The 72,089-nt window shown below is 43.0% G+C and overlaps 2 protein-coding genes across 9 annotated transcripts; both read right to left on the bottom strand.

Moving 5' to 3' along the window:
• Positions 1-13,758: 13,758 nt before the first annotated feature.
• On the bottom strand, positions 13,759-17,747 carry LOC110505325 (Krueppel-like factor 11). Of its 2 annotated transcripts, none has more exons than XM_021584500.2 (4): positions 17,548-17,747; positions 16,146-16,406; positions 14,712-15,639; positions 13,759-14,501 (listed from the first exon to the last, which is right to left on the bottom strand). In XM_021584500.2, the coding sequence occupies exons 1-4, from the start codon at positions 17,587-17,589 to the stop codon at positions 14,203-14,205; spliced, it is 1,530 nt and encodes a 509-aa protein (XP_021440175.2). In that variant the 5' UTR covers positions 17,590-17,747; the 3' UTR covers positions 13,759-14,202. The 2 variants fall into 2 exon arrangements, with proteins under 2 accessions (XP_021440175.2, XP_036818764.1); XM_036962869.1 differs by lacking the exon at positions 17,548-17,747 and adding an exon at positions 16,632-16,952.
• A 23,716-nt stretch (positions 17,748-41,463) lies between these two features.
• On the bottom strand, positions 41,464-69,458 carry LOC110505324 (grainyhead-like protein 1 homolog). Of its 7 annotated transcripts, none has more exons than XM_021584497.2 (15): positions 69,247-69,458; positions 66,507-66,693; positions 66,015-66,094; positions 65,485-65,854; positions 64,892-64,974; positions 64,361-64,517; positions 63,999-64,110; positions 62,334-62,428; positions 56,142-56,352; positions 54,345-54,472; positions 47,316-47,344; positions 47,015-47,103; positions 44,626-44,711; positions 43,403-43,467; positions 41,464-43,215 (listed from the first exon to the last, which is right to left on the bottom strand). In XM_021584497.2, the coding sequence occupies exons 1-15, from the start codon at positions 69,264-69,266 to the stop codon at positions 43,101-43,103; spliced, it is 1,827 nt and encodes a 608-aa protein (XP_021440172.1). In that variant the 5' UTR covers positions 69,267-69,458; the 3' UTR covers positions 41,464-43,100. The 7 variants fall into 7 exon arrangements, with proteins under 7 accessions (XP_021440172.1, XP_021440171.1, XP_021440174.1 ...); XM_021584496.2 differs by having other exon boundaries at positions 47,015-47,106; positions 69,247-69,457; XM_021584499.2 differs by having other exon boundaries at positions 66,021-66,094; positions 69,247-69,456.
• Positions 69,459-72,089: the final 2,631 nt, after the last annotated feature.

Here is a 72,089-nt window from a genome sequence, read left to right as displayed (position 1 = left end):
GGAGGCATAGGACGTACTGGACTGTGGAGGCGCACTGGAGGTCTGGAGCGTAGAGCTGGCACAACCCGTCCTGGCTGGATGCTCACTTTAGTCCGGCAAGTGCGGGGCGCTGGCACAGGACGCACTGGGCTGTGAAGGCGCACTGGAGACACAGTGCGTAGAACCGCATAACATGGTGCCTGAACGGTGACACACACCCCAGGGCGAGTGCACGGAGAAGACACAGGACGCACTGGACTGGGGAGGCGCACCGAAGGCCAGATGCGTGAAACCGGTGCACATGACACCGGACTGGTGTCACGCTCCTCAGCACGCCCGTTCTGCAGCGCTCTCAACGCCAGCACCTCTCTCCGGAATCTTGCATCAAGCTCCTCACTCGACTCCCTGACTGGCTCTGGTTCACCCCTCAACTCTGCCGACCATTTCTTGTGCCCCCCAATTGTTGGGGCGGCTGCCTCTCGTGCTTGCGTCATGTCCAAGATTCCTGATCTCGTCGCCATTCCCCTCTCGCTGCCTCCGCCTGCTTCCATGGCAGGGTCTTGTCCCCTGCCATTACCTCCTCCCAGGTCCAGGATGTCCTCCACTCCTGGGCACGCTGTTTGGTCACTTGGTGGTGGGATCTTCTGTTACGTCCGTCATCAGAATGAGACCAAAGTGCAGCGTGGAAAGTGTACATCTTACTTTATTTTAGATGAACACCAAAAAACAACAAAAGATCAACAAACATAAAGTTCTGCAGGGCTATACAGCAACTGTGCAAAAATAAGATCCTCAGGTGGAAACAAGGCTGCCTAAGTATGATTCCCAATCAGAGACAACGATAGACAGCTGCCTCTGATTGGGAACCATACCCGGCCAACAAAGAAATAGAAAACTAGAATGCCCACCCAAATCACACCCTGACCTAACCAAATAGAGAAATAAACAGAGAAGGAGAAGGGCCTTGGTCAGGGAGGTGACCAAGAACCCGATGGTCACTCTGACAGAGCTCCAGAGTTCCTCTGTGGAGATGGGAGAGCCTTCCAGAGGGACAACCCTCTTTGCAGCACTCTACCAAGGACTTTATGGTAGAGTGGCCAGACGGAAGCCACTCCTCAGTAAAAGGCACATGACAGCCCTCTTAGAGTTTGCCAAAAGTCATCTGAAGGACTCTCAGACCATGAGAAACAATATTCTCTGGTCTGATGAAACCAACCGTCACGTCTGGAGGAAATGTCCTTCCCCATATTGACTGACATCATTCAATTCAATAATAAAAAAGACAATACAAGTAAAAGTTGTGTCTAGTAAAAATGTTATGCCGAGTGCCAGGTCTTTCTCCATTCAGAGACATCAGTATCAAGCCCGTCTGTCAGTCTGGACTTCATCACATCATCTTGCAAGTCTCCATGTGCTGGTGCCATAAATGTTTCTGTGAACACATACACACAGTCACTGTTCTACCAATGGCAGATGAGATAGGTCATATCTGACACACAAACAGGTACAATGTTGAAGTTTGAACAGGTCAGATAAAACCTAGCCAATTACGGTCTTCCCATCATATGACTGAGGCTGCCGTCTGGCAAAAGCACCTCCAGTCCATCTGTAGAAATAGGCAGAGCTGAGGTAGAGTCCATCAGTGACACATACAATGGAAAGGGTGTTGCTGTTACTGGATATTTGTGCTGTCACTGTGCGAAAAGGGTTCATCCACATCAGGGGAAATCTTCACATGACACGTTTGTTATACAGTTGAAGTCGGACGTTTACATACACTGAGGTTGGAGTCATTAAAACTTGTTTTTCAACCACTCCACAAATTTCTTGTTAACAAACTATAGTTTTGGCAAGTCGGTTAGGACATCTACTTTGTGCATGACACAAGTAATTTTTCCAATAATTGTTTACAGACAGATTATTTCACATATAATTCACTGTATCACAATTTCATTGGGTCAGAAGTTTACATACACTAAGTTGACTGTGCCTTTAAATAGCTTGGAAAATTCCAGAAAAAAATATCATGGCTTTATAAGCTTCTGATAGGCTAATTGACATCATTTGAGTCAGTTGGAGGTGTACCTGTGGATGTATTTCAAGGCCTACCTTCGCTTGACATCATGGGAAAATCAAAAGAAATCAGCCAAGACCTCCAAATAAAAATTGTAGACCTCCACAAGTCTGGTTCATCCCTGGGAGCAATTTCCAAACACCTGAAGGTACACCGTTCATCTGTACAAACAATAGTACACAAGTATAAACACCATGGGACCACGCGGCCGTCATACCGATAAGGAAGGAGACGCGTTCTGTCCCCTAGAGATGAACGTACTTTGGTGCGAAAAGTGCAAATCAATCCCAGAACAACAGCAAAGGACCTTGTGAAGATGCTGGAGGAAACACGTAATAAAGTATCTATATCCACAGTAAAACGGGTCCTATATCGATTTAACCTGAAAGGCCGCTCAGCAAGGAAGAAGCCACTGCTCCAAAACGGCCATAATAAAGCCAGACTATGGTTTGCAACTGCACATGGGGACAAAGATCATACTTTCTGGAGAAATGTCCTCTGGTCTGATGAAACAACAATAGAACTGTTTGGCCATAATGACCATCATTTTGTTTGGAGGAAAAACGGGGATGTTTGCAAGCCGAAGAAGACCATCCCAACCGGGAAGCACAGGGATGGCAGCATCATGTTGTGGGAGTGCTTTGCTGCAGAAGGAAAAGGTGGACTTCACAAAATAGATGCATCATGAGGACGGAAAATGATGTGGCTATGTTGAAGCAACATCTCAAGACATCAGTCAGGAAGTTAAAGCTTGGTCGCAAATGGATCTTCCAAATGGACAATGCCCCAAGCATACTTCCAAAGTTGTGGCTTAAGGACAACAAAGTCAAGGTATTGGAGTGGCCATGACAAATCCCTGACCTCAATCCTATAGAAGATTTGTGGGCAGAACTGAAAAAGTGTGTGCGAGCAAGGAGGCCTACAAACCTGACTCCGTTACACCAGCTCTGTCAGGAGGAATGGGCCAAAATTCACCCAACTTATTGTGGGAAGCTTGTGGAAGGCTACCCGAAACCTTTGACCCAAGTTAAACAATTTAAAGGCAATGCTACCAAATACTAATTGAGTGTATGTAAACTTTTGACCCACTTCGAATGTGATGAACTGTAACGGTCGTCTTATGAAGGAGAAGAGGAGGACCAAAATGCAGCGTGGTAAGTGTCCACATTGATAATTTATTATCATAAGAACACTAAACAAAATAACAACGAAGAATGAACGAAACGAAACAGTCCTGTCTGGTGTAGACACAAAACAGAAAACAATCACCCACGAAACACAATAGAAAACAGGCTACCTAAATATGGTTCTCAATCAGGGACAACGATTGACAGCTGCCTCTGATTGAGAACCATACCAGGCCAAACACAGAAATAGCAAATCATAGAAAAACTAACATAGACAACCCACCCAACTCACGCCCTGACCATATTAAAACAGAGACAGAACAAAAGAACTAAGGTCAGAACGTGACGTGAACTAAATAAAAGCTGAAATAAATCATTCTCTCTACTATTATTCTGATATTTCACATTCTTAAAAATAAAGTGGTGATCCTAACTGATCTAAGACAGGGAATTTTTACTAGGATTAAATGTCAGGAATTGTGAAAAACTGAGTTTAAATGTATTTGGCTAAGGGGTATGTAAACTTCCGACTTCAGCTGTATTCTAGAGAATACAGACCATTTCCAATGCATATTTTGAGTTTTGTGGATATACACCCTTCTGTAAAATAAAAAAAAGCAGACACTGAATATCCCTTTTGAGCATGGTGAAGTTATAAATTTCGATTTTGGATGGTGTATCAATACACCCAGTCACAGCAAAGATACAGGCGTCCTTCTTAACTCAGTTGCCTGTGAGGAAGGAAACAACTCAGGGATTTCACCATGTGGCCAATAGTGACTTTAAAAAGTAACTACAACATTGTAGTTACTCCACAATACTAACCTAAATAACAGAGTGGAAAGAAGGAAGCCTGTACAGAAAAAAAATATTCCAAAACATGCATCCTGTTTGCAACAAGACACTTAATACTGCAAAGAAAATTGCAATAAAAACATGTCCTTTTATTCTGAGAAAAACATTTTTTTTGTTTGGTGCAAATCCAACACAACATATCACTGAGTACCACTCTTTATATTGTCAAGCATGGTGGTGGCTGCATCATGTTATGGGTATGCTTGTCATCGGCAAGGACTAGTGAGTTTAAGATAAAAAGAAACAGAATACAGCTATAAGCACAGGCAAAATCCTAGAGGGAAACCTGGTTCAGTCTGGTTTTCAACAGACACTGTTGTTCAAGTTCATCTTTCAGCAGGACAATAACCTAAAACACAAGGTCAAATATACACTGGAGTTGCTTACGAAGACGACATTGAATGTTCCTGAGTGGCCTAGATACAATTTTTACTTAAATCAGCTTGAAAATCTATGGCAAGACTTTCTAAAAACATGTTGTAAACTTTGTCATTATGGGGTATTGTGTGTAGATGAGTGAGAAAGACAATCTATTTAATAAATGTTTTATTCAGGCTGTAACACAACAACATATGGAAAAAGTCAAGGGGTGTGAATACTTTCTGAAGGCACTGTATGTGTCCTAAAAAACAAAGATGTTTTTTGAGCTTTCTTATGTCTCCTAGATATTGGACAGACACTTCAAAACCTTAGTCACAATGATTTATTTTTTGACTGTCTTTTTTGCCGTTTATGAATGTGTTATTCAATGCATTTCTATGGGGTATAATAGTAAAGGCCTATTGTTTTGTATATATTTTTAATACCTAAAGGGGACCTAAAATTCCCAAATTAAATAGCTAAATGATCCATGGTATGACCATCTTAAAACAATTCCATATGTTACAACCCCAATGAAAATACAGAGACCAAGTCGTCATTGTGACAGCCAATGAATCCAAAATGCTGTGTATATTTCGTATTGTTGACTATACTTTTCATGAACTCTTCAAAGTATACAAAAAATGACTTAAGGCATTAACTAAACCTGAACCCCTTTTTTCACTCATAATGCAAAGGCCTTTGCCATCTCGATGCTTGGGGATATACCCTTTGTGAGCTCAGCCCAACACACTATTCAATGCATGTAGCCTATTGTTTGATCCAAAGTCAAGGCTACAGCTGCTCTGTCCGCCTACTGGTAAACAATTTCACTTTGCTACGGGGGGAGATATTAGCGGCTATGGTTACAGCTCTGTGAGTCCTGTTGGCAATCTGCGAGGCATCTGGAGTGGAGAGTTACCTACGGTATAAGGTCTCAAAACACCAGCACATTAATACTCACCTATAACAAAAATCATTTTAATGATTACTTTTAATCAGTGATTCAGAGATGTTTTCTTGGAATTTGGTTTCAGATTTTTCCTTTTGATCTACTTGCCCCATTAGAGACAAGAATGTTGTAGAAGAACATAAGGGTAGTAGAAATGTTGGTGTGTCCATACACACACATAGAGAAAGAGATAGGGAGAGAGAGAGAGCACGAGAGAGAGAGGGCGAGAGAGAGAGAGAGATAAATAGGGGAGGGAACTACAAGACGTGACCATAGGCCTAAATCTATTCTACCTATTCTATTTCAGTAATACACAAAGCGCAATGCAAGATCACCAAAAAATGTATAGCGACAACAATGTTTTTGCTCCAGCCCTGCTCTAACACACAGTATAGTCTGAATACTGCAACAACTGATAGCAAATCCTTGTTTTTGATAGATTAATCTGAGAGTGGGTACCAATTATTCACACTGATGCAATCAATCCACCAACACAACTGATTTTCCATTCTGATAATACAGTAGCAGCAGACAGTCACACTTGGCCTATATGTTTCTGCCATCTGCTGGTAAACGCGTAACATTTCAGCTGATTTAACTTATCCACAATAGAGTACCACAGTATGAGTCATAATACCCATAAAGCCTAGCGGTCAAACATGGAAATGGTTCCAATAGTTTTCCCACCATTTTTCCCATAGGGGAAACACTTCAACTAAGGGCTATGTTTCGTGTAGGCTTACCCTGGTGTGGTGTTTTGATAACCGTGTAAATCCCTCTCAGACAAGGTGACGTTTATCAATATATGTATTTACCCCCACACTATCTAATGGTAGCTAAATGTAGTAATAAATAAACGCTGATTAGCATTTTCAAATCTGAGAGTAAATAGAGCCATGTGTATAGATACAAGTCACCTTTTCCGAGAGAGATTTACCTTATTTGAAGTGTATCTAAAATCCCCCATGGGAAAAATGAAGGGAGGAAAGACGATTGTAACCATTTCCCTGTTTGACAGCTAGGTTTTATGGGTATTATGACACGTCCACTGTGGGGCTCTATATCACATCTCAGATTCATAGTTCATACTCATATCAAATCAAATAGCCTAATATTATATGTTATCATGAGAAATGTTATTATGAGAACAAACAAGATGGGTATGGACACAGTAGCAACATGTAGGTTTGAGCAAGTGTGATGTCATTAATGTTTGTTGGAATTCATGTGTCTGAGTTGGTGTTTTTTTTGTTGCCTTTATTTGTAATCTTTCTTTATGAAGGTTGGGCATTACAGTTTTTTACAATCTCTAGGACCCATTTCTCAATACTTAGGTCACTCTTTCAAAACCCTTCACACAGTTCTCCTAATCAACTTTCAGCTTGGCACAGCAGTTAATTTCACATCCAAAATGCACTAAAACTACCAGAACACTTCATACAAGCCTCAAATCAACGAATTCTTCCATAACACTCGCAAAGGTTGTCACCCGACAAGCACACTTTGTCACTCATAAAACAATCACCTAAAAAACACTAACAACAGGTAGCATTACATAATTTTCTTTTGTAAAATGTCTTTACAAAACAAGAATGACACCTGTCTACTGTTTAGAATTCAATGCGGTGTATGTTACAGGAATGAATCAGACATGATGCAATTTGCTTCAATATGTTTTATGTCATTTTTTGGCATTGAGTGATTCCAAAATACAAGAATTTGTATATACACCATCTACCAATACAGATACAGTAGCAATGCTAGTTAACCCTGTCATCTGCATTTGGTCACAGGTTCTCATCCACGTCACATCTTATGTCATCTTGGGCAATACACTTAGGAAATAATATTTTGGCATGCCTAGTCCATCCCTGGCAATCTTCTGCAGATATGTCCAGTTATCCAGCATTCATTACGTCCAGGAGGGACATTTAATCACGTGGATGGTGGTCATAAACCTTCCACCTCCATGAGGAAAATAATTCCTCTATGGGTTGAGGAATAGAGAGTAAGGTGGGAGGAAAATAATTCCTCTATGGGTTAAGGAATAGAGAGTAAGGTGGGAGGAAAATAGTTCCTCTATGGGTTGAGGAATAGAGAGTAAGGTGGGAGGAAAATAATTCCTCTATGGGTTGAGGAATAGAGAGTAAGGTGGGAGGAAAATAATTCCTCTATGGGTTGAGGAATAGAGAGTAAGGTGGGAGGAAAAGTTGCACCATCAAGGGATGGGCTGCAAATCACTCTGTGTGTTACGGGATTCTTCCGTCGAAAGAGAGGAGGACCAAAATGCAGCGTGGTTATTTGTAAACATCTTTAATAAAGATGAAAAATACAAACAGTATACAAACACAATAACCATGAAAACCCAGGACAGGAACAATCACCCACCAAACACTCAAAGAATATGGCTGCCTAAATATGGTTCCCAATCAGAGACAACGATAAACACCTGCCTCTGATTGAGAACCACTCTAGGCAACCATAGACTTACCTAGGCTACTCTACTAAACACAACCCCATTAATCTACAAAAAACCCTAGACAAGACAAACACATAAATCACCCATGTCACACCCTGGCCTGACCAAAATAATAAAGAAAACACAAAATACTAAGGCCAGGGTGTGACACTGTGACTGCACGGGAGTGGTGAAATGTCACACTGTCCCATACAATTACAAACGTTAGCCGATTTCGCCTCACTGCAACCCTTTCCTCTCCTGGCACAACCCTTCCATAGAGGTCATCCAGGAATGAAAGGAGACGCTCGGTGTTGTATGGCCCAATTAGTGGTTTGTGTAACAGAAATCCATCAGAGGATATTGCTGCACACATTGTGATGTTGTCCCATCTGGCCCGGGACATCCACTGTGGCTCTTTTCCCAATCACATTCCTTCCTCGATGCCGTGTTTTGGCCAAGTTGAAACCAACCTCATCCACAAAGATGAATATGTGGGGTGCTTGCCTGGCTTCAATTTCCATGATTCTCTAAAATAAATCTACACGGCAACATAAGAGATAGGCTATCACGGTAGTTTACATTATACCTGAAAACATGCCATTGTCTGCCTCTACCCTGTTTTGTTTTGTTCAAAACCAGTTCTGAATTTTATAGTCATCTTACATATTGGTTTCTGAGTTGCTTGACTCGTTCAGAGTTCCTCTCAAAGGGGACAGTGTACAACTGCTTCATCCTGACTTGATGTTATTTCCGGACTCTAGAAATAGTTGTTATGCTTACATTGTGAATATTTCCAAACGTAATGTTGTCTGCCAACACTCTGTCCCGAATCTCTGTGAGTTTTCAGTGTCATTGTTTTTGTTTTTTGCTGCTTAGGACCCAACGGTTACCTCCCACAGAGAGGTAGGATTTTTCACTGCTGTGCAGGAAACTGCAATCGTTGATATGGTCATCAGAAACAATGGCATAAGTAGGTTTGAAGGCTTTGCTCAATTACTTCTGTAATGTGCAGTTCAGTCAGATGCCCTTACAGAATGCACATCTTACCTGTTGTTTTGCCAGAAATGTCTCACAATAGATGCCATGTTGAGTGTTTCACATTTGGCTACACTCTCAGACCAGCCCCTCCCCTTGATAGACCATGATTTATTACATTATCAATTATAGTAGCCCTAATCTCATCTGAGACAATAGCTCTTGTTCTTCCTCTCAGTCTTCTTCCACCACGCATAAATACTCCTCTCCCTCTCCCAGCCACTCTTCTTCCTCTGTCAGCCACTTCTCTATCTCTGTCTGGGTCAATGTTTACATTACAGTACAGCATTATTCCTAAGATGTCCCCTTTTGTATAGATGGTAATGAAATTGAAGACTAACACCTGGGTAGGTGTTCAGCTGCAATGGGAAACAGCTGTGGTTGGTCTAATTGTATTGATAGTATTTCATTTTTTTGACTTGGAATATATTTCAACACTGTATTACTGTAGAAATATAGCAAATTGCTGTCTTACTCAATTTTGTGTTATGTTACGTTTTGAATTTAAGTTTAACAGTTTTGAAAAGAGTATGTGAACATGTGCAAATTGGCCTGTAGGTACATAGAGTTTTGGTGGTGGTTATGTTATGAGTGAGAAAATAATTCATGAAATTTGAAAGATGTAGACATTGAAAGCATTTTGTGCCAAAGCAATGAAAAATGATCTACAGTTTATTCCACAGACTGCTGTTGTGCTCACTGTGTGAGGAGGTTTGAAAAAGTGACATAAGTACTGAGAAACGGGTCCTAGCGATTGTAAAAAAAAATACAACTATAAGTTCCAGCCAATGTCATGTCTCGTTTAGTAGATCCCTGTCTGTGGAATGTTCAGTTGTCTATTTGTCTATGTCTATTGTACATTTTTTTTAAACAAACATTTTTACAAAGATTATAAGTAGCTGAAGCACTTGAAGACCAATACTATACTTACCAATCTTTAACTTTACAATCATATCATCAAAAACATATAGGTCATTGGCTAGACAGTATTGAGTTCCATATAGTTTTATTGAGTCCACAATAACAGTGAGGTTACCTATTTTCTCTCTCACACAGGCCAGGTGCATGTTTTGTGTGGATGTTTTCCACTATCCTCAGACAACGAGTGAAATATCCGACCGGTTTAATGTTTTCTTCATACCAGAAGAATTCCCAGAGCTGTCAAAGCACAAAATCTGGAGAGTGTGTGTGTGTGTGTGTGTGTATTTGTCCATTACTCTTTTCAAAATTCTGGAGACACATTTCAGTTCAATGCATTCAGTTGTACACCTGATTAGGTATCCCCCATTCCCTTTCAAGCTCCAATTGGTGTGTGTGTGTGTGTGTGTGTGTGTGTGTGTGTGTGTGTGTGTGTGTGTGTGTGTGTGTGTGTGTGTGTGTGTGTGTGTGTGTTAGAGATGTGCGAGTGTTATGTTGTCGTTTGATGGATTTGTAAACCGTGCCCTTCCTTCCTTAACCATCAGCTTTTTGCTAATTGGGTGTCGTGGAAAATAATTATTCCATGACAAAACATTATTCCATGACAAAAATATTTTAATATATTAATGCATAGAGATGAATGATTTATGAATGCACCACCATTGTCTCACCTTATAGTGTTATTTTTGTTCATATGTGACCAAGCTGAATGAATCCAATTGAAATCAACCAGTAACCGAAACTCATAGTTTATCACTAGTTTATCAGTTTCTCGTGTCATTTATTGTTGTTCAACCATGTAGCCTAATCGATGTAGTTGTCAATACAACAGTTGCCACTTATAACAAACATCTTTACAAAAGGTAGACCTAAAATACATGATGATAAACAAACGCTTGTAAATAAATCAACATGAGATTTTTCTTAGGTAAAATACCGCATCTTTATTGAAGATAATAACACATTAATAACACATGAATGTCATTCAGAATGGAGGGAGGGCAGTGAAATCCATAGTACAATATGGTTTCAGAAAGCCACTGGCTGCGTCCTGCAGCAGGTCACCACAGGGTATGCCGGGTCCATCCTGGCATGCAGTAACCATGGAGGCCATTACGCAGAGTGGAACCATCACGGTCAAGGCGAGAACCCTTGCGCGGTAGGCCGCCTTCTGCAGACCCCCGAATATACTTTTCCTGAACCAACTCTCGGTCGGAGCAGGTGGAGATGCCACCTCCTCCTTCTTCGTCTGCTTAACGATTTGTGCGGCATACTGCTCTGCCTGCGCAATTTCCTCTGCGAGGGTGGGATACCTTGTCCTGTGCGTAACGGTACTGTCGCCGTCTTTATCCGCGCCGGAACAGTCTTCATCCTTTTTTCCAGCGTTCTTGGCTTCGTCAATTCGCTCCGCCAAGTCTTTCAACCTCTCCTGAAACACCTGGACGCAGGATACCGATTCAGCGAAGTGGCTTTGCATCTCCTCGATTTGGGAGGTTTTTCTCTGGATCAATGTATCTTTCTGAAGAATAGTGATTTGGGCCTCTTCGTCTTGATATTGTAACAGTCCAACAAAACGGTTTAGGTGCTTTATTGTAGTCTTGCCCTTCTTTCTCTCGGGTTTAAGGATGAATAGATCATCCTTCATCATTTCAATCTTATCCCTGATGGAGTCATTCTGCTGTTCAAGCTGCAGGCGCCGAGACTCCAGCTGTGCGCTTTCGTGGCTACGCTCTTGCAGGGCTTTACGCGCCTCCCGGATATTGTCACGCAGGGTGTCCAAATAATCTATGGTGCTCCTGAGATTTTCCACCTGTTTCTTTAACTCAATGTTCTCTTGACTTAGAGACAGGGTATTCTCCTCGGCATACACTTTGAGTTTTTGCAGCTCTGCGTTTTCCATCATCTTCAGGTTTTTACTGTAGTTGAGTTCTGCAATCAGGTCGCTTGTCCTGTTGTTCACAGGTGTCTTGAGCATCTTTGCGCCATCCATTGTGTCATCCATAGAGTTTGTCAGCGGATGTTTAGCCTCATCCACAGTGCCTCTCTTTGTAAAATTGTATTTCTTGGTTTTATCCACAGTGTCTCTCTGCGGAGTGGGTCCATCGTCTGTTTCAGCGGCCACCTTATCCTTGTAGTCATCCGGTGCGAAACCCTTTCGGCCGGCCTTTGATTTCGACCTTCTGCCGGGGGGTCGCGGGTGGCGGGCAGGTGCAGTAATGAGCTGGTCACCCTGGTCCTCAAACACGTCTTCGGAGGTTTGACGGGTCCAGTCGGCCGGGAAAGTGGAGACCCTTGACGAGTCCAGGGAATGCTCAGACACTGTGAGCCGCAGGTGAGGAGAAGAGTATTTGCGCGGCATCTTGGAGTATATATTCAGCCTAAACTTTGGTCATCTGTTTTTGTAGCAGGCTCTCGGAGTTATCAGTGTTTCACTTGAAACAATAATGATGCTGCGTGCTTTTATAGCCTTGGTCATTATGACGCAAGGCACGCCAAACTTTAACATCGTTCTGTTATGACGTCATAATGTGTCAAGTCAAAAGTCCAATTGGCCTATTAGTCCATGAGCAAGGGATCGGTCACTTGGGTGATGATCTCTCATAGCAAAACATTTTTTGTTGGTCTATGTCCCTAGAGTTGGAAAATGTGTGACAGCAGTGCAGCAGCAATGGTAGCTTTCAGGGTGTTATCACTCGTTCTTTCATCCCTCCATCCCTTATACAACAAGTTATTGCTCACTTATACCATTTAATCACATATCATTGGAATGCTTAGACTCACAGATATTTGCCAGACACATTTTCGGGCATGTTCAGGTCAACAAAATGTGGACCCAATTTGACCTCTAGGGTACATATCATAATTACCTGTATAAATTGCTTTGAAAAGGAAAGCTTGATACATTTTAAACTTTGACAAGTGGTTCGGAAAGATCAAGAAATTACCTTTCAAATTATATATAACATAACCAACTTTGAAAGCACCAGCTACAATTATTGTTAAAAAATCATTCATGTTGTGCCATTGACATTAGAATGCTGGAAGTTTAGCCATAGAATTGCATGTAATAGGGTGGCTATGTTTTTGGATTGTAACTTGGTCTGACCACAAGGTGTCACTTGTGGAGTCAGATGATGTTGCTTTTGCCCACAAGGTGTCAGTGCTAGACACAGTCCCAGAAAGCATGAACCCATTCAACCCAGAGAGGAAGTATTGTGTAAATCGGTCAGTAAGGCAAAGGGGCGGGTAATTCAGGAATCCAGTCTATTGGTCGCACCCCCCTACAGTTCGGTTTTCTCACAATTTGATTGGAGGACGGTTGTTACCGGGTGTGGAACCACAGCAGCATAAGAGAAGACAGATAATGATGGAAGTGTGCGTTTATGTAATACGGAATTTCCAACATTCAAGGATGACTACTTTGCCATAAGCTATTCCAGATAAGGCATATATTAGACCATTAGACATAAATCAGTATTATTAAATGAGCCCGGGGACTGATAACATCAGTTATCAATTGGTACAAGAGTAAAAATGTGATGTTACTTATTAATAATGATACTTGCGAGGTCTTACCGGTATTACAAGGGAAAAAACGATTAGCCATGATCTTGTAAGTACAGAGGCAAGGATATGAGTGCCTATACTTCCCCAGATGCCTCATAGCATAGTTTGGATTAGGGCTGCTGAATGGGACAAAGTCCCCTGCCTGCACGTTCCACTAAGCCAACAGGATGTGGTCCAGTCCAGAGCAGTGGTCAGTCAGCACATTGAGCAGGAAGTGTTTCAGCTGACCGTCAGACACAATCCCACCAACTCACACAGGATGTGGCAAGACACCACTATTCCTCTACCATAGGACTAGGGGAGTGACTGGAAAAGAATGCTGACTAACAACTAGAGTGCTGTTCTGATTTGTCATGTTTTTCAGAAAAAGAGAACCATCTTGTTATTTTCAAAGGTTGCGTTTAGGGCAATGGGAGAGTTTAAACACAAGTTAATCATATTTTTCTTTATTACAAATGTATTAAATAATATGAAAAGGTTAAAGGGTAAGTAATTATCACAGTATAGATTACTATCCACGTATATTGTAGTACAAATTACAACATTTTCCCAAATTAATACATGCAGTTCAGAGTACGATACGAATACATTCACATAGATACTATACATACAAAACAAAAAGACAAGTGAAATGTGTGAGACAAACGTCATTACAAAGGCTTTGGCAAAAGAGTGCATACATACAATTTCATAAAATACCTGAAAAGTAAACAAAAATAATGCATTTCTTCAACAACAAAAACTGCAGTAGAGGAAAGAGTCCAGTGCATGTCTTTAGAAATGTTCCATTAGTAAAATGGCAGTTTGTGCACTTGGCTGTCCCTATCATGGTTTTGGGTAAGAAGTCACTAGTGGGTAGATGTTGGGCTCAAATCTAAATTGAGGCAGGTACCAGCATACTGAGGGAGAGTGGGGCGGGGTTTGACGGCGGCGACTTGGGAAAGGCCATTTTGTTGAGGCTGCGCACCTCGGCCTGCCAAGAGGGGATCTTCTTGGTGGTCATGTGACGGCGGGCGTGTTTGGTCAGGTGGTCGCTGCGCATGAAGCGCCTGTCGCACACGGGGCACACAAACTTTTTCTCGCCTGTGTGGGTCCGCCGGTGGCGCGAGAGCTCGTCGGAGCGCGCAAACTTCTTGTCGCATCCCTCCCAACTGCAACTGAAGGGCTTCTCACCTGAAAGAGAGGGAGACAGAGCGATAATGAGTTTGCAAGTCATTATTTTTTCACCAGCAAACCCACACATGCTCCGAGTCAGATAAACAACCTCAGTCTTCAGTTAAAATCATGATACAATATCAAGATCCTAGAATTTAATCCCCATAAAATGTCACATTCTTTCCCTCTCATTCCCAGCCATCCATGAGGAACACTTTTCCCTCTTACCTGTGTGTGTCCGGAGGTGTGCCTTGAGGTGGGAGCTCTTGAAGTAAGTCTTCCTGCACCCGGAGAAGTTGCACACATAGTTCCGCCGGCGGGAGAAGTCAATTTTGGTGCCGCCGCAGGGTCCGGTGGGCACGTAGACCGGGGCAGGGGCCAGAGGTAGCAGCTTAGTGTGGCCCAGGGTCATGACAGTCTGTGGAGAGCAGTGGGGGGCCTGAGAGACTTGGGACTGGGGGAGAACCAGCATCACCGTGCCCTGCGGCATAGCCTGGCTCATGAGGAAAGGCTGCTGCAGTGCCCCGTTAGGACCAGACTGGGGCAGGATGGATGTGGGGGTCCTCGAGGTCTGTACCGGGCCCTGGATGAACGCCGAGATCATCCCTGATTGGTTACCCACCGGGAACATCTGGCAGATGATTGGAGGGCTGGAGGTGGGTGGTGGGGAGAGGCGTGTAGGCAGGCTATTTTGTGGTTGGGTGTTAGCATGAAGGTGGGAGTGGCTCTCCTTACAGTGGATAGCCTGTGGCTCTTCGTTCTCAGTCTTGACCGTCTCTTTCTTGCAGGAGGAGACGAGGGCAGGATTGGGTGTGAAGGAGACCGATGGAGGTGTGATGCTCTGTTCAGTCTTTGCTGTGTGCTGTTGACAGACCATCAGCTCGGAAGTTCTGTGTTGCTTTGTGGGGGGCGCTGGAATGTGCTGGCAGAGGTGTGTGTCTGCGGTGTGGCGGATAACACTGGTTGCCATGGCTCTGCAGGGTGGCGGGGTCTTTCCGTTGGTTGGGGACTCCGAAATGGATGCCATGGGCATTTGTGGGACCCCACAGACCCTTACAGAGAGGCTGGAGCTGGGCCGGCTCAGAGGGGAGGTGATGGTGTGGATGGCAGTGGTAGAGGTCTCAGCAAAGCTGGGGCTGTGGGGGGGAGTCATACACTGGAAACCAAAGAGAAGACAGAATTAGTGTGTGCCCAGGAAGTAGAACAACCACTGTATGTGGTGTACTAATACATAAGTCTTAGTTTGGGTGTGTTCAGTTTCAAAATGGATGTTCAACACAGCTATTGGGAGAGATAAGTGGCCACAGTAGGCAGGTACATACACTAAACTAAATAACTACTTAGAGCTGGGTGGCTGTAAAACAGCGATGTTGACAACCAGCAGCTGAGAGAGATGAGCACGGGTTGCAGTTCAAACTCTCTATCCTACCTACCACCTGTGCAGCAACCTTCCTAACCCTTCCAACCCCTATAAACCCTCGCAAAGTTTTCCTGAGATAAAGACACTATCTTCATGCTAAGTGCTAAAAAACCCAGGAGTTTACACAGTAAGTAAAAGCTGGTACTACTGTATTTACTAATCACAGCCCACAGATGCTTCTTAGTGATTGCTGTTTTGGGATGTGTGGTGGTTACGGTTGCCAAGACAGGATGCACTCTTACCAAGGAGGAGAGCGAGACAAAGTCCTTTGGGGGCTCCAGTGGGTCCTGAGGCAGCAGGGAATCGCAGGAGTCCGAGGCAGGGGTAAGGGGTCTGGGCTTGCAGGGGCTGGGGCGGCGTTGGCCCCAGGAGCTCATGCAAACCAGAGCCTCAGCAGCCTCCAGGTCTGTGTACTCCAGGTTGCAGCCTGGGGAGGACTGCTTACTGTCAAGTCTCCTCCTCTTCAGATAGGAGCCACACTGATCCATCACCATCCCTTTTGCCTGGGGAGGAGAACAAATGGAGAAAAGGAAAGAACATTAGGTCTGATGATGACATCACGTAATAGAAGACTGGTGAGTTACCAGAAGGACGAATCACCACAAAAACTGGGAAATGTGTAAGGGAGATCCAATCAAGACCATACAGGTAGATAGATACACATTAGCATACCAAGGGAAGCTTCCAAAATTACATCAAATGAACATCTGAAGAATTTATTTCCTCACCAGTCACTGGCTTAATGCTCAAGCACCTGTTGCTTAGATGTTAGTGTCAGAGGGTAGATGGAGCAGGCTTGAGACTATCTACCCTAGGCAATGCGCCAATCCATCTCCCATTGTCATATTGACCAACTAGTGACATCTCCCTACCACTAGCCACGTGACACCCCCATGCACAGGGCGTGTAAACCAGTGTTAACACTGCATCAGGAAGTGCCTTGTCTGCACTGACACTTATCAGTGGTCCTATTGCAGGGTTCCCCAACTTGAAGCCCAGTTGGTGATTTTATTTGGCCCCCCAAGTAATGAGCAAAAATAAAATAATATATATAAAATTGTTTAAAAAAAATCGCTTTAAAGTATTCTTGCGGTCTACAAATTATTTGTAATTATGTTCCAGCCCCCTGATCACCCGCTCAAGAAAAAAAATCGTCCGCGCGGCTGAATCTAGTTGATGATCCCCGTCCCATGGCCACTCCCCAGATAAAATAATGTGACCAGCTTCACATAGTGAAAGAGTAGCCCACCAAGGCAAAACACGACTACTCTACTAGGCTTAAATGGTTACCATAAATTGATGTTGGGTAACATTAATAAATGATTGCAAAATTCTATCAACTGGTCACAGTTGATTTAAAGATATTAGACAAACAGTCAATCATTGGTAACGTTAAGTCATTGGATGTGTTAATTTACCAGCTGTAATTACAAATAACTGTCTCAAAACCATTTAAAAAATCTTAAGATTTTTTTTGACATTGATTAATTTACAAATTAAATAATACTGTAACCTAAAAAGTAAAGTGCTACTAATAAACTGGAGCCACAAACAAAAACAAATACAGTTAGTAGCCCATTCATTATTCGAATGCTGGACGTTAATTCATATGAAATAACACGCTTTAAATAATAATCTTCTTACCCCACATGAGACTTCAAATTCTGAACATTTTCGTGAAGGCATTGTTGAGATATATTTTATTTCAGTTTAGTGTCAAGCCGACAAAAGAACAAAAAAGCGATGACACTGCCCCCACTCAGTTAACTGGCTGTTGAATTCGTCTTTCACTAGGTCCTCTCTCAGCTGTGTAAAACATGAGGATAAAAAAAAAGGAAAACAACATTCACAACACATTGGCGGGAGGCAACATGCCACCAATGAAAAACAAATGTGTGTGAGACATTAGCCAATGGCAGGCGAGATGACGCGTGATCAGTGCATGGTCGCCTGAGGATTGGAGGAAATAGGGTGCGTGGCTGTTGGTGGGCGTGCAGGGGGAGTCATCGGTGTCAGAAAGAACCTGATGAACTGCAAGTCTGAAAACTAGGCGAAAGGTCGTAGTGCCGAATTAGGCGAAACCTGAGTTTCTCCCATGTGTTTTTGGCGTACTTTTAAAAAACATTTTTACAGGTTATCTTATCTTTTAGAGTTGGCCAATGAAGGCACACATTCTTTGTCAGTTAGAGTAGCTGGTAAACTGCTATTTAGTCGTGCTTGTGAAATGTAAAGCGCCATGCTCTATTTTACTCTTATGATTTCACTCCAAAATGATATGCATTCCAAGATACAACTGTGTTTCATTCTATCAGATCACAGTTACATTCATGCTCTAGCTGCTACTTATTGCTACTTATAATATATATGTTACTATATATTACATGTTTAGCACGTCTTACATGTAATTTTTCGACCACTATAAGACCAACATGAACTACAGAGGCCTCAGGATGCCTAAAGCATAAAATGTATAACTAAAAAAACAACTATTCATCTAAAGACTATTGGAAATTCAACACCCCACAATATTATACACATTGTTTAGTTATATTGGAATTAAAGAGTGTTTTTAGACATAGGATAGACCACTTTAGATCCATACCCTCCCCCTCAACCCCACATTTTGGCCTATGGTCTTGAACTCCATGAGTTCTCCTACTATGGTTGACCCAGTAAAACAACACATTTCACTGCACCTATTCGGTTGGTGTATGTAACAATAGAAAATCGTAATGAATTCCATTGTAAATAACATCTTTCAAGGAATTCTAGGGTGGTGCTTGTGATCAACCTCACTTTTCTGTTTTAGTCCATAGAGGCAACATTTTTGCCCCCACCATAATTTGTCATGGTACTGAAAAACAAAGTATGTAAGATATATCATCTCAAAACGTCAGGATGTTTTATAATTATGCAATAAGGCCCGGGAGGCGGTATATGGGCAATATACCATGGCTAAGGGATGTTCTTAGGCAGGAGCGCAACTTTCATTGGGGACGTTGCATTATTGCACTGTGATACAAAACGCAGCAGCGGTGTGCGGATAGGCTGTTTTCCGGTTTTCCGGTTTAAGACACCACAGAGCAGAGCAGAGCTTGCCGACAGTCTGTGTGAAGGCAAAGCTTTAAAAGAAAGTAGAGCCAAAATGGGCTATTTTTTAGTTGACTGATCTAGCTGGCAAAGTAACTGCTGTTTGACATAAAAAAAATGTATTTATTCCCAGTAGTGTATAGTCAGTTCAGCTCTAGCTAGCCTCTAGCGATATGTCAGGTATCAGTATCAAACAGCTGTTGTGTATATGGAAGTGTTTTGTAGCCTTTGTTTTTTCTTGTTTAAACAGAAGTAAATTTGACCAAATACCATTGTACCATTAGCTAGAGCTAGCCAAAAGTTGGCTAACGTTAGCTAGCTCACTAACTTTAGCTATTATTTTTGCTTCAATCACACTAGACCTGAATCAAATGATGAAATCAGCAGCCAAATGATTGAAGACCGATATTCTAATATTTTTTTAATGCAATGTGAGTTTTATTAGCAAGTATAGCAATAAAACGTTATCGATCGGTCAGTTTCCCTAACTAATCCCCTACTTTTCACACTGACACAGTATAAACAGCTCTACATGCTTCACCGTCATGGTGTACAAGTCAGTACACAACACTATTGTCTTAGCAGGATCAGATGGTGACAGGTGTTCGTCCCTGCAGGGTCAGACAGCCAGGGAATACTAGTCTACGGAGCTCAGGTGAATTTTGCAGTATATTCTAACAATCAGTGAATGGATACAAAGCTCCATCTTGAGCTGATGGGTTGGCTGCAGTCTGGGATCTGGGAACAATGGTCATTTCAATTATTGAACCATTGATTCGATTCAGGGATATTATAATGTATAAATGTACACCAAGGTCATTCTTTGTCATGCCTCATCTGAGCAGATGATGACAGGATGGTAACAGGAGTCTCATCAGGGTCAGGCAACCAGGGAAGACCAGTCTGTGACAGTGCAGAGGTTAATTTTAGCAGATAAATCACTTTATTCTCTCTGTGCAGCAAACACTGGACAACCAGGAGCTTCAAAGATTGAAACTATTTTAAGGCAGCCAGGCAAACCTCTAAAAGTTGATTTCCAAACTGTACCAATGGTTGAGAGGCTTTTCCCGATGACACAAAATATTTAAAACAAAAACGTGAGGAAGACCTGGGAGACACTATTGATGATGATGAATGGATACCGATATGTTAGAATGCCCAGTCATGTTCATATCATCTCAGACATAAATTAGTGCAGTTTAATACCATCCATAGATCATACTATATGCCAGGGAAACTGAATATCTGCTGGAGATGTAAAACACAAAAAGGAACATATTTGCCTATGTTATGGTCTTGGGAAGGCTGGCTGAATTCTGTCAGAGATTATGTTATTTTACCTCAGTATGTCTACAGATTCTCCCTTCTCACTGTTTTGGTTTGCGTGGAAATGTTGATACTGGAGACTGTTATCAGAAGAAACTGTGTAACCTAGCATTTATAGCAGCTAAGAAATGTATTGCCTTTAATCCGAAGGTTGGTTATCCTCCCACAATGGATGGGAGAAATATCAAGTTATGTATCACTAGAATTTATTTATTACAAGATTAAGGGTGTACTGTGCAACTTTCACAAGGCCTGGATGCCTTATATGGAATACTGTAAGATAAAAGGAGTCTGTATTGAAAACATGCCCACATCAGGGGAGATACCTATTTAGATCATTCCTGGCCCTGGGGGTCTCCCGTCCTGTTGATTGTCACTTTGGCCTTGGCCTAACACACCTGATTCCAATATTGAATGTTTCACTAAGATCCTAAAGCTAAGTGGGGTGTGTTGGCTTGGTGTGCTGCAGGGCCCTGGACCCCTAGGGGCAGGACAGGGTGACCCAGCTATATTGTGTGCAAGTGAAAAGAGCTCTACAGTACTATTAGGCCAATGATATGAATTATATGGGTGTACTGTTTCTGATTTAATATTTAGGTGCATATGTGTTGTCATTTAACTTTTCCAAACCTTTACCTTGAGACATAAAAAAATGGGAAGGAAGTTGCGTTGGGGAGAGAGTTGAAGTTCTGACTAGACTGTTGGGGGTCGGGCGTGCAGGCGGCTCAGGATGGCTGAGCGGACTGGCTGAAATACTTACAAAAGCAGGTTTCGCTCCTGTAGCCTGCAGGCTTTATGAGGAGAGACACTCTTGCACTGTCTGACAGGTGGTAGGCTATTCTGCTCCTCAAACTAGGCTCTTTATGCTGTATGCCTGTGATAAATACAATTCAATGACGACTAACGAAAATACACGCAAGCCAATTTAATTCCACACAATTATACAAATTATCCCATATAGACAAATAAGCATGACCGATCAAATATATTTTCAATTAATGGTTAACCAGATGCCCCCAAAATATGGGAGGACCCCAGACCCTCCGCCAAGTTATGCCCCCCCCCCACTTCTAAAACCAAAGTTGCGCCCCTGTTCTTGGGCTAAGTATGTATTTTTATTTATTTATTTGATTTATTTCACCTTTATTTAACCAGGTAGGCTAGTTGAGAACAAGTTCTCATTTGCAACTGCGACCTGGCCAAGATAAAACATAGCAATTCGACACATACAACAACACAGTTACACATGGAATATACAAAACATACAGTCAATAATACAGTAGAAAAAATAAAACAAAAAGTCTACATACAGTGAGTGCAAATGAGGTAAGATAAGGGAGTTAAGGCAATAAATAGGCCATGGTGGCAAAGTGATTACAATATAGCAATTTAACACTGGAATGGTAGATGTGCAGGAGATGAATGTGCAAGTAGAGATACTGGGGTGCAAAGGAGCAAGAAAAATAAATAAATGCAGTATGGGCTGTTACAGGTGGGCTATGTACAGGTGCAGGGATCTGTGAGCTGCTCTGACAGCTGGTGCTTAAAGCTAGTGAGGGAGATATGAGTCTCCAGCTTCAGTGATTTTTGCAGTTCGTTCCAGTCATTGGCAGCAGAGAACTGGAAGGAAAGGCAACCAAAGTAGGAATTGGCTTTGGGGGTGACCAGTGAGATATACCTGCTGGAGCGCGTGCTACGAGTGGGTGCTGCTATGGTGACCAGTGAGCTGAGATAAGGCAGGGCTTTACCTAGCAGAGACTTGTAGATAACCTGTAGCCAGTGGGTTTGGCGACGAGTATGAAGCGAGGGCCAACCAACGAGAGCGTAGAGGTCACAGTGGTGGGTAGTGTATGGGGCTTTGGTGACAAAATGTATGGCATTGTGATAGACTGCATCCAATGCCACAAAGTTGGAAGCACAGAATTGTCTAGAATGTCATTGTATGCTGGGCCTAGCCCCAGACCATTATTTCTCATCCACCAAACTTTACAGTTGGCACTATGCATTGGGGCAGATAGTGTTCTCCTGGCATCCGCCAAACCCAGATTCGTCCATTCGACTGCCAGATAGTGAAGCGTGATTCATCACTCCAGAGAACGCGTTTCCACTGCTCCAGAGTCCAACGACGGTGAGCTTTGCACCACTCCAGCCGATGCTTGGCACTTCACAACAACAGCAGTTACAGTTGACCGGTGCTCAGTGCTCTTCAGTAAGGTCATTCTACTGCCAATGATTACTCATTCTTTACATCTGTCAGCTGAGTGGCTGAAATAGCCAAATCCACTAATTTGAAGGGTGTCCACAAACTTTTGTATATACAGTGTATAATCTCAAAATGGCAGGATGTTGTATAATTAAGCTATAAGGCCCAAGGGTGTGTGGTATTTAAATGATAATGCCCAAGCAGCCAGTGTTCGGAGGATATATTGGTACGAGTGTTGTTAGGCCCGAGATTTCTCCTTGCATACACCATAATGACAAACCGAAAACAAGGTTTTAGAAATTGTTGCAAATGTATTCAAAATAAATAACTGAAATATAAAGACCCTTTGCTATGAGACTCGAAATTGAGCTCAGGTGCATCCTGTTTCCATTGATCATCCTTCAGATGTTTCTACAACTTGATTGGAAGGATAAAATGGAAGGATTAAATGGAAGAAATTTGGAACCACCAAGAGCTGGCCGCCAGGCCAAACTGAGCAATCGTTGGAGAAGGGCCTTGGTCAGGGAGGTGACTAAAAACCTGATGGTCATTGACAGAGCTCTAGATTTTCTCTGTGGAGATGGAAGAACCTTCCAGAAGGACAACCATCTCTGCAGCACTTTACCAATCAGGCCTTTATTGTAGAGTGGCCAGACGGATGCCACTCCTCAGTAAAAGGCACTTGACAGCCCGCTTGGAGTTTGCCAAAAGGCACCTAAAGACTCTTAGACCTTGAGAGACAAGATTCCTGGTCTGATGAAACCAAGATTGAACTCTTAGGCCTGAATGCAGAGTGTCACGTCTGGAGGAAACCTGGCATTATCCCTACGGTGAAGCATGGTGGTGGCAGCATGATGCTGTGGGGATGTTTTTCAGTGGCAGGGACTGGGAGACTAGTCAGGATTGAGGCAAAGATGAACGGAGCAAAGTAAAGAGGGATCCTCAATGAAAACCTGCTCCAGCGCGCTCAGGACCTCAGACTGAGGCGACGGTTCACCTTCCAACAGGACAACGACCCTAAGTACACAGCCAAGACAACGCAGGAGTGGCTTCAGGACAAGTCTATGAACGTCCTTGAGTGGCCCAGCCAGAGCCCAGACTTGGACCCGATCGAACATCTCTGGAGACAACTGAAAATAGCTGTGCAGCAACCCTCCCCATCCAACCTGACAGAGCTTAAGAGGATCTGCAGATAAGATTCCCCAAATACAGGTGTGCCAAACTTTTGGAGCCAAAAGGGTTCGACCTGGAACCAAAAGGGCTTCTTCAAAGAGTTCTCAAATGGGGAGTGGGGACAGCCGAAGAACCCTTTTAGGTTCTAGGTAGCTAATTTTTGTTGCTAAGAATGTACAACTTGATTGGAGTTCACCTGTGGCCAATTCAATTGTTTGGACATGATTTATAAAGAAACACACCTGTCTATATGAAGTCCCACAGTTGACAGTGCATGTCAGAGCAGAAACCATACCATGAAGTCCAAGGAACTGTGCGTAGATCTCTGAACTCAAATTTTGACGAGGCATATATCTGGGGAAGCGTATAAAACATGTTCTAGAGTGCTGAAAGTTTCCAAGAGTACAGTGGTCTGAAACATTGGGCAAAAATGTCTACACAGATTCTGCCTAGACCTGGCCTTCCGACCAAACTGAGCAACCGGGCAAGAAGGACCTTGACTACGGATAGAACCACAGAGTTCCTTGACTGAGATGGGAGAACCTGCCAGAAGGACAATAGTCTCTACAGCACTTCACCAATCTTTACTTTATGGGAGAGTGGCCAGATGGAAGCCACTCCTGAGAAAAAAGCTCAGCACAGCACATGCAACTCAGTAAAATCTTAGGAAAGAGTTTAAAAGGAAACTAATCATATTCATTCTCTTTGTAATTCAATTAACCAGTTTTCACACCCAAATGGTACAGTCCTCAGTCTGCCCCGTGGCCAACGGGGATGTGGCAGGTGTGCCCGCCTGGCATCCGGCGTGGCAGGAATTGCAGGGGAGGCTGTGCCCCGCTGTGAGTCACATAAGCATGACCTCAGGACCTCAGGCAACAGGACTGAGTAGGGCTTGGTTGTGCAATGCAGCCCAGTGCCAGCAGTGCAGAAGCAAGCAGTAAGCAGGCAGCGGTGTGAAGGGAGGAGGAGGAGGGCTAGAGAGAGAGACTGCAGCAGCAGCAGAAACGGTTTGTGATATAAGTGGGGTAGAACCGCATGAACTCGGCCAACAAGGAAACTGGAGGAAAGGTTAACGCTGGTCATATCTAGGCTCATACCTCCCCTCCCCTCGCCTGCCAATTCCTCTTCTTACGAACTTCCACAAGGGGGACAAAGGAAGGGGGAGTTGGAGGTAGTCGCCTCGCTAGAGTTAAATGTAGCATGCAACCCCAAGGCCATAATTGAATCCCAGCCACACCTTAGCACTGATATGCAGAGGAAATGTCATTCACACAGGAATAGCCCTCTCAGATATGCGTTATCGAAAACTTGTGCTGACTACACTCCAAATAGTGTGTATTAACCATAACAACCATGCTTGGATTTGTCAAGACTCAGGAGTCAGCGCCACAACAGATGGTTTGGTTTAATCAGCTGGTGTGATGGCACAACGGACAGGAATTTTGTTTTGGTAGCAACATGAGAATAATTATCAAATGCCTCAATGGAACACACAGACAAGGGGCCCTCAAAATGATGGATCAGCTTGTCAACATTGTGCATGGCAGCATTATAACAAACTACTACTGGGGTAAAATTAATCCCACAGGCACAAATTACATGGATGACTTAGAGTTCTAATTTTAACCAATACCGTAATGTTGATTAATAAATACTAGCTTGTTGATAGTATGACCATCTATGTGGAACTATACAAATAAAGTGTGACCATAAATTCAAAGCCCTTATTAGGACTAACTACTATGTATTATAATTCATTTTTCATAGTAAATTAAATGTGTGTTCTTCTAACACTATGTCCAGTTCATATGATATCAACATCTAGTTCAAAGGTGAGAACTGTTTATGGCTCTGGGTTCCAGTCTCCTGGAAAGTACACCAACAGCAGCTGTTGACATCTACATACACACCTGTCTGCACCTGCACTGGTGTGTTTCTGCTCTGTCATTCCAGACAGGCAGCCAGGAGGAACGCTGAACCCGTCCCCTAGTGGAAGCTTCACTGGGCATGGGACCATGAGGTCCCGAGGGAGGCCTTCTTAAAATACCTCAGAGAGATGACATGTCACTCTGACAGTCGGCCATGACAGTCATGGTCGCCAACAGGGGAGTTGGCATTTGGGTGAAAGGACACCCGCATGGGAGAGAGTCTACTGTGCCACCGTGTGGCACATGTCCCTGTGCCATACCTGTCATGCCTGTCATAGGTAGGGGATTAGTAGTACTTCTTCCTTTTACGTCGTTGATAAATTGTCGGCCTATGCCCTACTTGGATGTCAATCAGTGTGTTAGCCTGGAAAATAGTTTGGGCTTATGTCATTTTTCCATGGCGCTCATAAAGTCTAACCCTTAAGACTGACTGATTTGACCCCAAGCTTCTTTGTCCCTCCATATTCTATTTCTTTGTACATTAGATTAATACAAAATCAGGATAAAAATCAAGTTCAAAATTGAATGGTAATGGCAAATGAATGGTAATACGCAGTTCTCACCAGATTTAAACGTGCAATGCTCGTTAAGCAACAATCTAAATGTTCAGCTGAACCATATTCCATACTAGGCTATCCGTTAAAGTCGTCCATTTTCCTTTTGGGAGAGTACTGTCTATCACCTAACAGGCCACGCCTCCCACAGACACAGCAATTCACAACAGGATTCACTCAGGATTGGTACATATTGGATGCCAAAGCCAATCTGTTACATTAGCTGCTAATTTGCCGGCTGTTGTCTAGGTAACGGCGGGTGGCGAGGCAGGTTTGAAGGCTTGGCTGTTCACTAGTGGTGCTCCATTGAGACGGTCTGGGCATGTGTGGTGTGTCTGATGATTACCTCTGCAGTGGAAGGGAATAGGAGGTATTTTTATTTGAACAAGCTATTGGGATCTGTCATCTACTGTTTTATTGTGTGTAGTCCTGGAAGATATGGGCTTTTGGCACCAGGATCAATAAAAAGATAGCAGCATCTACCATCCATCTGTGCTCCTCATCTCTCCCCATTAAGCAAAACTCAAGCTGAATCTGCAGTTGCATTGATATTTGTGGTGGTTCTTGTATGTACGCAACAAATGAATGAACCAAACCTCTAACTCCAGGGTGTCAAACACTTTCCACGGAGGGCCTAGAGTCTGCGGGTTATTTGTTTTTCCCTTAAATTAAGACCTAGACAACCAGGTGAGGAGAGTACTAATTAGTGACCTTAATTCATCAATCAAGTACAAGGGAGGAGCAAAAACCCACAGACACTTGGCACTCTGTGGAATGAGTTTGATACGTGCTCTGATGGAACCATCGGGTTGAAGAGATATTGATATATACTATGGTCCTAGCGCCATGACAACTGGAAAAATGGGGTTTCTCATTCTTCATGGGTGCTCTACCGAAAGGTGAATCTAATTCGACACTCTAATAATCAAAACAAACTGTGCCCACTAACCAAATATACATTAAAGGCCTTTTTCAGATTCCACTCTGTGAAGATCCCTCCTTGGCCAAGTGCACTTAAGCCCAATAATGTCACATATGGATGTCCACTGGACCTCCACTGCCAGCTCCCTGTGCTGTGTATGGACACATCCGGATCGATGGGCTGTATATACTGTAGACGCTCACGGATAGGCTGTGTGTGATAGACAGATGGACGAGTTTATTAGTCACATACACAGGGTTGCAGATGTATTTGCTGGACACAGGGAAAGTCTTCATCTCTGCGCTTCAACAGTGTGTGTGTGCGTATTTGTGCATGTGTGTGAATGCAATATCTGTATGTGTGTGTGTGTGTGTGTACATGATATGTGCATGTGTGCGTGTGACAGATATACTGTATCTTCACCCCAAGTCAAGGAGCTTAAGTGCCTGCAGACTTAAGGAAACAGATCAACAGTGAGTTGGACAAGTCAGGGCTTTCCCATGACAGACAGGTTTGGAAAGCATCTCTAACAGGGTTCATTTGAGGTTTTTTTGTGTAGGTCAAATTACCACCAACTAAATAATCATTGTACATATTCTTGTAAAACATTATGATGATATCTATATATCCATCTATGTGGTGTCCCACCTAGCTATCCTAAGATGAATGCACTAACTGCATGTCGGTCTAGATAAGAGCGTCTGCCAAATGACTAAAATGTAAAAATGTAAACACTGTTCAAGGAGTGAGTCAGTGAATGGGTGGGTGAGTGAGATGACCTCACAAGTGGTTGAATGCATTCAGTTGTGCAACTGACTAGGTATCCCCTTTCCTATCCAAGACTAAAAAGGACTTGAAGTGCGGGGGGCTCGTTTATATCTTGAAGTATGGCTACAGCAGTTTGCGGGGGTTCTGAGAAACTACATTGTATACTGTATACGGGAATTCTTTCCACATTACTTTGTTAGTCACCATTTCCCGGCAGTATTTCAACCAGCGTTGTTAACCATGACTTGTGTGATCGAGAATGTCCTCCTGCTACATGACCGAACACCTAAGAACCAACCAATCATTAATGAAGGCCTCTCACAGAGTCAATAGTCCTCACAATTGAGTCCACACACGGGGATAGACTGAACAACAACGTTATACAACTGATACAGGACGTCGACTCCAATAGGACTCCCTCTAAAGATCTCTTCAATCTCGCACAGACACAGACTAAAACAGAACCATCACAGATTTAAAAACACACATGTTGACCCCCGTTGGAGGTCCAAAAGTCTGTCTTACTGTCCAAACAAAGAAACATTATACAGCCAGGCTTTCCCTGGGGGTTTTCTCACAGTAGATCATTCCAGAGTTACAAGCCCTTGGAAGCAAAACTAAACATAGTTCTCGAAAACACGTTGCTCAACTCCCTTAGCATTTTGACATACAATCCAAAGAGCTGAAATTAAAACACACACTTAATATATTGATGAAATTGTAGACAGGATTACACAAGATGTTATTATTATTAATTGTAATTAATAATGAGTATTAATAGCCCACATAATGTGCATACTGAACTGTTCAAACTCAACCTGAATGTGTGTTTTGAGCAAATAATGACTTGATATGAATATAAAGACTCAAAACAAACATGTGAGTGGCCACAGGTGAGACAAAAGAGTCTTTGGGGTAAAAAGCAGAACATTCTGAGAAAATGCCACTCGAGTTGCTTAGCAACCATGTCACCATGTCTTCCCCATCCCCCAGTCTACAGCCAGGCCCAGTCAGTCTCTGGTACTACTTCCCTCAAGCTATTCAAGTCTGTCTCTCTCTCCATATAAGGGCAGAGTCTATGGACCCCAGCCAATAAGGACTTTACAGGAGGTTGCCTTTCTTCTCGGGTGTTCCTCCTCTACCCAGACCTGTGCCAGACAAGAGAAAGGGAGGGAGAAGAGAGCAGATGGTTTAGGGCTCAAGGGTAGCGCCTGAAGCTCGACTGGGTGGAAGTAGAACTACATTTGGCTGCCTTGCCTCTGATCTCCATATCCAGAAATCTCAGTTAGTGGCTCGGTCATGGCTGTATACCTCCATTCTGTCCACCCACTCAGCCTCAGATTTAGATTGCTCACAGAATCATGCTTTGGTTATAGCAGGCCAGGCCCATTCACATCCCCAGCCATTTTAGGGGTCTCTGTCGATCTGTCTTGTTGAATGGTGTACTTAGAGAGTGTCTAGGATCCAATGAGACACTTCATACACACAAAAAAAAAATAAAAAGGTTCCTGGAGTATCATTTAGTCATTTAGGGGTTCTTCAAATTGAAACTGTGGTGGAACCCCTATAAGTTCTTTGAAGAACCCATTTTAATGGACCCTCAAAGAACCTTGTGGCTAATTTTTGAACTACACGTAACAATAACAACAATAACACAATATTTTAGTTGTCAGTGTTGTGTTTATTATGATTTTAGCGGCAAGGCAGAATAAAAAAAATCTAAAAATGAGGTAAACTCCCAGCAGAGCCCCTAGTATAATGGGTATATCCTCTGGCGTGTTGATGTTAATGTCTTGAGGTTCTCCGTATCCATAGCCAGAATGATTTTGCGGTGCATGGTGATCGAACAGGTTTCCTGTTAGATTCATCAGAGGTGTAGGGAGGGTAAAGTCTGTGTATCCAAAAAAATAGTAATTATAGTAAAAATAGTAAAAAATTAATTTAAAAAAAGTAATAATAGTAACTATACAGATGATTAACAAAACATGCACACGACAGTATTCATACCTTGGTTTTTGTGGTAAATGTGAATGAAAAAAAAAACTGTTTTGATAATTATCAGGAATCAAGGTTAAACCCAGATGCAGACTGTTGAAGTAACCATGTTTATTGTAGCAACAGGGGCAGGCAAAGACAGGTCAAGACAGGCAGGGGTCGAAGATCCAGGGTAAGTCAAAGGTACAGGATGACAGGCGGACTCAGGGTCGGGCAGAGTTGAGTAATCCAGAGGTGGCGCAAAGGTACAGGACGGCAGGCAGGCTCGGGGTCAGGCGGGCGGGTACAGGGTGAGGAAATGCAAAAGGTCAAAAACCAGGAGGACGAGGAAAGAGAGGCTGGGAAACGATAGCTGACAGGAAAAGCTCTGGTTAGCTTGAACAAACAAGACGAACTGGCAACAAACAGATATAAATACACAGGGGACGGTAGAGAAGATGAGCGACACCTGGAGGGGGGTGGAAACAAGCACAAGGACAGGTGAAACAGATCAGGGCGTGACAATAATGATTTTCATACGCATACCGTGTCAATAATGTAAAGGCCTATGTGGATATTCATTGAATAGGTAAGGAAGGAAGATGGTAAATGTGATCTGAAAAACATACCACTAACAATTGACATACCATCGTATGCTTCCTCGTCTGTATACCTGCAGACACAGACACAAAAGTGAGCAGTTCAGTCATCTGCACCCAATACAGCTAGCCTTCAACATATTCTTACCTATTTGTTGATTGATATCCATTGAAGTGTGTCCATTTTCTGTTTTTTTAGAAGGATTTGCACAAATATGAAAAGATAGATGGTATCATCATAAAACAATATCAATTTAGAACAAACATTATCTTAACTCGAAAATCTACAGATTTCCTCATTTTAAGTGCCTGCACCGGCTGTACTTTCAAATCCAAATCCAAATGTTTCCGTTGGACATTTAGGTTCCTGCAAGAACCCCCACCAGCTAAGGAGGTTCCTCGATGAACCCAACCTCCTATGGGGTTCTTGGAATAAGCTTTTGGGGGCCATTTTCAGTGCCAAGAACCCTAAGGTTGTTCGAAAAACTTTGAGGATCTTAGAACGCTTGTTGAACCCCTAATTTTTTGAGTGCATCCTTCAACATATTCTTATAGCCTACATATTCTTACCTCTGTTGATTGATATCCATTGAATTGTGTCCATCTTCTGTTTTAGAACGATTTGCACAAATATGAAAAGACAGATGATATTGTTGTTTGATGATACCAATTGAGATCATACAAGAGACAAACCTTACCTTAAATTGAGGAGATCTTTACATTTTCAGTTAAGTGCCTGCACCTGCTGTCCTTTCAAATTCAAATCCAAATGTTTCAGTTGAGCAGTTAGGTACCTGCAAGAACCCCCACCAACTAAGGAGGTTCCTTGAGGAACACCACACTACCTGTTGAATGAGCTCGGTTTGTTGTTTTGGAAAGTTTGTTGTTTTAAAAGTGTATTTAAATGTTTATTAGTAGCTAGCTAACTTTTTAGTTTGGCATTCGTTGCTGGGACTGCTACTCTCTGTCCAGTGATCTGACCAAGGCCGGGCCTGAGGAGCTTTTTGAGGTAGTAGCTAGCCTAGCTGCTAGCTAGCTGCCTATCAAGCTAGCGGGATTTCTTGAGGGCTTGAACGTAGCCCGCGATGCAGTTAGCCATTGTGGCGGATTGTCCCGGGTTTGTTGCTGTCTAGAACTTTGTTGTTTGTTGTTTTAAATCTTCCCGGCAAGATGACAGAAATCTGTAAGTCATTGAGAGAGGACATCAGTTCTGTGTGTGAATCCATGAAAACAATGACGGATAAAGCAGACAATCTCGGGGGACAATCAAGGCTGAATAACATGGTTGTGGAAGGAATTGCAGAATCTCCACCTGAGACCTGTACGGTCTGAGGACAAAGTGAGGGAAATTATCTCTGAGAAATTGAACATGGACCACAGGAAGATTGAGGTGGAGCACGCCCAAAGGAATGGAAAACACACCATCGGCCCAGGTGACAGGCCCAGGCCAATAGTGGTCCAGTTCCTGAGGTTCAAGGACAAGCTAGCTGTTCTGGAAAGAGCCAAGAACTAGAGAGGAACGTACATCTTCCTCAACGGGGAATATCCTGAAGCTGTGTGCTAGAAGAGGAAAGAACTTATCCCAGCCATGAAAGCTGCCAGAGCGCGTGGGGATATTGCTTACATCTGCTATGACAGGCTCATTGTCCACCCTCCCTCCCAGAAGCCTGGAAGCGATGAGAGAGCCAAGCCTATGGGTTCATAGTTTTATAACATTCATATCAACCATTTGAGACTCACTTAGATCATTCATTTGATGATACAGCAGTAGCAATACAAGGATATAACATCTATAGAAGAGACAGAAATGCTTATGGTGAAGGTGTTGCTGTATATATTCAGAGCCATATCCCTGTAATGCTTAGAGAAGATCTCACGCCAAGTGTTATTGAAGTGTTGTGGTTGCAGGTTCAGCTGCCTCATCTAAAGCCTTTTCTTTTTGGGTGTTGCTATATACCAAGTGCTAACAGTCAGTATCTAAATAATGTGTGTGAAATGCTTGATAGTGTATGTGATGTAAACAGAGAGGTCTAGCTTCTTGGGGACCTGAATATTGACTGGCTTTCATCAAGCTGTCCGCTCAAGAGGAAGCTTGTCACTGTAACCAGTGTCTGTAATCTAGTTTAGGTTATTATTCAACCAACCTTGGTGTTTACAAACACTAAAGGAACAAAATCCTCCACATGTATCGATCACATTGTTACTAATACTGTAGAACATTGTTCTAAAGCTACATCCGTACCCATTGGATGCAGTGATCACAATATAGTGGCTATATCCAAAAAAGCCAAAGTTCCAAAGGCTGGGCCTAAAATAGTGTATAAGATATCATACAAAAGATGTTGTTGTGAATCTTATGTGGATGATGTTAAACATATTTGTTGATCTGATGTGATTATCAAGGAGCATCCAGGCTCTGCACTTAATGAATTATGAAATTGCTTCTTCCAATTATTGATAAACATGGACCTGTTAAAACTTCTTGGCGCACCCATCCCTTTAGCGGGATCATTTTCGTCAACATCCGCTGAATTGCAGAGCGCCCAATTCAAATTACTAAAAATACACTGCTCAAAAAAATAAAAGGGAACACTAAAATAACACATCCTAGATCTGAATGAATGAAATATTCTTATTAAATACTTTTTTCTTTACATAGTTGAATGTGCTGACAACAAAATCACACACAAATTATCAATGGAAATCAAATTTATCAACCCATGGAGGTCTGGATTTGGAGTCACACTCAAAATTAAAGTGGAAAACCACACTACAGGCTGATCCAACTTTGATGTAATGTCCTTAAAACAAGTCAAAATGAGGCTCAGTAGTGTGTGTGGCCTCCATGTGCCTGTATGACCTCCCTACAACGCCTGGGCATGCTCCTGATGAAGTGGCGGATGGTCTCCTGAGGGATCTCCTCCCAGACCTGGACTAAAGCATCCGCCAAGTCCTGGACAGTCTGGGTGCAACGTGGCGGTGGTGGATAGAGCGAGAAATGATGTCCCAGATGTGTTCGATTGGATTCAGGTCTGGGGAACGAGCGGGCCAGTCCATAGCATCAATGCCTTCCTCTTGCAGGAACTGCTGACACACTCCAGCCACACGAGGTCTAGCATTGTCTTGCATTAGGAAGAACCCAGGGCCAACCGCACCAGCATATGGTCTCACAAGGGGTCTGAGGATCTCATCTCGGTACCTAATTGCAGTCAGGCTACCTCTGGCGAGCACATGGAGGGCTGTGCGGCCCCCCAAAGAAATGCCACCCCACACCATAACTGACCCACCGCCAAACCGGTCATGCTGGAGGATGTTGCAGGCAGCAGAACGTTCTCCATGGTGTCTCCAGACTGTCACGTCTGTCACATGTGCTCAGTGTCAACCTGCTTTCATCTGTGAAGAGCACAGGGCGCCAGTGGCGAATTTGCCAATCTTGGTGTTCTCTGGCAAATGCCAAACGTCCTGCACGGTGTTGGTCTGTAAGCACAACCCCCACCTGTGGACGTCGGGCCCTCATACCACCCTCATGGAGTCTGTTTTTGACCGTTTGAGCAGACACATGCACATTTGTGGCCTGCTGGAGGTCATTTTGCAGGGCTCTGGCAGTGCTCCTCCTGCTCCTCCTTGCACAAAGGCAGAGGTAGCGGTCCTGCTGCTGGGTTATTGCCCTCCTACGGCCTCCTCCACATCTCCTGATGTACTGGCCTGTCTCCTGGTAGCGCCTCCATGCTCTGGATACTACGCTGACAGACACAGCAAACCTTCTTGCCACAGCTCGCATTGATGTTCCATCCTGGATGAGTTGCAGTACCTGACTCACTTGTGTGGGTTGTAGACTCCGTCTCATGCTACCACTAGAGTGAAAGCACCACCAGCATTCAAAAGTGACCAAAACATCAGCCAGGAAGCATAGGAACTGAGAAGTGGTCTGTGGTCACCACCTGCAAAACCACTCCTTTATTGGGGGTGTCTTGCTAATTGCCTATAATTTCAACCTGTTGTCTATTCCATTTGCACAACAGCATGTGAAATTTGTCAATCAGTGTTGCTTCCTAAGTGGACAGTTTTATTTCACAGAAGTGTGATTGACTTGGAGTTACATTGTGTTTAAGTGTTCCCTTTATTATTTTGAGCATTGTATTTAAGTTTCATGAAATCACAAGTGCAATATAGCAAAACACAGCTGAGCTTGTTGTTAATCCACCTGGCGTGTCAGATTTCAAAAAAGCTTTTCAGCTAAAAGTATCCAAGCGTTTATGTAAGGACATCTCTCTCAGCAGAGAAAACATTACAAACAGCTAGCAGCAAAGTAGATTGGTCACGAAAGTCAGATAAGCAATAAAATGAATCGCTTACCTTTGATGATCTTCGGATGTTTCCACTCGAGAGACTCCCAGTTACACAAGAAATGTTTCTTTTGTTCCATAAAGATTATTTTTTATATCCAAAATACCTCCATTGGGTTGGCGCGTTATGTTCAGAAATCCACAGGCTCGAGCAATCACGACGGGGCAGACGAACATTCCAAATAGTATCCGTAAAGTTCGTAGAAACATGTCAAACGTTTTTTATAATCAATCCTCAGGTTGTTTTTAAAATATATAATCGATAATATTTCAACCGGACTGTAGCTTCTTCAATAGGAGAGAGAGAGAGAGAGAGAGAGAAAATGCCTGCTCCACTCTGTTGGCACATGCAAAACGCTGCTGGCACCCAGCCATCCAATGGCGCGATGTGATCTTTCTCGCTCATTTTTCCACAATAAAAGCCTGAAACTATGTCTAAAGACTGTTCACACCATGTGGAAGCCATAGGAAAAGGAATCTGGTTGATATCCCTTTAAATGGAGGGAAGGCATGCAATGGAACAGAGAGCTTTCAGGAAAAACAGAACTTCCTGGTTGGATTTTCCTCAGGTTTTCACCTGCAATATCAGTTCTGTTATACTCACAGACAATTTTTTGACAGTTTTGGAAACTTTAGAGTGTTTTCTATCCTAATCTGACAATGATATGCATAGTCTAGATTCTGGGCCTGAGAAATAGGCAGTTTCATTTGGGTAAGGTTTTCATCCAAACATCAAAATACTGCCCCCTACACTCAAGAGGTTAAGAAACTGATTGTTAGAACTGTTAAGGCTTCATGGATTGATGAGGAATTTTAAAACTGTATGGTTGAAAGAAATGTGGCTACGTTTGGCTGCACATCTGATTGGCTGACTTGCTGCAAATTTAAATTGTGAAATGATGTGACTAAACTCAAAAAAAAAAAAAGAAGAAACTGTATTATGAAGCCAAGATGTATAATAAAAACGTGAGTATTATGGGCAGAAAGACAAATACAACTCCATCTTTCATTGAATCTGATGGCTTATTCATCACAAAACCATTTGATGTTGCTAATTTTTACAATGATTGCTTCATTGGCAAAGTGGGCAAACTTAGACAGGAAATGCCAACAATGAACAGTGAGCCATCGCATTCATGCATAAAAAAATGAATAATGAAAGAAAAGCATTGTAAGTTTGAATTTTGTAAAGTTACTGTGGGGAATGTGAAAAAATTATTAGTGTCGATCAATAATGAAAAGCCTCCTGGCATTGACAACTTAGATGAAAAGCTGCTGAGGATGATAGTTGACTCTATAGCCACTCCTATCAGTCATATCTTTATTCCTTAGGCCTGGAGGGAAGCCAAAGTAATTCCGCTACCCAAGATTGGAAAAGTGGCCTTTACTGGTTTAACCTCTTAGAGCTCTAGGGGCGCTATTTCATTTTTGGATAAAAAACGTTCCCGTTTTAAGCGCGATATTTTGTCACGAAAAGATGCTCGACTATGCATATTCTTGACAGTTTTGGAAAGAAAACACTCTGAAGTTTCAGAATCTGCAAAGATTTTGTCTGTAAGTGCCCCAGAACTCATTCTACAGGCGAAACCAAGATGATGCATCACCCAGGAATTAGCAGAATTTCTGAAGCTCTGTTTTCCATTCTCTCCTTATATGGCTGTGATTGCGCAACGAATGAGCCTACACTTTCTGTCGTTCGCCCAAGGTCTTAGCAGCATTGTGACGTATTTGTAGGCATATCATTGGAAGATTGACCATAAGAGACTACATTTCCCAAGTGTCCGCCTGGTGTCCTGCGTCGAATTCGGTGCGCAATTGCCAGCTGCTTCCACTTTACCATTTGATTCAGGGGAGAAAGCATGTGTCCAAGAACGATGTATCAATGAAGAGATATGTGAAAAACACCTTGATGATTGATTCTAAACAACGTTTGCCATGTTTTCAGTCGATATTATGGAGTTAATTTGGAAAAAAGTTTGCGTTTTGAGGACTGAATTTATGGATTTTTTTTGGTGGCCAAATGTGATGTATAAAACAGAGCTATTTCTAATACACAAGGAATCTTTTTGGAAAAACTGAGCATCTGCTATCTAACTGAGAGTATCCTCATTGAAAACATCAGAAGTTCTTCAAAGGTAAATGATTTTATTTGAAGGCTTTTATGTTTTTGTTAATGTTGCGTGCTGGATGCTAACGCTAATGCTAACGCTAAATGCTAACGCGAAATGCTAACTCTAGCTAGCTACTTTTACACAAATGATTGTTTTCCTATGGTTGAGAAGCATATTTTGAAAATCTGAGATGACAGTGTTGTTTACAAAAGGCTAAGCTTGAGAGATGGCATATTTATTTCATTTCATTTGCGATTTTCATAAATAGTTAACGTTGTGTTATGCTAATGAGCTTGCTGATAGATTTACACAATCCTGGATACAGGGTTTTTTTCATAGCTAAACGTGACGCAGAAAACGGAGCGATTTGTCCTAAACAAATAATCTTTCAGGAAAAACTGAACATTTGCTATCTGAGAGTCTCCTCATTGAAAACATCTGAAGTTCTTCAAAGGTAAATGATTTTTTTGAATGCTTTTCTGTTTTTTTGTGTAAATGTTGCCAGCTGAATGTTAATGCTAAATGCTACGTTAGCCATCAATACTGTTACACAAATGCTTGTTTTGCAATGGTTGAGAAGCATATTTTGAAAATCTGAGATGACAGTGTTGTTAACAAAAGGCTAAGCTTGAGAGCTAGCATATTTATTTCATTTCATTTGCGATTTTCATGAATAGTTAACGTTGCGTTATGGTAATGAGCTTGAGTCTGTATTCACGAACCCGGATCCGGGATGGGGAGATCAGAAAGGTTAACAGCAGATCTGTAAGCTTGCTTCCAGCTCTTAGCAAACCTTTGGAAAAAATGGTGTTTGACCAAATACAGTGCTATTTCTCTTATAACAAATTAACAGACTTTCAGCATGCTTATAGAGAACGGCACTCAACATGTACTGCACTGACACAAATGACTGATGATTGGTTGAAAGAAATTGATAAGAAGATTGTGGTAGCTGTACTGTTAAGATTTCAGTGCAGCCTTTGATATTATTGACCTTAAACTGTTGTTTAAAAAACATGTGTTACGGATTTTCAACCTCAGCTCTGAATCCACGATATGGCAATCTAATAGAACTCAAAGGGTTTTCTTTAATGGAAGCTTCTCTAATGTCAAACATGTAAAGTGTGGTGTACTGCAGGGCAGCTCTCTAGGTCCTCTGCCCTTTTCTATTTTTACCAATGACCTGCCACTGACATTAAACAAAGCATGCGTGTCCATGTATGCTGATCAGTCATATACGCATCAGCAACCACAGCAAATAAAGTCACTGAAACCCTTAACAAAGAGTTGCAGTCTGTTTTGGAATGGGTGGCCAGTAATAAACTGGTCCTGAACATTTCTAAAACTAAGAGCATTGTATTTGGTACAAATCATTCCCTAAGTTCTAGACCTCACCTGAATCTGGTAATGAATGGTGTGGCTGTTGAACAAGTTGAGGAGACTAATTTACTTGGCGTTACCTTAGATTATAAAGTGTCATGGTCAAAACATATACAGTTGAAATCGGAAGTCTACATACACTTAGGTTGAAGTCATTTTTCAACCACTCCACAAATTTCTTGTTAACAAGACTTTGGGCATGACAAGTAATTTTCCCAACAATTGTTTAGACAGATTATTTCACTGTATCACAATTCCAGTGGGTCAGAAGTTTACATACACTAAGTTGACTGTGCCTTTAAACAGCTTGGAAAATTCCAGAAAATGATGTCATGGCTTTAGAAACTTCTGATAGGCTAATTGACATCATTTGAGTTAATTGGAGGTGTACCTGTTGATGTATTTCAAGGCCTGCCTTCACACTCACTGCCTCTTTGTGTGACATGGGAAAATCAAAAGAAATCAGCCAAGACTTCAGAAAAAAAAAATTGTAGACCTCCACAAGTCTGGTTCATCCTTGGGAGCAATTTCCAAACACCTGAAGGTACCACGTTCATCTGTACAAACAATAGTAAGCAAGTATAAACACCATGGGACCACGCAGCCATCATACCTCTCAGGAAGGAGACACGTTCTGTCCCCTAGAGATGAATGTACTTTGGTGCGAAAAGTGCAAATCAATCCCAGAACAACAGCAAAGGACCTTGTGAAGATGCTGGAGGAAATAGGTACAAAAGTATCTATATCCACAGTAAAACGAGTCCTATATCCATTTAACCTGAAAGGCCGCTCAGCAAGGAAGAAGCCACTGCTCCAAAACCACCATAAAAAAGCCAGTCTACGGTTTGCAACTGCACATGGGGAGAAAGATCGTACTTTTTAGAGAAATGTCCTCTGGTCTGATGAAACAAAAATAGAACCGTTTGGTCATAATGACCATTGTTATGTTTGGAGGAGAAAGGAGGAGGCCTGCCAGCCGAAGAATACCATCCCAACCGTGAAGCACGGTTGTTGTGGGGGTGCTTTGCTGCAGGAGGGACTGGTGCACGTCACAAAATAGATGGCGTCATGAGGATGGGAAATGATGTGGATATATTGAAGCAACATCTCAAGACATCAGTCAGGAAGTTAAAGCTTGGTCACAAATGGGTCTTCCAATTGGACAATGACCCCAAGCATACTTCTGAAGTTGTGGCAAAATGGCTTAAGGACAACAAAGTCAAGGTATTGGAGTGGCCATCACAAAGCCCTGACCTCAATGCTGTAGAAGATTTGTGGGCAGAACTGAAAACGCGTGTGTGAGCAAGGAGTCTACAACCCTGACTCAGTTACACCAGCTCTGTCAGGAGGAATAGGCCAAAATCCACCCAACTTATTGTGGGAAGCTTGTGGAAGGCTACTCAACACGTTTGACCCAAGTTAAAGAATTTAAAGGCAATGCTACCAAATAATAATTGAGTGCATGTAAACTTCTGACCCACTGGGAATGTGGTGAAAGATATACAAGCTGAAATAAATCCCTCTACTATTATTCTGACATTTCACATTGTTAAAATAAAAGTGGTGATCCTAACTGACTTAAAACAGGGATTTTTTTACTAGAATTAAATGTCAGGAATTGTGGAAAAACTGAGTTTAAATGCATTTGGCTAAGGTGTATGTAAACTTCCGACTTCAACTACTGTAGAATCACTGGTTGTAAAGATCGGGAGAGGTCTGTCCGTAATAAAGAGATGCTCTGCTTTTTTGACACCACACTCCAGAAAGCAAGTCTTGCAGGCCCTAGTTTTGTCTTATCTTGATTATTGTCCAGTCGTGTGGTCGAGTGCTTCAAGGAAAGACCTAGGTAAGCTGCAGCAGGCCCAGAACAGACCGGCACGTCTTGCTCTTCATTGTAATCAGAGGTCTGATATAAATACTATGCATGCCAGCCGCTCTTGGTTAAGAGTTGAGGACAGACTGACTGCATCACTTCTTTATGTTAGAAACATTGTGTTGAAAATCCCAAATTGTTTGCATAGTCAACTTACACACACACTTACCCCACCAGACATGCCACCAGGTGTCTTTTCACAGCCCCCAAATCCAGAACAAATTCAAGAAAGCGTACAGTATTAAATAAAGCCATTATTGCACGGAACGTTCCATCTCATATTGCTCAGATCAACAGCAAACCTGGTTTTAAAAAACAGCTAAAGCAACACCGAGGCACAACGCCTCTCCCCTATTGGACCTAGATAGTTTGTGTGTGTATGTATTGATATGTAGGTTACTTGTGCCTTTTGTATTTTTTATCTATGTAGTTCTGTCCTTGAGCTGTTGTCTATGAATGTTCTGTATTATGTCATGTTTCATGTGGACCCCAGGAAGAGTAGCTGCTGCTTTTGGAACAGCTAATGGGGATCCTTAAAAAATACCCCCAAAATACCAAGTACATCCTTTGGGGTACTTGGAAGACATTTCTGGGGGCCATTTTCAGTGCCAAGAACTCTAAGGTTCTTTGAAGAACTTTGCGGGTCTTAGAAGAACCCTTGTTGAACCCTACTTTTTAGAGTGTAGGCCTAGGTACAATTTGTGATAATACCATAGGCCATAGAATCATGATTATTTTTCTATGCCATAGGTGCCATGGAAGTATCCAGTCTGAGGAAGTCTGAGGATTCTACATCACTGAGCTGGAAAAAGGAAAGCCCCCTATCCTTACTTCTAATACACATAATCTCAACTGTCACATTAGCAGTAGGCCTACTGTACCTTACTGTGTGTGCGCCTACGTCTCTGCTGCATTCCCCTGTTTCTCTAGCCAAACATGTACCCAAATATACTTCAGTCTGAATAGTGTGGATGTACTGTACCATAAATGCCTTACCACTACATCTTTTGTGGAGACCGGCAGATGGAGAGAGGACATTGGCGTGTTTTCGGAGCAATGTTTCCCTGTCAGTTGGGCTTTGGGGTTGGTGCCCAGACATATGGACCTGTGGAAGACTGGGGCTCGAGCCACGGTTGAGTTTGCTCTAGGGCTGAATGTTAATGAAGCCAAAGCCCAACACCGAGGCTTACATTCCAAATGGCACCCGATTCCCTATATAGTGCACTACTTTTGACCAGAGCCGCTGGTCAAAAGTAGTGCACTATATAGGGAATCGGGTTCAATTTGGGACATGTGACACCCACACACAGACCACCAGTACAGCTACCGGAGCTGGTTTTATTGGACACTATATAATATACACCAGAGAATATTCCCCAAATCTGAGAAAAGACATGTCATTTAAAAAACAAAGACGTACAAATATTTCAACCTACCCTTGACATGTACTGTAAATACTATGTTAGAATCATTTCATACAAAAACAAAACGTTATCATTCCTAATATTGTAACATTCCGTTTTGTTACGTACTGTAAAAAAAAAAAAAAGAACCCATTTCCCATTCTCTTAATAAATATATACACATGAAGTACTCTGGTACAAAAGGAGCGTCTACAGTACACAAGGACACACTTTTTTCCGAACATTTTCAAATGTAATGTTATCGCATTATTACTGTGTCTGATGTGTAGATACAGAGACAGTGGCAGAATCTGTCAATCTGAATGCGTTTGACCTTAGCTTTCTGACTTTCTATGCAGTAATAGACATTCTCAACTCTATTTTGTTGCGAGTCTGCAACCTATTCAGGCCATAGCTGAGTGAGTGAATGATTGATACTTTTTCATCTACTTAATAAAAAAAACATGTAATACTTATGAAGAGGCCATATGCTAAAGCGGTATAAGGGAAAATGTGAAAATCCATGTGAAAACCACATGCAGTACATGCTCTTACTCGACACATACAGTAGCAACAAACACAGATCATATCATATTAACTGCCAGACTGAGTGTACGTACATACATACTAAATACTGCCAGGATGTTTAGTATCAATACAGTGAGCCAACCATCCCCTCTATTTACAATACAATTAGTGTTTGCAATCCGTACTTTGTGTGCTAAATATCCTCTTTCAATCAATTAAGCGCCATCTTCAGTGCTATATGGAGTCCCAAGGGGGCAGAGACAATGCAGTCTGAGGCATAAGGATAGCTAGCCTGGTCCCAGTTGTGTTTGTACTGTCTTGCTATGTTTGGCAAGACAATCAACATAGGAATTGGCAAGACAGCACAAACAGATCTCCAACCACTCTACTCTGATGCTAATGTAAAAAGGAGTGCATTATTAGCCTGTTTCTCTTACGTATTCCATGTTCAACACAAAGATACCGAGAGAAAGTTATCTGCATAGCGTGGGGTATTACAGCCACGCAACAAATACTCTGCACATACTGTACTGTAACTTAGATTCTCAAATGGCCTTTACATACACATATATATACATATATTACAAAACAAAGAGCGCTTCTTGTTAAACTCAATTCTTATATACACATTTTTTTTTTGTTGCAAAAGTCTATATCAAGCCATCGACACAATGTCATCAGATAAGAGTTGTGGCTTTGTAACATTACAGATAACAAAAAGAACACCATCTCTCAGACAGGTGGACAGTTAAGCCCTGTCCCAGATCTGTTTCTGCTGTCTCGACAACGGCAATGATCATTGGCATGACTGATAACAACAGATCTGGGACTATGCTAGTGGACTTAAGATATTGCTAATAGTGTCAGAGACATCCTGCTCCCGTTCAGTGACTGGGTTAAGGCCATGTGTAAACCACAAGTCTTTACATTTACAACTTTACAAGCTGCCCTATGTTCACACTCTATGTGGACTGGGCGGTGACAGTGTCAATCACTCCCCACCCCTCCCTTTAGGCCAATCAGATTTCAGTCAGGGTGAGTTTGTACACACCCCCTAGCTCCTCCACAGTGATCTGGAAGGTGTCTTCGTTGGAGTAGTGCTTGATAATGTTGTCATCCATGTTGACTAGAATCCTAACAGAGGGACATATATGGATGTCAGTATCACAGAAAGAGAGAGTCTAGTCAGTCTATTTCTATTTCCAAGGTTATTATGTAATACATAAAAAGCCTGATTCTCCACAAATATTACCTTGACTTGTTGTAGAAGGATCTTAAAAATCATGGTAAATAGACTTAACCATGGACGTGAACCACTTACCCTTTCTTGCATTTCTTGTAGACTTTCCCCACTTTCTGGAGCGGCACATTGTATTTCTCTGATATCTAGAAGAAGCGGAGCAACAGAGACTTGTTACCCAGTCGTCTCTCGTTTGCAAGCAGAGACAATGTACAGTATGTGAGGGTGGTTGAGATGTTTGAAATAGGTTCCAATACTACGTCTGGTGCTTGCGTTGTATTGAAGTGACAACGTTGCATACTGGTTTCTTTATTTTGTATTATTTGTAAGGCAACTCAATGACTTGAGGAGGGGTGGGGTGAGGAGGGGTGGGGGGCATTTTACAATGCCATAAATGTTTTGTTTTCCATCTTCAATGAAAATTTACTCTTTAAACAAATGAAATCAGGTTGAATGACAGAAACACTTAAAACAGAAGCAAAATTCAACCAGGAAAGAGAAGAGACATATGTATGGTATCTTTGCCTCTCTTTGCCCCCCAGCCCAGGCCCGGTCACAACTCCATTGGCCTGTTGTGGACCCATGTCGAGTTCCCCACAGCCCGGTGGCCCCTGCTGAGCGATGTCCCCTATACCTTTTGTCTTAGTGCACTATACCAGACAGACCCCCTAATCAGAACCAAAGACTTGATTATACAGACAGAGACCCCGGCCCTCCTCGAGCAACCTCTCTTTCCGACCCTCAATTTCATCTAGGTTGAGTTGTGTCTCCTCTCTCGCTCTCTCTGAGATGCTGGGTTGAATTAGGATCGTCAAGCTGAGAGAGATAGTGGCCATGGGTAATTGCAGGGTAAACGGGAGAGGAGTTTGTGTGGCAGAATGAGCTGTGACACAAACAGAGCCACCCACACTAGTGTCACTGGAGTGATGCGATGTGACCAGCCTCCCATAACGGACACCATATGGCTGGCTGTCTCCCTGTGTATCCCTCCCTGGCTGTCCCGATGAAACCCCACTAGGGACAGACTAACCCTGTATCTAAGCCACTATCATGGTGGTTCTGTGGGTGTGATGTTTGAGTAAAAGTGATCGGTTTCATAAAATTGAGTGGATTGTGGTTCGGAACCCGCAGTTGTTTGAGGCATGTTTTTTGCACTAGGGTTGTGGGTTTGATTTCTGCAAGGGCCACATACAATGACGATTAACTGCAAGGCACTTAGGGCAAAATTGTCTGCTAAATGACAATATTACTGTGTTATTGCTATAATATTATGACTGCTCTAGTTGCATTGCGTAGAAACTTACAGCTTCCACCAGTCCTTTCAGTGTGGGGTTCTTCAGCATGACAGCGTCAAACACCTCATCGGTATCCTTACGCACGTACAGCAGAACTACGTAGGCGAGAGGGGTACAGTGAGACATATTGATCACACACACACACAAACACATACACACAGAAACACTCAAATGGGGATAGATTTCACAAAACAAAAGTCATAGCAGGACACATCCCCAAATCACACAGCACAATGAACTTGTTGGCAGAGTGAGATGTGTTTTGCTGAAGCTAAGCGGCTTGACTGGTGATGAGGCCCTTTATGTGAGTTTGGACTGAGAGAGTCTCACTATGTCCCTGTCTCAAGTGACTCATACCTCACACAGTGTTCTATCACATCTGAGACATGCGCACAAACACGCACACACGCACACACACGTGCAATGGACGTCACGCTGTTTCTTAGCGAGTCCCGCTTCCTCCTGTTACACACACAGCAGTCTGACCCACAAACCACAATGACTAACTAACAACCACCTGGCCCTGTCGCCCAAGCCCAGGACATTCCAGTCTGGGAAGTGGCCAAACTCAAGTCCCTCTGTTACTCTGGTACCGGGAAGACTAAGTCATTCTCTAGACCAGAGATTTTATCGTCTGTCCAGCCCCTTCCCAGACCTCTGGGTTAGCATTGGCAGGATGCCTAGCCAAACTCAGCCCCAGTCGGTCCGGTCATCCTGAGCCAGGCAGCACACTGCTCAGGGAGGGCTGGAGTGTAACTTCCCACACGTGGAGGACACTCGGGCACTCATCATGCTGCCCACTATCCACCCACATTCACTCCAACATGATACTCAGAATAGATGTGCTCGAAATAGATCTATTGGCTTTAAAGGGAATTTGGCAGCCCTGTTACAAGTGACTATAAAGGGGATTTTGACCAAGGGTGTGTGTGTCTACCAGTTCTCACAGTCTCACGTCAGAATTAGACGTTCAGCCATGTTTCTCAAACGTCAAATTTCAAAGTTGTTCCAAACGTCAAATTTCGAAGTGTTTAAGATTAAGCTTAGGCATCAACTCAGAATTCTTAAGGTTAGGGTTAAGTTTAGGCATTTAACGGCAACTTCTTAAGGTTAGGCATTAACTCTGAATGGTTAAGGTTTAGGATAAGCTTAAAACAAATCTCAAAAACAACTTTTGGAATCCGAGGCAGATGTTTACACCCATCCACCATCCCAGTCCACAACACCTTAGCAAAACCGAAACCTACTTCAAGGTAACAGCGCTTAGAGTTGCCCCTAATTGCCGGTTTCCACGTCATCTCCCGACGTCCTCAGACATGGATAGACGTCAAAAACTGACTTGTATCACGGGTGGCCTGGCCCGTGTGTGTGTTCGGACTTCAACTTTCTGCAATGGTGACTAGGACATCATTCGCTATAGTAAGCTTCCCCTACTACACAAATAAATACTTTTCGATAAAAGTTCCTCAATGCAAACAGTGTGCAAAGAGGCGTGTGCATGCATGCAAGCGTGTCCATGTGCTGATAAAGGCTGAAGAGTGTGTGAATTGTGAGTGAGAGGTGAGAATGAACAGTGAATGAACAGGGTTGTGTCATCGGCGGAGGGGGGGGGGGTGCAGCATGTGTGTTTCAGGGACTGGGTGAAAAGGCATCAGCATGCTTCAGTTCGGCTAGCCGAACGAGTGTGCTCCTGAACTCGCTTAAAAGACCTCCGCTTGAAAAATTTGAAATAAAGCATCAATAGTACCGTTTGTCCACTTTGAGATGCCATAGTTAGTATACACTTCCTCAAAATAGTCTGAATTAAACAAAGATAACTCAAGAAATCTGTCATGCATTTTTACAGAGGAGAGATCTTAGTCACGCAATTTTACATCTACCTAAGATGTTTGGTGCAGTATTTCCCAATGAAAAAATGTGTATGAAAACGAGTCGTGTCTCGTTGAATGACAACAAAGACTTTATTGAAGAATCTCTACTGTTGACCAATCACCGACAAAGAGGCATAGACGTCGGCTCCAAACAGCCAAAAAAAGTCCAAAAAGAACAAAAATGTCACAAAATGTTGTCATAATATATGCATGAACTCTACCGAACTGTTTCGGCTGGGAAGCATGTGAATGCCTTAATGAGTCATGTGTCTCTGTCTATGGGAAGTGATTTTTAGGGAGGGTAGGTGGCCTTCAGGGAGCAAGCCATAACATTCACAACACACACATACAATAACACAATCCTCCCTCAGCATACCTCCCCCTCTCTCTGGTCTCATACCAGGTAGGATGGTAAGCGAGTGTGAAACACCTCATCAGTAGTGCATACACAGTGTATTGGTGGACACACACACACACACACACACGACTCAACTAGAAAACAAACACCCCACATACAGACATCATACCTTTCTTGGGCTCGTCTATTCTGGCCAGCTTATTGGGAGGGGAACCAAACTCATCCTCGTTGGCGTAGGGTAATTTCTTCATGCCCGAGCTGCTACGGACACACACACGACAAGTTGGCTTAGAGGGTTCACACACACACACACACACACACACACACCCACCCCTGTTAAGCCTGTGAGGCACTCTCCCAGAGAAGTAGCAGGAAGGTCCTAAGCCATACAGTCTTTATTTTCTCCAGCCGTTTTCCTTCAATCAAATTACAGACAAACGAGTGTCAAATTAGTGTTTCCAGGAACTCACCTTTCCTCCCCATCTTCTTGTGAGAAGGGCTGCATGGAGAGAAAGAAAAGAGAGGGAGAAAGAGGTATGGGTCAAGGGTGAAAACACATTCCTACATATCAAAAGACGGGATTTTATTTGATATGGACCGCATTGGGAAATAAGTGCAAGACTATAGGTTGAATTGGATTTTGTGGGCAGTGAAAACAATCCTTGGGGAACTCTTCAATCAAATGTAATGACCGTTTTGGATATACTGTACTTACAGTATTTTGAGTCACACTTTTAGGATTTTCTTGTTCAGTTCCTTCACGAAGGCCATTATTGCAGCACAAGAGGAGTGATCTCTGTGAACCTGACATAAACCCGGCAACTTGTGCCATAGTCAATATTAGCTCTGGTCCAGGTTGTTATTGTACACTCCTCTACTGTGGTGTGGAGCAGCGCGCACTAACGACTTGGACCAGAGCTTGGACCAGAGCTAAATCATTCTCAGAGGAAACCCAGTCACCCTGCTAATCAGTAACAGCTAAAAGTGCTGGAGGTTTACTGGGTTGCTAATTTGGATCCAACTGCCAATTGTGCACCAAAATAAAATGTTTTCCCTCCAGGCTGGATCAGAAAAGTAAACAGGAAAGCTTTATTTTCAGCTCAGTCCACTCTGCAGCTCAGTAGCGCCATGTGGCCCAGAAACCAGCGAACTCATTGAGCTGGGTCATGTTCATTAGGCAACAGACAGACTGAAACAGGGAGGAACACTACCAATGAAAAACAGATGTAGTTTTCTGTTGCAATAATGTTTTCAAACCTAATGAACAAGACCCTGGTGCCACTGTAGCCAACAGGGGGCAGTCAAAGTTAACATTCCACAGAGCCATACGGGTTCAGCAAAACAACCGTCTATCCTGATCCTCAATGTTGGCCCCAGACCCAGTTTACAGACATTCTCAGAGCTTTACAATGACTTGGGCCCTGTTATATACTAAAACATCCTTCCTTACCAATTTCCTTGAGATATCAGTGATTTATTGAGGATGAATAAGTGAAAGCAAAAATGTGGCTTTCACCAATTTGGTCTGATTTCTGATGACCTCACAGCAGGAAGGAAGGAAGAATCCATTGACCGTGTTCAAACAGGGCCCTGGAATGTTTTGTCTCAACACACCTAAAAACCATGTTAGATGGACTTATTTTCCCTAAAAATAGAGGCAATATGCTTCACTCTAGGATTCCTGCATCCAACCTGAGGGCCATGTGATGTCACGCTGCAGGGAGCACTGCCAGAGGTGTGCTCTTAGGTAATGATGAGAGACCTGACATACCCTCTGTCTCCTCTCACCTTGGGGTCAAACCAAGTCACAGGTGCAGTCTACTGTAGACATACAAATACCATTGATGTCCCGGGGATCTGCTGTGCATTATGGGGGATAAGGGTGGCATTATTTATTCAAAGAGCACCGGGCATAAAATAATAAATTATGTTGAAAGTATATTTACATTTTTTATAATAATAATTTTAAAAAAGCTATACAGGCATAAGAGTGAATCCAAACATGTGTTGATTCACTGAAGCACCATGTAAGATCTTTAGCACATAAACACACACATCAGCCAATCCCAAGGCTAACTCACCCCTATCAGAACACACTGGAAAGTCCCAGTCTGTATAACCCCTGATCCCATTATATTACAGGACTACAAAGTCCTGGCCAATTGGCAAGTCTATCCTGTCAGTTTTGGTTGCTTTGAGGTCACCTTGCCCTGAGTTGTGGAACTGTTTACCCACCAGGAACTACGTGATGTGACCCACATATTACCTTAAATCTACCAAAACAAACTATGGCAGCATCTGAAACGGCACCCTATAGCCTATATAGTGAACTTATTTTGACCAAATGTAGTGTACTCTATAGGGAATAGATGCACTTCTTTCTACTAAGGCCCATAGGGCTCTGGTCAAAAATAGTGCACCTCATAGGGAATAGGGATCTCATACTGTGTTAACATGGCAGGAGTGACAATGACATTGGCCAGGCCCCAGATTCAAGTACTCTCTTCTCTCTAATAGGCTCTGAAGCATGAACAGCTACTTGTCCATGGTGATCTCATCTACAGCCCTGAGAGAGAAACAAGTCTCACTAACTACCAGGGGTTGGAACTGGTTCAGGGAACAGAACCAAAAACCTGAAAATAACAAACATTTGAGGAACAGAATCAGAACCACAAATGAAAATAATCTATGCTGTTCCGGAACAGAACCGTTATTTTAAAAGCATGGGAACCGGTTAATAACATTATTTTAGGTTCTGGGAATTTTTTTCCAGTCCCACAAAACGCAACAAATCGCCTATGCAAAGCCCTCACTCTGTCACTCAGAAATGTATTTCAGTGTCTGCCTGCTTGCCAGCTGAAAATCTTGTGTGTGTGCCTCTAGTAGCCTACTGACTTTACAAACTTAATTTATAAATTAGGGAGAGATTTTTTTATGAGAGAAAAATGGATTAACCTTTTCAATACTAACTAAGGATACTATAGTTAAAGTTCCACATTGGATGTATTAACTACAAAAAGGTAAGACATATTTTTATTTGAATTCTAGTGCCGCTCTGCACACACAAGCTTGTTAACTAGCTAGCTGGTCCAATGTTAAGTCAACTCTCTGAAGACATTCAAAGTTCCTTCATATTAGCGGTTCCCCCGTAGGTATAATTATTTGGTCCTAATTCAGATAATGCGTGTCATAACAACAAGATGCCCAGCGTTTCAAGCCAAGCCTCCTCCATCCTCTCTCACCTGCAAAATTTCAGTTGCATCTTGCGATCTACACTCGTCTGTCCAATGCATGTAAATAGCTTACCCACTCCATAGCAAGCTGCTCTATCCACACTGATTGGTGAAGTAATTTATTATCGAGCTAAATGTAAACATTATTTGATTTCATTAGGAACAGAAAGAAACATAAACTGCTACTATTTTGGGGTTTATGAACCGGTTCAGAACTTTATTTTGCTGGTCGGAACATAACCAAAAAAAGAATGGTTCTGTTCAGGCGAAACGATTGGGAACATTTTTGGGGTTTTAAACCCTGCTAAGTACCACTCTCTGAGCGGCGAGCTCTAGTGCAATGATCCAGTGTGGTGTCTGGAATGTGTCTTCTGAATGCCACCCTGACCCAATCAGCTGGGGAGGAGTGACCGATAGGAAGCGCACTGGGTATACAGGGTTACAAAACAGTACAGACATTAACACATTCCCCTACAGGGTCACAAAACAGTACAGACATAACACATTCCCCTACAGGGTCACAAAAGTTCATACATGTTCCCGAAATGTTCAAGTTGTCTGGAATTTCAACCAGTATTTCTGGGAAACCTGGGAATTTTGTGAAAGTTTCTGGAATAATGCAACCCTGATCCCCCATAATGCACAGCAGATCCCCAGGACATCAATGGTATTCAGGGCTTGGACTTTTAACAATGCATAGGCAGAACCTCTACACTTTAAAGTAAGAAAGCCTTAGGGGGATATCCAGCCACTAAAGAACACCTGGTATTTAGTGAAGGAATGTCAGAATGAGGGGCTCTTAGAAGTCTGAAGGAAACATTGAGGAGGTGGTTTGGACTCTTTGGTAATCAGGGGCTGGTGGAAGAAGCATTTAAATGCCATTTGATAAGATTTTTAGGATCATTGAATCTGCACCAATTACAGTATATGCAAAATTATTCAGCCCCTTTACTTTCAGTGCAGCAAACTCTCTCCAGAAGTTCAGTGAGGATCTCTGAATGATCCAATGTTGACCTAAATGACTAATGATGATAAATACAATCCACCTGTGTGTTATCAAGTCTCCGTATAAATGCACCTGCACTGTGATAGTCTCAGAGGTCCGTCAAAAGCGCAGAGAGCATCATGAAGAACAAGGAACACACCAGGTAGGTCCGAGATACTGTTGTGAAGAAGTTTAATGCCGGATTTGGATACAAAAAGATTTCCCAAGCTTTAAACATCCCAAGGAGCACTGTGCAAGCGATAATATTGAAATGGAAGGAGTATCAGACCACTGCAAATCTACCAAGACCTGGCCGTCCCTCTAAACTTTCAGCTCATACAAGGAGAAGACTGATCAGAGATGCAGCCAAGAGGCCCATGATCACTCTGGATGAACTGCAGAGATCTACAGCTGAGGTGGGAGACTCTGTCCATAGGACAACAATCAGTCGTATATTGCACAAATCTGGCCTTTATGGAAGAGTGGCAAGAAGAAAGCCATTTCTTAAAGATATCCATAAAAAGTGTCGTTTAAAGTTTGCCACAAGCCACCTGGGAGACACACCAAACATGTGGAAGAAGGTGCTGTGGTCAGATGAAACCAAAATTGAACTTTTTGGCAACAATGCAAAACGTTATGTTTGGCGTAAAAGCAACACAGCTGAACACACCATCCCCACTGTCAAACATGGTGGTGGCAGCATCATGGTTTGGGCCTGCTGATGGAGTCTGCAAAAGACCTGAGACTGGGATGGAGATTTGTCTTCCAACAAGACAATGATCCAAAACATAAAGCAAAATCTACAATGGAATGGTTCAAAAATAAACATATCCAGGTGTTAGAATGGCCAAGTCAAAGTCCAGACCTGAATCCAATTGAGAATCTGTGGAAAGAACTGAAAACTGCTGTTCACAAATGCTCTCCATCCAACCTCACTGAGCTCGAGCTGTTTTGCAAGGAGGAATGGGAAAAATGTCAGTCTCTCGATGTGCAAAACTGATAGACATACCCCAAGCGACTTACAGCTGTAATCGCAGCAAAAGGTGGCGCTACAAAGTATTAACTTAAGGGGGCTGAATAATTTTGCACGCCCAATTTTTCAGTTTTTGATTTGTTAAAAAAGTATGAAATATCCAATAAATGTCAATCCACTTCATGATTGTGTCCCACTTGTTGTTGATTCTTCACAAAAAAATACAGTTTTATATCTTTATATCGTTTGAAGCCTGAAATATGGCAAAAGGTCATAAAGTTCAAGGGGGCCGAATACTTTCGCAAGGCACTGTAGGTACAGTTGAAGTCGGAAGTTAACATACACCTTAGCCAAATACATTTAAACTCAGTTTCACAATTCCTGACATTTAATCAGAGTAAACATTCCCTGACTTAGGTCAGTTAGGATCACCACTTTATTTTAAGAATGTGAAATGTCAGAATAATAGTAGAGAATTATTTCAGCTTAATATCTTTCATCACAGAAGTTTACATACACTCAATTAGTATTTGGTAGCATTGCCTTTAAATTGTTTAACTTGGGTCAAACATTTTGGGAAGCCTTTCACAAGCTTCCCACAATAAGTTGGGTGAATTTTGGCCCATTCCTCCTGACAGAGCTGGTGTAACTGGGTCAGGTTTGTAGGCCTCCTTGCTCGCACACACCTTTTCAGTTATGCCCACAAATTTTCTACAGGATTGAGGTCAGGGCTTTGTGATGGCACCTGCCACAACTTTGGAAGCATGTTTGGGGTCATTGTCCATTTGGAAGACCCATTTGCGACCAAGCTTGAACTTCCTGACTGATGTCTTGAGATGTTGCTGCAATAGATCCACATAATTTTCCTCCCACATGATGCCATCTATTTTGCGAAGTGTACCAGTCCCTCCTGCAGCAAAGCACCCCCACAAGATGCTGCTGCCACCCCTGTGCTTCACGGTTGGGATGGTGTTCTTCAGCTTGCAAGCCTCCCCCTTTCTCCTCCAAACATAATGGTCATTATGGCCAAACAGTTCTATTTTTGTTTCATCAGACCAGAGGACATTTCTCCAAAAGTACGATGTTTGTCCCCATGTGCAGTTGCAAACCATAGTCTGGCTTTTTTTATGGTGGTTTTGGAGCAGTGGCTTCTTCCTTGCTGAGCGGCCTTTCAGGTTATGTGGATATAGGACTTGTTTTATTGTGGATATTGATACCTTTGTACCCGTTTCCTCCAGCATCTTCACAGGGTCCTTTGCTGTTGTTCTGGGATTGATTTGCACCATTCGCATCAAAGTACGTTCATCTCTAGGAAACAGAACGCGTCTCCTTCCTGAGCGGTATGACGGCTGCGTGGGCCCATGGTGTTTAAACTAGCGCACTATTGTTTGTACAGATGAAGGTGGTACCTTCAGGCATTTGGAAATTGCTCCCAAGGATGAACCAGACTTGGAGGTCTCCAATTTTTTGTCTGAGGTCTTGGCTGATGTCTGTTGATTTTCCCATGATGTCAAGCAAAGAGCCACGGAGTTTGAAGGTAGGCCTTGAAATACATCCACAGGTACACCTCCAATTGACTCAAATGATGTCAATTAGCCTATCAGAAGCTTCTAAAGACATAATTTTCTGGAATTTTCCAAGTTGTTTAAAGGCACAGTCAACTTAGTGTATGTAAACTTCTGACCCACTGGAATTGTGATACAGTGAATTATAAGTGAAATATTCTGTCTGTAAACAATTGTTGGAAAAATTACTTGTGTCATGCACAAAGTAGATGTCCTAACCGACTTGCCAAAACTATAGTTTGTTGGCAAGAAATTTGTGGAGTGGTTGAAAAACACATTTTAAATGACTCCAACCTCATGTATGCATGTATGTGTATGTAAAACTTCCAACTTCAACTGTATAACTACGATGTACTCTAATTGCATGGCTGGTGTGGTCCACTTGTGCAGCCTACATATAGCCCCAATGTTAAATGCACAAAGCAATTTTCTGGAATCCGCAAAATAAAAACAAGGGTTGGCGTTAATCACTTTGTCCCAATTAATCTGTTAACAGCCTTATCACCACACCTACAGTATATCAGGAAAACAAAACTGTTTTAATATCAGTTTGAATGTCACAGGTACCATTTCATAATATGATTTGTGTGGTATGCAAACTTTGCATAACCCTGCATTCAGTGACCTGGCCCAGGATGCTGCCTTTTGATACATATCTAGGGTCAGCTTACCCTGCTCAAAACCTTAACCAACAGAAGGTCAAATGCAAGACGGACCATAGATCAGTGTATAGGGGTACTCACATGGCGCTGGACATTGGAGAAGTGGACATCAGGGATGAAGAGAACCGGCTGAGTCTCAAAGTCAGTCATCATCTTGAAGGATGTGACATCATTACGCTTCTGAAGGATAGGGACTTTGACGTCACCATCTGTGTGGGGGGGGGGGGGGGGGTCGAAAATGACAAATGAGACTTGTTGCAAGAATAGATCATAAACTCAGCATAAAAAGAAACATCCTCTCACTGTCAACCGCGTTTATTTTCAGCAAACTTTAACATGTGTAAATATTTGTATGAACATAACGAGGTTCAACAACTGAGACAATATCTGAACAAGTTCCACAGACATGTGACTAACAGAAATGGAATGTGTCCCTGAACAAAGGGGTGTGTCAAAAACCAAAAGTAACAGTCAGTATCTGGTGTGGCCACCAGCTGCATTAAGTACTGCAGATTTGCCAGTTCTTGCTGTGAGATGTTACCCCACTCTTTCACCAAGGCACCTGCAAGTTCACGGGGGGGGGTCCCAGACGTGCTCAGAAGGATTGAGATCCGGGGTCTTCGCTGGCCTTGGCAGAACAGTGACATTCCTGTCTTGCAGGAAATCACACATAGAACAAGCAGTATGGTTGGTGGCATTGTCATGCTGGAGGGTCATGTCAGGATGAGCCTGCAGAAAGGGTACCACATGAGGGAGGAGGATGTCTTCCCTGTAACGCACAGCGTTGAGATTGCCTGCAAAGACAACAAGCTCAGTACGTTGATGCTGTGACACACCGCCCCGGACCATGTAGGACTGTCCACCTCCAAATCGATCCCGCTCCAGAATATAGGCCTCGGTGTAACACTCATTCCTTTGACAATAAACATGAATCAGACCATCACCCCTGGTGAGACCAAACCACGACTCGTCAGTGAAGAGCACTTTTTGCCAGTCCTGTCTGGTCCAGAGACGGTGGGTTTGTGCCCATAGTGACGTTGTTGCCGGTGATGTCTGGTGAGGACCTTCCTTACAACAGGCCTACAAGCCCTCAGTCCAGCCTCTCTCAGCCTATTGCGGACAGTCTGAGCACTGATGGAGGGATTGTGCGTTCCTGGTGTAACTCGGCAGTTGTTGTTGCCATCCTGTACCTGTCCCGCAGGTGTGATGTTTGGATGTACCGATCTGTGCAGGTGTTGTTACAAGTGGTCTGCCACTGCGAGGACGGTCAACTGTCCGTCCTGTCTCCTTGTAGCGCTGTCTTAGGCGTCTCACAGTACGGACATTGCAATTTATTGCCCTGGCCACATCTGCAGTCCTCATGCCTCCCTGCAGCATGCCTAAAGCACGTTCATGCAGATGAGCAGGGATCCTGAGCATCTTTCTTTTGGTGTTTTTCAGAGTCAGTAGAAAGGCCTCTTTAGTGTCCTAAGTTTTCATAACTGTGACCTTAATTGCCTACCGTCTGTAAGCTGTTAGTGTCTTAACGACCGTTCCACAGGTGCATGTCCATTCATTGTTTATGGTTCATTGAACAAATATGGGAAACAGTGTTTAAACCCTTTACAATGAATATCTGTGAAGTTATTTGGATTTTTAAGAATTATCTTTGAAAGACAGGGTCCTGAAAAAGGGACATTTTTTTTGTTGTTGCTGCTGAGTTTATAACACTGAACAAAAATAAACGTAACATGTAAACGGTTGGTCCCATGTAAAATTTTCCATATGCACGAAAAGCTGATGCGTGTGCGTGTGTGTGTGTGTGTGTGTGCCTACGTGAGTCTATGCTCAGTGGGCACTCACATGCTCCCATACTGGCGCCGAGGTCAGTGCACTTGCCCTTCCTACGAGACTGTTTCCTCTCCTCGTCTCGGATCTTCCTCTCAGCTCCCTTGTCACAGAACACCTTGATCTGGCAGAAGGCTCTGTGGATTGGCTTGTTACTGCGGTTGTTGTAGCTATAGGTGTCTATCTGCAGGTTCAGGGGAAGGCCCTTCACCCCCTTCTGGGAGGAGAAGTCTGTGCTGAGGCAGTTGACCGAGATGAAGATCTGAGGAAGAAGATTAAGGATGTTGTTTTTAAGTGGTCATTTTAGTTGTTGGGTAATTCAGGTAATTCGGGGGGGGGGGGGGGTAACATTGCCTCACTATGTTAAACACCATAGTGATTGTGCACAATGCATGGTACAGTATCTGACACTTTTATACCCTGTTCATTCGGTATAAAACCTGACTGATGTTCCATGCACAGTAAATGAGGTCATATTTATTCAAGAGCATTCCCACTGGTTCCACTCCCATTGAATTCTAAGGAGCACAGGATCTGCTTTGTCCGGTTCCTTGTTTATGTACGCGCCGTCTTCACTGAACTAGTGAGTGAACTAGTGTGCGTCTCCCTCGTTTGGCAGACCGTGGTAATTACACGTCGACTCAGTTCTACTGACAACCACTAATACAAGGCTTTGCTGAAAGCAATTTCAATACGTGGCTTTCTTTAGAATGTACTGTTTCGATATGCTTACTTAATGTTCTAACCACTACACTGAGACATTATCTTAAAAGTTTGCACAGATATCATGTAGTCACAACTGTTAATTTCTATAATGACATAGTAACTACATTTTGTAGTTCATTTTAAGCCGAATTTGACTTGTTTTCTTATATATGATGCTTGGTTAACCAATGTAGTAAGTCATTATTTGACTTCATATAAAGTAATGTCTGTCGCAACATAGTCTCATGAGCGACATGTTCCATGTCAACGTTTTTGCTATTACTCAATCTCCAGTAAAGATGATCTCATCATACAATGAGCTATTCTCATGATCCTAGGAGTATGTCCTATCAAGAAACTCAAAAAGTGTGAACATTTGGGAAAGGCTGCTCCTACTTCTGTTTCACTTCCGTCTTCAGAGTAAACGGTGTGCGAGCCTACGTTTCAAATCACCAGAGGGCAAAGCGAGAGAAGGTAAAGCGTCTCACACACACGCGCGAGCGCGCACGTACGTACGTACACAAACGCAGTGACTCAGTGTCCCATCAGTCTTACACATCATCCTTAGTGCGAAACCTTACACCTGGCTCATCAGTGGTTCTTACAAAACAGGCAGTGTGGTGCGTACACAAAGGTGATTGTACACAGTACAAACAGGTGATTACACAGTACACACACAAGGATGAACATCCTCTATCCTATGGACACAGGCCTCGGGTCACGAGATGAGAAGACCCACATCCTGGTTATGCGTGTGTGTGTGTGTCTGTGTGTCTCCCTCAGGGGATCGAGGGGATAGATGAACTGTCGTGTCTGCCCGTCTATTTGTTGGCCTAATTCTGTTAGCATCCCAGTCTAACGGTCAACAGTAGCAGTGTCATAGCACCACACGAACACAAAGCGCCAGCTAAAACCTCCGGGAGGTTGACAGTTGACGCCATCCCTCACAACCAAACAAACTGGTCAGGGACAGTGAAATACTGCTCTTGCCTCGAACCCGGTCGGACAGGATTCCATCGCTAGCTGTCAAATCCAGTTTTCTGCCCCCCTACCGTGTTTCCTCATTCCAACTCCCATTGTTAGGCTCGGCTTAGCCCCTAAGGCCTCCCTTGTATGCGCATCACTTCAGCTCAACAATGGGGATGACAGGTAAAACGAGTCAAGAATGTGGCCTCAACGGCAGACAAACACCTACCTCTGCAGCTATAGACTACCTCCGACCTGTGTCTATGGTCTCGATGCAACCGAAGCACCCAGCACACAGGAAAAACTCCCTTAGGAACAATAAACGTATTTATTCTTCGATCAAAACTCGAGGGACCACTTCCATAATGGGCATTTAGAAGAAAATAAAAAAGAACAAAGCATGTGACTATATCTTTTTGACAAATTGATCACCTGACACCTTTGATGGCCAAGACACATCCTTACCTTTAGATCAAGGAAACATAGTCTATTTTTGGAAGAGTCTTCTGCCGCTGTCACAAAGAATGTTTATGGTTTATTAAGGAAGTAGTGATCAGGTTTACACCTAATCCTTCAAAAACACTTCTCATCATTGTCTAGGACAAAGATCTGTCCTCACATTCCCCATAATCCCTAGCAGCGTCCTCAGAGCATGCGCAGAACAGCTGGCTGGAGTGTTAACGAACATATTCAATCTCTCCCTATCCCAGCCTGCTCTCCCTACTTGCTTCAAGATGTCCACCATTGCTCCTGTACCCAACAAAGCGAAGGTAACTGAACTAAATGACTATCGCCCCGTAGCACTCACTTCCGTCATCATGAAGTGCTTTGAGAGGCTAGTTAAGGATCTTAGACCCACTGCAATTTGTCACAATGCCCCAATAGATCCACAGATTTTGCCATTTTCCATCGCACTGCACACTGCCCTATCCCATCTGGACAAGAGGAATACCTATGTAAGAATGCTGTTCATTGACTACAGCTCAGCCTTCAACCCCATAGTACTCACCAAGCTCATCATTAAACTCGACGCCCTGGGTTTGAACCCCACCCTGTGCAACTGGGTCTTGGACTTCCCGACGGGCCGCCCCCCAGGTGGTGAAGGTAGGCAACAACACCTCCACTACAGGGGCCCCACAAGGGTGCGTGCGCAGCTCCCACCTGTACTCCCTGTTCACCCATGACACACCCCCAACTCGGTCATCAAGTTCGCAGACTACACAACAGTGGTAGGCCTGATTACCTACAACGACAATATAGCCCTGGTGGAGTGGTGCCAGATAAATAACCTCTCCCTCAACGTCAACAAAATGAAGGAGCTGATCGTAGACTTCAGGAGACAGCAAAGGGAGCACGCCCCTGTCCACATTGACGGGGCCGCCGTGGAGAAGATGGAACGCTTCAAGTTCCTCAGCGTACACATCACTGACAATCTGAAATGGCCCACCCACACAGTGTGGTGAAGGCGCAACAGTGCCTCTTCAACCACAGGAGGCGGTTGAAAAACATTAGGCTTGGCCCCTAAGACCCTCACAAACCTTGACAGATACACCATTGAGAGCATCCTGTTGGGCTGTGTCACCGCCTGGTACAGCAACAGCACCGTCCGCAAGGCTCTCCAGAGGGTGGTGCGGTCTGCCCAGCGCTTCACCAGGGGCACACTGCCTGCCCTCCAGGACATCTATAGCACCCGTTGGTACAGGAAGGCCAAGAAGATCATTAAGGACCTCAACCACCCGAGCCACAGCCTGTTCACCCCGCTATCATCCAGAAGGTGAGGTCAGTACAGGTGCATCAAAGTTGGGGCAAAGAGATACAATCTGTTTTTCAATCTCAAGGACATCAGACTGTTAAGCCATCACTAGCCGGCCTCCACCCTGCCCAGAACTTAGTCACTGTCAGTAGCCGGCTACCACCCAGTTACTCAACCCTGCCCCTTAGAGGCTGCTACCCTATGTACATAGATAAGGAAGACTGGTCACTTAAATAATGTTTACATACTGTTTTACCCATTTTATATGTATATACTGCATTCTAGTCAAGGCCATCCTATATAACTATCGCTGTACATATACTATTCTATGTATCCTTCAGATATACTACATATTTTATCCATATACTGTCCACAATGTCCATACATACACACACCGTTCAAAAGTTTGAGTCACTGAGAAATGTCCTTGTTTTCTATTAAAACATACATGAAATAATTTGCAAAATGAATAAGAAATATAGTCAAGACGTTGACAAGGTTATAAATAATGATTTTTAATTGAAATAATAATTGTGTCCTTCAAACTTTGCTTTCGTCAAAGAATCCTCCATTTGCAGCAATTACAGCATTGCAGACCTTTGGCATTCTAGTTGTTAATTTGTTGAGGAAATCTGAAGAGATTTCACTCCATGCTTCCTGAAGCACCTCCCACAAATTGGATTGGCTTGATGTGTACTTCTTACGTACCATACGGTCAAGCTGCTCCCACGACAGCTCAATAGGGTTGAGATCCGGTGACTGTGCTGGCCACTCCATTATAGACCGAATACCAGCTGACTGCTTCTTCCCTAAATAGTTCTTGCATAATTTGGAGCTGTGCTTTGGGTCACTGTCCTGTTGTAGGAGGAAATTGGCACCAATTAAGCGCCGTCCACAGGTTATGGCATGGTGTTGCAAAATGGAGTGATAGCCTTCCTTCTTTAAGATCCATTTTACCCTGTACAAATCTCCCACTTTACCACCACCAAAGCACCCCCAGATCATCACATTGTCTCCACCATGGTTGACAGATGGCGCCAAGCACTCCTCCAGCATCGTTACATTTTTTCTGCGTCTCACGATTGTTCTTCTTTGTGATCCGAACACCTCAAACTTAAATTTGTCTGTGCATAACACTTTTTTCCAATCTTCCTCTGACCAGTGTCTGTTCTTTTGCCCATCTTAATCTTTTATTTTTATTGGCCAGTCTGAGATATGGCTTTTTCTTTGCAACTCTGCCTAGAAGGCCAGCATCCCGGAGTGCTGAAAATTACATCATGTCTTTAGAAGCTTCTGATAGGCTAATTGACATCATTTGAGTCAATTGGAGGTGTACCTGTGGATGTATTTCAAGGCCTACCTTCATACCTTCAAACTCAGTGCCTCTTTGCTTGACATCATGGGAAAATCAAAAGAAATCAGCCAAGACCTCAGAAAAAAAATTGTAGACCTCAAGTCTGGTTCATCCTTTGGAGGAATTTCCAAACGCCTGAAGGTACCACATTCATCTATACAAACAATAGTACGCAAGTATAAACACCATGGGACCACGCAGCCGTCATACCGCTCAGGAAGGAGATGAGTTCTGTCTCCTAGAGATGAATGTACTTTGGTGTGAAAAATGCAAATCAATCTCAGAACAACAGTAAAGGACATTGTGAAGATGCTGGAGGAAACAGGTACAAATATCTATATCTACAGTAAAACGAGTCCTATATCGACATAACCTGAAAGGTCGCTCAGCAAGGAAGAAGCCACTACTCCAAAACCGCCATAAAAAAGCCAGACTATGGTTTGCAACTGCACATGGGGACAAGGATCGTACTTTTTTGAGAAATGTCAACTGGTCTGATGAAACAAAAATAGAACTGTTTGGCCATAATGACCATCATTATGTTTGGAGGAAAAAGGGGGAGGCTTGCAAGCCGAAGAACACCATCCCAACTGTGAAGCACGGGGGTGGCAGCATCATCTTGTTGGGGTGCTTTGCTGCTGGAGGGACTGGTGCACTTCACAAAATAGATGGCATCATGAGGACGGGAAATTATGTGGATATATTGAAGCAACATCTCAAGACATCAGTCAGGAAGTTCAAGCTTGGTCGCAAATAGGTCTTACAAATGGACAATGACCCCAAGCATACTTCCAAAGTTGTGGCAACATGGCTTAAGGTCAACAAAGTCAAGGTATTGGAGTGGCCATCACAAAGCCCTGACCTCAATCCCATAGAAAATGTGTGTGCGAGCAAGGAGGCCTACAAACCTGACTCAGTTACACCAGCTATGTCAGGAGGAATGGGCCAAAATTCACCCAATTTATTGTGGGAAGCTTGTGGAAGGCTTCCCAAAATGTTTGACCCAAGGTAAACAATTTAAAGGCAATGCTACCAAATACTAATTGAGTGTATGTAAACTTCTGACCCACTGGGAATGTGATTAAAGAAATAAAAGCTGAAATAAATAATTCTCTCTACTATTATTCTGACATATAAACATTCTTAGAATAAAGTGGTGATCCTAACTGACCTAAAACAGGGAAATCTTACTAGGATTAAATCTAGGATTAATCCGGACTCTGACATTGATGGTCCTAATATTTCTATATTTCTCAATTCCATTCTTTTACTTTTAGATGTGTGTATTGTTAGATATTACTGCACTGTTGGCGCTAGGAACACAAGCATTTCGCTACACCCGCAATAGCATCTGCTAAATATGTGTATGCGACCAATAAAATTTGATTGGATGTGTTCTAAGGAAAATCAAGTTGCCCTACAACTTTCTCTCCAACTCCCTTTTTCCTCGCATTTCCTGTCTCACCTTAGCCTCCTCGTTGATGTCCCAGGTGAAGGAGATGGCATTGTAGGAGATCTCCTCAATGTTGCTGATGGTGTTGAAGCTCTCCTTGTAGTCAGCTGGGAAGCACAGGACACATAATGGACTGTACTGTTAGCATTGACATTAGACTTTTGATGAAAAAGGGCTGTGGTGATGGCTAAGTTATGAAACTAAGTTGGCTAAGTGGATGTATGGAGAGGCGGAAGGAGACGTCTGATATTTTATTGGAGGAAGGATGGCAATGTTTTAAGGATATGGTTGATTTCATTGTCTTAGGAGAGTTGCATAAGAGTGAAGTGCAGGTCAGTAGCTTGTTTTAGACACAACTACTGAAAATGTGCTCCCGCCCTGGTGAAGACCCATCCCACAACTTAGCTGTTTGATAAACAAACAAGCTTTTTGTCCTCAAAAAGGTGTGGATTTTAAAAAAAGCTCCAACTGTGGCATTGGACTTCTTGTCTCGCATTATCGTACTTCTAAGTCTCTCAGAAATGTTTGCCAAATTAACACAATCAATTGGGAAATCTAGGTGCTTGGTACTCCAACTTTACATTCTGACCAATCCCAACCAACTTCCTAACTAGGATTCACCAATACACTTTCACACCTTGGCCTATAGCCCTATACTACAAACCACACTATTTTAAGTAGGGTTCCTCTACGCTTCTGACTGACTACTTTAATCCAAAGCAAGCAGAGTACCAACAGTTACCTTTCGCCCACAGTCCTTCCATCAAAGTCAGACTGCAAGTGAAACAATGCACTTTCCTCTGTCAAGCAGAACAAACCTATATTTTTACAGTGTGTGCATGCAGAGTAAGATTGATCAGTCTACCTCCAGAGAATTAAGTTGGTGTATTGTCCTGACAGGGAGCCACCATGGGTCCCAGTTTACACAGGTATCATTAACAAACAGGGCAACTGGCCTTGTCCCATTTCCACCCACACTCTCATCCAATCAGGTGTACTGTTCTAAAGAGGTTTGTTAAGATTCAACCAATGAGAACATGGCCTGTATTCATAAAGAGTCTCTGAATATTATTCATGAATAAGATGAAGATTATATGGAGTAGGGAGGACCTGATCCTAGATCAGAACTCCTACTCGGAGACACTTTTTGAATACAGGCTCAGTTTATCCTCATTGGGTGGATCTGTCTGTCTGGCTCCTTGGCTAGCTGGCTGCCTCTCCTTGAGCTGAGACAGAGACAGCATGTGACAGGAGGGAGGAAATGGAGGGTGAGGGTTGCACAACAAGTCAGGCAACAACAGTGAATCACACCAGTGGCAGTGCAGGACGGTATGGTAAGAGTGTTAGGTAGATATGATCAAATGCATTCATTACCATTCAGGCAGTACTTCTGGAGACTTTGTGACATAAGAAACTACGGCCTGATTTAATAAGCATTTGTAATGCGAATTTTGCACCTGTTATTTCCCCGTGGTAATAAAAATCAGGTTCATGAACACCCTTTAAGGGTAAAGCAATTCATGTTTTGGCCAGTTTTTTGCTTTTCTTTGAAAACTTGTCGTAACTTGTGCTTCGCACCGTAAATCTGGCCTTGAATGTATTCGTTAGGCCTTTAAACTCCCCTTTAAGAGTTCTTGTGGAGATTTGTGCGATGTAGACTACAGTATGGGCTCTCACCAATATCAAGACACCTCTGCTTGGCTGTGTGCTGTCTGGAGTGCCAGTACTTCCAGTGCTTCAGCTGGTCGTCTCTGCACTTCTCTTCCCCGAACACCACCATCACCACACTCTAAAATGGAGCACACAATCACAGAGCCATCAAACATGTTATCTCAGACACATTCGATTTAACGAGATCCGACCTGTTAGTAGCTAAAAGCTACCATTAGCATAATAGCTATCAACGAGCCTAAGATTTCTCTGTTTGTTCCGTCTAACTTTTCACCAGAGGTATCTTTTAAAACGAGAGACCTACTCATATCATGTATTGGTACTTGAACGATGAGGCTAGACGAGCTAGCTTGGTGGTGTGGTCTTACCCTGACTTTGCTGATGGGGTGGTGGAGCAGCTTGCTGTTGTCTATCTCCTTGAGGCTGATGGGGTAGAACTGGCCCTTGTTCAGGTACGTCATGGTGCCGTCACCGGTCTTCTGACGCAGCGACTTGGAAGCCTCCACGGTGTACTCAAAATTATTCCTAATAGAAAAATAAGTATTGGTTACAATAGTGCATTTGTATTTTCCTTTAGGGAAAAGAGTAGCCTGAAATCCAGACCTGTTTTGTGTTGACATTCCACTACTTGTACTCTGTCATATGTTTGGCACAAAACAGGTCTGGATTTCAGGCTAGGGAAAGGGAAGGCCTACACATTTAGGCCACACTCATCAAGCCCTTCCCATTGACCAAATCCTCATAGTGTCACAGAGGCCCTTGTTAACATTGGGTTTGGCATTGTGCCTTTTACACTGAGGGGAATCTGGTGACTCCCAGGTAACTGTAGTGAATGAGGCTATTCTCGGGAGTCTTCTATCAGGGCCTAAATGGCGACGGCCGGCGGCCAGCGGGCTTACCCCGGCACGGTGTCAAAAGCACTGTATTCCTCCGGCGCGATGGAGGCCAGGCGTAACTGGAGATCCCCTGGGAAGGAGAACACCTGCGGAACACAAAGAGGAGAGAGGGAGAGGGGCTGGATTTAGACAAGCATCCACGACGCGGCTGTAGCTAGTGCTTTCAGGGGTTAAAGGGAGTCTAGGGAGCTCTCTCTCTCTCCCTCTCGGCTTGCCCTCTTCCCTTCCAATCCCTCCCTCCCCTGTGTGAAGGGGTTTGTGTTGGGTTATCCCTTTCCAAGGTAATCCCCCTCCAGGTTAAATAGAGAAAGAGCGAGAGGAGAGAAGAGAGAAAGGGCTTGGGCTATTGTAGGAGGGAAATAGTACAGCACTTTATTGTGTGGGCGAGACAATGGCATAATAACATGCTGGTCTGCTATTTTGGCATGTTCAAATAAAACAGGGAGGGCTGAGACCCACCGTTGTAGGCTCCAGAGGCTCAGGGAAAAAGGGTAATGTCTGGTGGGAGAGAGAGATATCTGAAAGTGGGGGAAGGGTGGGGGGTTTAGATTAGAGAAGAGGCTATTGGATTCTTGCTGTTGTGTATGTGTACACACCTCTTGGGAACTGTCCTTATAGTTCTCTGGGAAGGTGGAGTCGGGGGTGCGGGTCTGGGTGCTGGGGCTGAACTGGCTGTGGGTGAGCTGCCGGGCGAACTCCACCGTGTGGCTGTCGGACTCAGAGCAGTGGTTGGGGACTGTGACAGAGAAGCCATTGGAGGAGCCCTCCATCTTGATGTTGGGGTAGTTGGGGACGGCGGCGATGGAGACGGTGACAGTGGTGTCCGGGGAGGGGAAAGGGACTCCCCTCTTGTTGTCCTGGCCATGCAGCTGGTTGGGCAGGAGAATGTTAAAGGGGCCCTTCAAAACCTGGATCCTGCTCTCCGCTGACACCATTGAAGCCTCTTGCAGGGGGGCCATCAAATGCCTGAGCAAGAACAATTAAAACTAACAATTAAAAAAACAGGGCAGGTAAAATGTCAGTGGTTTAATTTAATATGAAATAAGGACCATAGACAGTGTGGTGTAGGTATCACACACACACACACACACACAATTCTGGTTTGTAAAAGGGATGTTATACCTACATGTACCTTTTGTTGGGATCTACATCAGAGCCCAGGGACTCTGTCTTGGTCTGAGATATTGTTCTCTTCTCCCGGGGAACCTGCATGGGAAGGTAAACACAGCCGCTGTGTGAGTCTGACCACATCCAAAAGCACCAGCTCTGTCTACATGGAAAACTAAATGACAATCAGTCTGTGCTGTGGCTGCTTCACAAATGAAGTCTGTAAGACACAGGTCTTAAGTAAAGCTACTTCAGTCGTTTAGTTTATAGACCGTACTAGTGGATATGGGTTTAAAAAACATTCATAAACACATTGGTTTGAATTGTGTGATTGTCATTTTGATGCTTGCCAAGTAGGGTGCTTATTGGTGGCTGTGCTGCTTTTAACAATCAATTGATAATAAGCAATTACAGTGCAGCCATAACTTTACAGGAGTGTCACGACACCTGTGTGGGAGCACAGTGCCTGTGCCGGTAATAACCAGCATTGGTTCGGTCACATCGATGTTACCTTGTAGTAGTCGTAGAGCAGGCCCAGGGCTGCGGCGCTGTCTTCGTCCCCGTTGATGCTCATCATGGCCTTGGTGGCGGCCGTCAGGGGGTTCTCCAGGAACGACTTCCACGCCTCGTCCTCGTTGGTGAATGGCCGACGCTGACCATAGCTGGGCTCATTCTGCAGCACCAGGACTGCTCTCTTACTGGGGGGGGGGGGGGGGGGGGGGGAGTGCCGTCACAATGTAATGGGAGAAACTCATGTGCTTACATACTGCACACATCAAAACCAGGAGCTGCATGATAATCGTAATAAAAAGCTACATGTTAAAGATGGACTGAGTTGTAAATATGTAGTCAACAGGGCCCTGTTTTTCTACCTGGTCCTTTCAAAATCAGACATACGCCAGACTAACAGCACATAAATCAACAGACAGTCAGAGCAACAATCAATGCCTTGTTCACAACCGACTAACAGGTTGGAGAGATCAACAGTGTCACACTTTTATCTTCCAGACCTGTTGTACAAGCAAGACGATTGCGCAACAAATCTCAGCAACTTGTGAGATGATGGTGTCTCTCGGAGAACAGAACCTCTACTGGCTCTTCCAGTGTGACAGCTCATGATGATCAACAGTTTCCTATTTGTTATCAGTCTGCCGTTAAGTGTTTCCTATTGTTTACCTGTCTGTTATCTACACAGAAGGATCTAATGCAACATTCCAGGGTTTACCAGACTGGGTTGTTGTTTCATTTTTAGAGAACCTGTTTGAGAACATTTATCGCTGTCGTCGTCGTCGTCATCATCATCATCACCATCACGCCAAGCTTAACTGAATACTCTCCCATAAAAAGCTAATTACACATCCTTTAAATCAGACAGAACAAGACACCTTCTTCTGGCTTTTAGTGAAGGGGCTAGTTGGATATGGGGTGGGGGGGGGGGGGGGGTATAAGATTAAGAAATCAATACAAATCTTATTCTTCTAGGACTTGATGAGGCACCTTTTAGGACCACACCATTGTATTATCAGAAGCAATGCAGGCTTTCTGTCAATTGCGGGTGAAGGCCAAACTTGGAATAGTGCAGTATGTGTTATATGGCATGGTCACACAATTATTCAGTAGTTTTATTTTTAGCCGCATTATTTTACAGTCACAAACAGAACCCTAGATCTTTCAAGTGGGATGTGGGAACAACATTGAAAGTGCAAACAATGACGACTTCAGACCTAAAGGCTACACTAGGCATATTTCTTTCTTTCAATAAATATCTACAAACAAAAGGTCTCCTATGATCCTAGAAAATAAAGGGTAGTGTGAGATAAGACACCTATAGCTTTTCTATCTTCAATTCACATGAACGCTTCTCCAGAGTGGCACACATTGAATTTACGGATTCATTTCCTTTTGCTTCTAAACTATAGTTGCTACAGCAAATTATTTTATTCTGGCTGGTTAATGTCAATGTATTATTAATAATCCAATATCTTATAGTTTCATTCACGAACTGTTTCCCGGGTAAAATTGAGGCGTTAGTGATTTGCAAACCGATAGATTCGCTATTAACTGGCAATATAATTGATAGGATACGCAATAACGTTACATTGTTAAAACAAAGGAGCATGAGCGATTTTATACTTGGATAAAAAAAATAATTGAATTGGACACTGGATAAATAGCGTAGTCTACATTGCTTTTCCAGAAAGGTTGAAGAGGAACCCCAATTGCCTCTCACACCGTATTTGGCTGTCCCAGGAAATAAACTGGCCTAAATTACACATTTTAAAATGTGGAATTACATTAAAAATATATTTATAGGCACCCCCCCTTTCAACAATGGCCTGTTTGTGAATAATCTAAATCCCTTCTTTTTACAAAAAATATACATTCACCATCTCAATCAACTAAATAATTCTGTCAGAAGAAATGATTCGTCCAGTGACTATGTTTGTCTGCAATACAGCGGAGAGAAAGCTTGCTTACATTGTTCCTTTGACTATGGTGGCCAACGCCTAACAGGTGTACGATTTCACTGGAGTCAGTCTCATTGTCCTCAGACAAAATACATCCACATGACCACTTTTGAGCAAAGATTAAAACATTTTTTTAAATTATACAAATAATTATTCATATTGTTTTGGATTAAAATGCAATTTCTGATTAGAAATGCCATTACAAGCATGGATATAATCACAGTGCATTTCAAACCTAAAATAAATAGGAAAATATATGCATAATACTTCAATAAAGTAGCCTAAAACAATAGGTAAAACGTATGCCTCGCTAAGGTAAAGCCAAATCAAACACCTCCAGGGGTATTAAGGCGAATTTCTTCCAATCCAATTCTAACCACATAATCAAATAATGAACCGCACATCAATAACACACACGGAACGGCAGAAGGTTGCTCGGAACAGGCGCCTGATCTAGCACGACAGGTGGAGAGATACAGTACACCTGTGCCGTACAGGCTGGAACACAACAAGTGAAACTGCTTGTAAGCTCTCAATGGCGCTCTCACGGATCCCAAGCACGATAAATACAGATATTGAATCATACTCGTTTTGGCAGACAGGCAAAAAGTACACTTTCCCACAGTCCAGGGAACTCTTATTAGAATCGACCTGCACCAGGTAAACCCCCCCTCAAAAACAGTCAAATATCGACGGGTCATTATTGCACCAGAGTAGAGAATGCTGTATGAGTTCAACACGTTGGTTCCGCTGGACTTCCAGTCGTGATTGAAAAACACTTACTTGTCATGCTCCTGTGACATCGCGGTTGGTGGAACTGGACTTTCTAGTTAGTACTGTAAATCCGATCCGTCTTCTTTCCCCAGAAAAACTAAATTACGACTTGAGATGAGGGCCACAGTAAAAGTGTCCTGAACGGGTTTTGTCGGCTTTTCTCGCTTTTGGGGTATAGTGTGAGAATATGAGGCCGGTTTTACCTGTGACAGGGCATCGGATTGGATTACAACGCGGTAAGGGGTGGAGCCCAAAACTCAATAACATGTGTTGGTACTTTGTATTGCTCTACCTGTGGGCTTGGTTAATTAAGAGAGTAAGACAATGTGGAAGAGAGTGACACAGAAAGTGACAGAATTAAAGGTGACCCGCAATACAGTGCTTTTATTGTAGCCTATACTATCTATCACAATTTGTACTATTTTAGGATAAGAAAATGCTCAATTCTAGTTTGCATACATGATGACTTAAGATAACCATCAAGCTATAGAAGAAGAACTACAAGGTGCAACCAGCGTCAGCACTTAATTAGACCTCACTTGTGTAAAGTGATTGATTGCAGGCAACTTAAAAGGCATATCAGAGTGTCTGGGGTCAAGCTCACCAAAGGCTTGTAGGGTGATAATACTATAATAATTTTGGGGGTGCTTATATTTGTCCTGTTACACACAAGTGTGTAATGGTAATGTGTGTTTTTTTTATATCCTAACTCTCCCTGAGACACCAATAGGGTTATGGTTAAATGCCTTGCTCAAGTGCACAGAGACAGATGTTGTTTTTGTTTTTTACCTTGTCGGCTCTGGTAAACAAACCTGGAACCTTTCAGGTTAATGGCCCAACGCTCTAACCTCAAGGCTACCTGATGGGATATTGGTAGGGCTTGACTTGGACTGAAATAGGTGTAGGTACTCATTTTGGGTGCTGGTATAGTTTATATTTAGGTGCAGGAATTCCACAATACCTTTTAGCTAATATTCTATTAGAGGTGCAGGAACTCAAGTAGTAAAAGGTGCAGGAACTCAAGTAGTAGAGGTGTAGGAACTCAAGTAGTAGAGGTGCGGTCGGATACTCAGTTTCAGTGAGCTCTTGCCCAAGCCCTGGATATTACCAATTACATGACACCCAATTGGAAATGGAATTTGTTTGAGAGAAAAGCCCAAAATTCTAATTCATAAACAACAAAACATCTCTACCATTTACCACCGTCATAATAATAAAAGGTAGTTACTTTGGTCTTTATTATATTATGGCCGATTTACTCCTGATATTACACAAAGCAATGAAATGTAATATGTTGCCACCAATCCATTTGTGAATAATAAATGAATGAATTGTATGCATTTATAACGTGACAAGCATTTACACTGTTGGCTCCATACAGTACGTCATTCACATGGAATTCCACACTGAGAACATATTTCTCCCCTAATCGTCAATACCCAGCTTTTACGCAGATCAGAGTTAAAAAGAAACATATAGAGAGAAAATAAACAGCAGTTCTTCTTAGTCTGAGGAGGCTTTAAAGATGCTATCAGCAAGATGCAAAGTTGACGCACTGTTGGGATCAACACCCCCCCTCTCTCCCCGAATGCACACACCCACGTCCTGTTTAATTGTTTATCTATCCCGTTGGAAAGACACCTGCTTCTCCCGGCAGCCGTGTTTGTTTTTGTTTGCACTTGGGGCATGGGATAGAACCAGAGGGTAGGGATACAGGCAGAGAGCTAGGAATATCCGCCATGCAGCCAGGTCTGGAGATCGGCCGTAGACACACTGGGTGTTGACTAAGTAGTAGAGCGTGTAGACTAGAGTGAAAGCATGGTAGGGGAAATAGGCAGGAGAAACCCATGGGATCAACCTATAGGACTCATGAGGAGAGTATAGGTTACACATAAGGTGATCCTACCTTGAGACATTGTTTTCAGGCAAATAGAATCAAGCTATTACTGTTTCCAACGCGAATGTAGAACAATTTATATGAAACATCAACGTCTAAATTCAGTTGAGTAACAGACACGTTGCTTTCATTAGAACTTAGTCCCCGTGGGTTTTTCCTTAGCATACTGTGGTGAGGAGAAACTCGAGGCCCCCAGACTACGACTAGCCACTAGAGCATAACCAGGAATTGACAGCGAGAGAAGCGAACTGTTTCTTTCTTTTGAAGGACTTTCAAATTGTTCCAAGGAATAAGTCTTGGCAAGCTTTGATAAAGAATGCTGCTTCGTATGACTACTGTACATACTGCATGTGGAAAATACAGACCAAATAGAGTACTATACAGCCGATCAAAAGGCAGATCGCTTGCATTATATCAATCACCAAACCAGCATTTCTGATATGAATTATTAATCAGATAGTTATTTTGCTAGTGCAATACCAAAACCTTCTAAAAAAAGACAGCTCTGAATCCTGGGGAGCCCATTTAAAGCTCACTAGCAACATCTGATAGTTTCGTTTTCCTCACCAAGTATTGACATAGATTATAAGCTCTCAGTGTCTTATTGGGAATGGTCTGGGCTTGAGTCTGTCTAAGGAACAAAGCACAATCAGTGAAGAGTGTAATCATGTTATCTTTGTGAAATCAGAAATAACATCATCTCTTCATGAGTTTGTCTGAGGTTTCCAACAGTTAAGGATCAGGCAACCACGGTGAGCTGTTATCTGTTAAAACTGTCTATTTATTGAGTGAGTTTGGGATGATATATCTGTTTTGTTCGGGAAAAGCCTCATATCCCGTTCACTCTCACACCCCCTTTCCCATTGGTTCATCCTGGAATCCCTGACCGTTGGCACTTACAGCCTGCTCTACACTCCTAGCACTCGACAGCTAACCAGGATCTCATGGAAATGAC

The sequence above is a fragment of the Oncorhynchus mykiss genome, chromosome 25 (assembly GCF_013265735.2).
Source record: "Oncorhynchus mykiss isolate Arlee chromosome 25, USDA_OmykA_1.1, whole genome shotgun sequence".
NCBI classification, from domain to species: domain Eukaryota; kingdom Metazoa; phylum Chordata; class Actinopteri; order Salmoniformes; family Salmonidae; genus Oncorhynchus; species Oncorhynchus mykiss.
The sequence above is the reverse complement of the archived record's forward strand: the minus strand, read 5'-3'. Positions and strand labels throughout refer to the sequence as shown.

What these genes read in the sequence shown, in the direction of transcription:
- LOC110505324 (XM_021584493.2), bottom strand. Translation starts at nt 69,266, where the DNA reads ATGTCACAGGAGCATGACAA. An exon ending in GATCCCAACAAAAGGTACAT is followed by an intron (nt 65,855 to 66,014) that starts GTAGGTATAACA and finishes GTTCTTGCTCAG; the next exon opens with GCATTTGATGGCCCCCCTGC. An exon ending in AATAGACGAGCCCAAGAAAG is followed by an intron (nt 44,712 to 47,014) that starts GTATGATGTCTG and finishes TCGCCTACGTAG; the next exon opens with TTCTGCTGTACGTGCGTAAG.
- LOC110505325 (XM_021584500.2), bottom strand. Translation starts at nt 17,589, where the DNA reads ATGCCTTCACGAAAATGTTCAGAATTTGAAGTCTCATGTGGG. An exon ending in AATTTGAAGTCTCATGTGGG is followed by an intron (nt 16,407 to 17,547) that starts GTAAGAAGATTA and finishes TCTCCTCCCCAG; the next exon opens with GCAAAAGGGATGGTGATGGA. An exon ending in TTGTCTCGCTCTCCTCCTTG is followed by an intron (nt 15,640 to 16,145) that starts GTAAGAGTGCAT and finishes TTTGGTTTCCAG; the next exon opens with TGTATGACTCCCCCCCACAG.